At 34.0% G+C, this 72,089-nt stretch overlaps 4 protein-coding genes across 7 annotated transcripts; all 4 read right to left on the reverse strand.

Annotated features, from left to right (window-relative positions):
- Nucleotides 1-51: 51 nt before the first annotated feature.
- On the reverse strand, nucleotides 52-2,526 carry LOC131657770 (1-aminocyclopropane-1-carboxylate synthase 3-like). The gene is made up of 4 exons (XM_058927132.1): nucleotides 2,386-2,526; nucleotides 1,905-2,036; nucleotides 1,105-1,265; nucleotides 52-1,003 (listed from the first exon to the last, which is right to left on the reverse strand). Exons 1-4 carry the CDS (start codon nucleotides 2,524-2,526, stop codon nucleotides 52-54), a joined length of 1,386 nt encoding a protein of 461 aa, XP_058783115.1.
- A 1,212-nt stretch (nucleotides 2,527-3,738) lies between these two features.
- Nucleotides 3,739-4,857, reverse strand: LOC131657771 (uncharacterized). The gene has a single exon (XM_058927133.1). The coding sequence runs from the start codon at nucleotides 4,855-4,857 to the stop codon at nucleotides 3,739-3,741; it is 1,119 nt and encodes a 372-aa protein (XP_058783116.1).
- Nucleotides 4,858-25,594: 20,737 nt separating this feature from the next.
- Nucleotides 25,595-28,363, reverse strand: LOC131660798 (F-box/kelch-repeat protein At3g06240-like). Of its 2 annotated transcripts, XR_009301026.1 has the most exons (3): nucleotides 26,268-28,363; nucleotides 25,969-26,057; nucleotides 25,595-25,729 (listed from the first exon to the last, which is right to left on the reverse strand). XR_009301026.1 is itself a non-coding variant. In XM_058930127.1 (2 exons), the coding sequence occupies exons 1-2, from the start codon at nucleotides 28,225-28,227 to the stop codon at nucleotides 26,041-26,043; spliced, it is 1,977 nt and encodes a 658-aa protein (XP_058786110.1). In that variant the 5' UTR covers nucleotides 28,228-28,363; the 3' UTR covers nucleotides 25,943-26,040. The 2 variants fall into 2 exon arrangements, 1 of the variants encoding a protein (XP_058786110.1); XM_058930127.1 differs by lacking the exon at nucleotides 25,595-25,729 and having other exon boundaries at nucleotides 25,943-26,057.
- Nucleotides 28,364-34,124: 5,761 nt separating this feature from the next.
- On the reverse strand, nucleotides 34,125-38,313 carry LOC131660799 (F-box/kelch-repeat protein At3g06240-like). Of its 3 annotated transcripts, none has more exons than XR_009301027.1 (3): nucleotides 36,530-38,313; nucleotides 36,232-36,312; nucleotides 34,125-34,724 (listed from the first exon to the last, which is right to left on the reverse strand). XR_009301027.1 is itself a non-coding variant. In XM_058930128.1 (3 exons), the coding sequence occupies exons 1-2, from the start codon at nucleotides 38,202-38,204 to the stop codon at nucleotides 36,255-36,257; spliced, it is 1,743 nt and encodes a 580-aa protein (XP_058786111.1). In that variant the 5' UTR covers nucleotides 38,205-38,313; the 3' UTR covers nucleotides 34,125-34,724; nucleotides 36,232-36,254. The 3 variants fall into 3 exon arrangements, 2 of the variants coding, with proteins under 2 accessions (XP_058786111.1, XP_058786112.1); XM_058930128.1 differs by having other exon boundaries at nucleotides 36,232-36,322; XM_058930129.1 differs by lacking the exon at nucleotides 36,232-36,312 and having other exon boundaries at nucleotides 36,530-38,312.
- Between the last annotated feature and the right edge of the window lie 33,776 nt (nucleotides 38,314-72,089).

Below are 72,089 nucleotides of genomic sequence, written 5' to 3' on the forward strand. Positions count from 1 at the left end.
CTACAAATATACTATTTTTTTATTTTTATATGAAAACTATTTATCAGATTCTTACAGTGATAACTGAAAAATCCGATTAGTCATTCTTCTCTTAGTAGTGTAATAATTGACATTATTAACAAATGATTGTTTAATAGAATTCATTGTTGAAGTTGAATCTATAAAAACCTTAATCCTTCTCATAGCAACTTTTAAGGTTTCTTGAGACATATTCGCAAAACAAATCCTAAACCATCCCGGTTCAGAACAATGACAAGAGGATCCGGGAGATATATTCAAACCAACTCGATAAAGAATTATTTTCCAAAGCTCTTTCTCCGCTTCAAAAGTTGAAGAACTCAACAAATGTTTCATATCAACCCAACAAAACAATCCAGCATTGCTCTTTAAACATTGAATTCCTGCGTTTTTCAAACCACTAACAATTATTTCCTTTTGTTTCTTCAATCTTGTTTTGTTCACTTCCATATAATCAAAAGTAAATTTATTGTCACCCAGTAATTTTGCTAGCAAATATTGAGTTTGTGACGAAATAAGTCCAAAACTTGACATTTTGGTAGCCGTAGATACAACCTTTTCGTTACTTGAATATATCATTCCTACACGAAAACCAGGTACACCTAAATCTTTGGACAAACTATAAACAACATGAACACGCTTCGAAATTTCATCATTTTGTAAGCTTCTTTCATTTATAACTTCCATGATGCTTACGAATTTGGGTGAATCGAAGACAGTACCCGAGTAGATTTCGTCGCTTATTATGTGGATATTTTTGTCTATCGCAAAGTTAAGTAGAAGGTTAAGTTCATTTTTGGTCATGGTGGTGCCTAGTGGGTTTGAAGGGTTAGTTACTAGTACACCCTTGACCTTGAGGTTCAAGTTTTTCGCTTGTTGAAAGGCTTGTTCTAAAGTAGACGAAGTGATTCTGAAATCATTTGAACTCGAACAATTCATTGGAACAATTTCAACTTCAGTGCGCCATTTAAGATCTCTATCGAACCTGAAAAAAAATTGAAGTAAAAATTGTAAGGATTAGATAGTTATAATTAGTTAAATTATGTTAAAACATTATTAAGGATATATAATTAGTTAAATTAATACCCTGGATAATAAGGTGTTGGAAGAATGAAAGCTTCTCCCTTATTAGCAAGACAAAACATGAGAATCTCGTTTGCAGAAGTTGCTCCAGCTGTGAGGACAAGATTCTTGGAATCAAATTTAATTCCATTTCCTCTTATTTTCGCCATAAACTCCACCAATTCCTACAACATAAAAAGAAGGAACTACATTAATGTGTACTATAGTGTGTAACCTTTTCAGCCATATATACATTATCTTTTAATGGTGTGTTAAATAATTTTATTAATAATTGTACAAAAATATATAACTTTTTAAATATATTTTTTATATAATTATTAATAAAATTATTTAACAATAATACAAAATATACAAAAAAATATTTTTATATATTTTATTATATTAATTTTTATATATATTCTTACTAAAAATATATATAAAAATAAGTATAATAAAATATATACAATAACACAATAAAAAAGAACATAAAGGTCTTGGTAAGTCAGCTCTTTTAGTAACAATACAAATATTGAATTAACATTCCATTCATCTTTAAAAATGAAATTCTGATCATTAAACTATTAAACTAAAATATTAATTAAAAAAACACATTAACTAGTATTTCTGCAATATCAAATTAAATATTTAAACAATAAAGCTTAAGGATTTATATAAGAATTTGTTTTGCATGCATGCAACTCATGCCAAGTAACATAACTACATAATTTTTTTATTATTCATGTGTGTTCAAGTAAGTAAAATGACAACACATACATGCAACTAGAAAAATGTGTGTGTTATTGTTAAGTACATATATGTCTTACATTTTTGAAAGCAGGTAAGCCATGATAATCCTGAAATAGAGCAAGTTCTCTAAATATAGATGTTCCATCTTTTTTCATCTCCATTGAATCAGAATTTCTTTCAAGCCATGATTCAACTACGTCAAATGAAAGCTGCAAATTCAAAAAATAACTTATGCTTTTCAAAGAAATATATATAAAAAAACATGTTAATATATAAAAAATTCTTCTTCCTTTTTCACTCTCTTACGTATTTTAAATCTCTTTATTATAATAAATTCATGTCCCCTCCTCTTTTACAGTGAAGTATATATATATATATATATATATATATATATATATATATATATATATATATATATATATATATATATATATATATATATATATAATTTGCTTTAATAAAATATAGAATTTTATTTTTTTTTTTATTTTTTTAAAAAGGTAAATTAAAATATGTTTGATTTTTAATTTCTAAAAACCAAAAAAGAAAATAACAAACCTGATTTTCCGCAAGTCCCATCTGAATGATTCCACTAGGATTATGAATGGGATGATATGGATTCTTCTCATACTCTTGCCATCCTAAAAAGTAACTAGAGTCTTGCCCATGAGAATCCTCGCTAGCCTTCCTAGACAACATGTTTTCTTAACAAACACAACAATATATGCACAATTATTAAATCAATTTGTGTAATAAATAGAAATCAAAGAGTAAAACCAAAATACCAAGATAAATTAGAGCAATGGTTATTGAAGAAGTGGTGTGGTGAAAATAATAAACATTTGCATATTTATACACCACACAAGCCCGACAATGAGAATGACATGCCACACTTATCAAGACAGAAGAATGTCTGCACTCATGCCAAATTGCCAATATAGTCAATTAAGAATAATTGTAACTTTATAAATGTCTATCAATGTTTATTTTTATTTTTTATGTTAGTAACTTTTATTTAAACTTGAATAAATTGTTTACAATTTTTTTAAAGATTGCTTTATACACAAAAGAGCGGTTTTATTTTCTAACGTAGTAGTAATAAATGTAAAACCTCTATTAAAGGATTTTTTTAAAAATAATCATGTATTAAAAAAATTACACAAATAACTACATTTCGGAAAAAATTACGTAAATAATCATGTTTTTGAAATTTCTAACAAGGAGGTGTCATTTGAAATGGCTTATTCTAGGAATTTTTGCCTTAGGCGCCATCTGACATGATTCCTGCAATACAAATAAGTCATGTCAAATGGTGCCTCCACTACCTTTCTAGGATGAGGAGTCATCTCATATGGCCCCTTCTTGTATATGTGTTTTCTATAAATGATACTCGTTTCTCCACCATTCTTCACACTTTCTCACCATACCTTCACATTTTCTCCCAACTTTTTTCATAATGGGCTCTGAAATTTTCACAAGAGATGGCTATGTATTCTTGTCTCCTCTGAAATCGGCGATAAAAATGAAATTTTGACACATCCATTCCATGGAGCGTCTTAAGAGAGAGTTGAAACGCTGGTTAGACGAGGACATCCCAAAGGGTGGAGAAATTAGAAGAATCCATAGAAGAAGAACCGCCAGCTCACTTGGGATTGGAACGTCTCGCACTTTGTTGGAGGAAGTTGAAAGAAACAGAGACGTAATGATGATGATGCACGGTTCTAATGACATTATTTTGATGCTTGTAATTTCTTAGATATTTTGTCTTGTTGTTGACGTTTTTTTATCTGCTGTATGTGTTGTTTTTTTAGTCGTTATGTCATTTTATTTTTAGCAAGCGTATATGTTGTAACAAATGTTCTTAATGAAAAAATCCATATTTAGATCTTAAAGGAAGTGTGCATACAAATTTCAATTGGTTGAACCACTAGCACGTGTGGGACAATTTTTTTTATTGTGTCTGACTTGACGGCATAAACCATACTTTCTTTCTAGCTTGTCAAGCTCGTCCATTTCAGTTATGATACGCTTGCTTTGGAGACGACCCTTTTTATTTCTTTGCATTTGGTCGTAGTGCCAAACAATTTCCCCCTCATACACAGGCCAATCATCCTCTTTTGCTACCACTACAAAGTCAGTGTTGTATATATATAGCAAGGTCTCGGACATGTAAATGGGAGACAGAAGTGTTAATGCATCTATGTGAGAATGGGCACATGCTGCAATGACATGGGAGCAAGGCATACAAAATGCTTGAAACTTTCTACAATCGCACCAACGTTCTTCTAGTATAACCCAATACTCTTGTCTTGGTAGTCCCACATTATGGTCGATTATCTCTTTGACCATGAAATTCTGGTTATGTCGGTCAAACCTTGTAACCACATGTGTGTTGGCTTTGGCTCCTTCTGCCTTGATAAATCTTGTGCAACATTCACTCCATAATTGTTCAGATCGTAACATCGCGTCCCACCTTTCACCTCTTTGTGCAAACAACGAAGCCATCTTAAAATATGTTGATTTTACCAAAGCGGTTATAGGGAGGTTTTGTATGCCTTTGAAGACATCGTTCATTAATTCAAAAATATTTGTTGTCATGTGGCCCCATCGTTGTCCATTATCGTATGACCAAGTCCATTTCTCCACTAGAATATTATCAATCCAAGTACCTGCATCTGGATTTGACAATTTGATCTCTCTACGATAATGTTTGAACGATAGTTGAGCTAATGCATACCCTGCATTCATAACCAATTTGCGGAGAGCTCTGTCTTTAATCTCTCGCGTGAAATTTTGTACAATATGTCTAATGCAGAAGACATGTGTAGAAGGGGGGTCATGCCAACCATTAGTCGGGTATGCACTCACAATAGAAGCTTGTCTGTCAGAGATCAAATAAAGACCAAGTTGCGAAGCCACATGTGTTTTGAGGTTTTTGAGAAAGAAACTCCAACCAACACCGGTCTCTCCCTCGACTAGGGTGAAGGCAAATGGGAAGACGTTACTGTTTCCATCTTGTGCGACTGCCATCAGTAGGGTGCCTTTGTATTTCCCAAGGTGTTAGTCAAAGGTTTTAGATGAATGTAAATGAAGAACACACACACAAGTTTCTCTCAAGTTTCTAGATGAATGGGTCTTGGCTTTGATTGTTATCAAGATATGAACAACACATCAAGATTGATCAACTCCCCCTCTCTAATCCACTAAAACACAACAACAAATTTCACAAGAATAAGATGCAACAAAAAAAGAAGAAGATGAATTTGACATTAATTCATAATCAATATGTTGTTTTAGTGAAGAAGAAAAAAATCATGGTGATGAGTATATATATTAATGACATTTTTTAAAGATCATTAATTAAAACAAATCTATTAGATCTATTGACTATTTTTCTTAAAAGAAATATTTAAAAATATCTATGGATGTTAATAAGCCTAAGTAATAGAATAAAACATAAGCGATGGAGGAGAGAAAATAAAAAGAATGACACATAATTTCTACCATTTATTTTAAAATCTAGTTATTTAGATCCATTCTCACATGAAAATGTCATTCTCATATGATATATCATCTCTCTCTCTCTCTCTCTCTCTCTCTCTCTCTCTCTCTCTCTCTCTCTCTCTCTCTCTCTCTCTCTCTCTCTCTCTCTCTCTCTCTCTCTCTCTCTCTCTCTCTCTCTCTCTCTCTCTCTCTCTCTATATATATATATATATATATATATATATATATATATATATATATATATAATTGATTCAAATATTTTATACATTAAAAGAATTATAGTCATCGATTTATTATCTCTTTTAAAAAAAAATTATTTTATTTTAATTATATTTTGAAACAAATGCGCGTGTCAATCTTCCTTCATATCTTCATATTTATTTTTTCATATAATTTTTATTTAACTATCCTATTTTATTTTCTATACAAAATAAATCATTTTAAACAAATGAACGTACCACACCTCTATCCGTGCGAACGCACGGGTATCCCGCTAGTTGTTCTTAATTTTTACTTCCTCCGTTCCTTTTTAAGTGTCACTCTTCTGTAAAAAAAAATGTATCCTTTTTAAGGGTCATTCAAAATTCAAAGTAGTAATGATAGTAGTTTTGTCAAAATACTCCTAGTCATTTATTACTGAGAGAGAGAAAAATAAAATGAATTACTAAAAGTTAAGGATATTATCTGCAAAAAAAAAATCATTGTTTAAAAAGTAACAATAATTATTAGTTGTCTTGTTATGTGTAAAAAGTATAAAAAAAATGACATTTAAAAAGGAACAGAAGAGTAATATTGATGAATTCTTTGCTTATTTTGGATTAGCTACCTAAAATATGTTTTTATGATATGACTTGATATTCATAAGGTACTTGTCATTACTAGATCAAAGTCTTTAATATATTAGATGTTAAAGTCTAGACATAGATTTAACCTATGTATCCGTATTAACTTTTGAAACTTAATGCTGACGTATTGGTTAATAATTCGAAAGACGGTCTATTAAGTAATACGGCTGATCTCATGTCATGACTCAAACATGAGTTGCAATGAGAATTTCGAACTATATTATTAATAACTAATTAGAATTGTATATTACTAGTCAATGATACTACTTGAGAATAAGTGAATGAAATGTAACCCCCATCAAAAATTTCTTTGTTAAACCACCAAAAGTTTAATTTTATTTTCTATTACTTTACATTAATATTTACAAACAATCAATCATTTAATAAATTAAATTTAAAATCATATAAACTTGCACGATTATTGAAACACAATTAATCCTTATGAAAACGATGAAAATTAATATTTACACTTTTGTGCTTGAATAGGTTCCAAGGTCTTTTAACGATAAATTGTTACTATGAAATTTAAGAATACTTGAATGTTTAGTGATTGCAAATACACCCCTCCACAAGATTTCTTTGATAATGTCCATCATATAAGAATTCATCATCTTCATCACCATCGCAGCCACTTGAAGAAAAATGTTTCTAAAAAGAATAACAATAGTTAAGAGTCCGTTTGATTTAGTTTTTTAATGGTTTTGAAATTATTCTTAAAATATTATTTTTGATATATATTTTTTTATTATAAATGCTTTATTTTAGAATTTCAAAAAAACATTTAAATTTAAAATTATTTTACATAAATTTTTATAAAAACAATTTTTAAGATATTATTTTATAAAAAATCTGTGATTTCGCATATGTTTTAATTTTTAACAATATATAATTATATTTTAGGAGGTAAAAATTAGTTTTTTAATTTATAAAAACGAATATAATAATTTTCTTAATATTTAAAAAAAACCCAAAATTATTTTTATAAATATAAAAAAAATTATTTTTATAAATATAAAAAAAATTATTTTTTAAAGATAAACAAACATGCCATAAGTTCATAACAATACAAATTCATTGACAGAGACAAGTACTTTTTTAACAAAAAGAAATCAAGAGCGAAAGCACTTCAAGCTAACACCCCACACCACAATGTCAGATTTGTCCAAGATAAAGCTTGAGGCAGGGGAGGTGCCAAATGACCCATCCCACATGCAACTCCTAAAAGACCAAGCAAAGTTAGTGGAAAATTGCGAGAATAGAAAATACACATGCAACTTGTTGTTGAAAGTACCATTTTATTCAAAAGTGTCATTGCATTCTACTTGAATTTTTTCATACTGTTTATCCTTATCTATCCACAGTCTTTTCAACCAAAGCTAGCAGTACATAAATATTTATTTAAACCAACACCAAGATAGTCGTGTGTTTCATAACATTAATAAGTCAATAACAATGGTACATTTATGGTCGGTTATGCTTTCTTTTGGTCATTTTTTTTAGGTAAATTAATTCTTGAAGCAAATCATGAAGGCAAAGACTAATTTGACATTAACCCTTTCCAGGTTTCTAAGTTTGAGGACATCCACTTTATATCCAAAAGGTTTTTTCCATATAAATTTATCCCATTATTTGAAGACATTTTTTTGTGAAGATATTGTTGGAAAATTAAGGACAATTAATGGGGTTTCTTATTTGTGTTGGTTTCTTTATTGTAAAGAAATATCTGTGTTGGTTTCTTTGGGGAAGAAAAAAAGTTCCTACACATTGCACTGAAGTGTATTATAGTTTTCAAACAAAGTAAGGTATAAGTAAGCGAGACAGATGATAAGAGTGTGCAATTAGACTAGACATAGACATAAACCAAAATCTATATATGAGTACCCACATAATCTCACCTTAAACTTTAAAATGAAAAATTCGTTTTGATTGGATTTGAGTTTTGATTTGAGTTTTTCTGTTTTTTTGAATTTCAAAATATGAATATGAGACAGATAACAAGAATATTAATATCCATCATAAATCCGTCTAGTTGATAATATAAAATTTCAATTTTAATAATTTAAAATATTAGTTATTTAATTAATATATTGATATTTAGTTTATATTTAATTATTTGTAATATATTAAATATATAAAAAAAATTCAAAAATTATTTTAAACTATTATTTTAAATATTTGTTAGAATTCAGGATATATTATGATTTGAGAGAAATAAACTATTTTAATTTAAAAATATTGACTCTGATAACTCTAATAGGACATGAAGATAGGGTATGTTCAACAAATTTGAAAGCCTAAGATAAAATTTAAAATACATATTTTCAAAAGTAAAAATATATAAATTAATAAAATTTGTCTAAAATTTTAATTTTAAATAAAAGAAATCATCAATGAATTTCTTAAATTATTATTTTTTAATTAAGTCTCTAAATAATATAAAATTAATTAATAATTTTTAAAAAAATATTAATTTATTAATTTAATTTTTAATTAAAAATAAAAATTATCATGTCACTTTTTATCATCTTAATAGCATGGATTACATTTACTAATTTTATGTACTTCATGAGTTGTATGATAAAAATAATTAGTATTTATTATATTTATATAATTTAAGAAATATATTAAAAAACAAATATTAAAACAAATATTATTTTAAAAACTTAATTTGACATAATTCATTAAAAATATTTATTTTTATTCACGTTTAAACAATAGTAAAAAAAAATTATGATCAAATAAAAAAGAGATAAGATATTAAAATTAAAATTACACGTAATTTTTTCAAATAAAAACAAAAAAAATAGCTATATCAATTTATTATTATTATTTTTTATTAAAATATATATTTATCAAATTTGAAAACAAAATTATATAAGAAAACAAAAAATTGATAAAAGTAAGAATATAAAAGACACAATAGTGGGCATCAAATTAATGACTTCTAGAATATTAGAACATCACGCTGAACTAGACAATACACATCCAAACAATTATATTTCTCAAATAAATTTTTTGGAATTTCTTATCATACCCTATAAGATGGAAAAGAATTCTATGAAAATCTGAAAAATAATTCTTAATTTTCGAAGATATATTTTCAGACGCACCTTGCGTAACTCAATAACTCAAAAAGTCAATGTCACCTTATTGCATAACCAAATTTTGTTTCGAAAATGTATTTACGGATCAATCAATTCAATATATTATTGGTTGAGCATCTTATTGAAGATTCCAAAAATGTATATCTAGAGTTTTGAAACGGGAATTTGATAATCTGCCACATTTGCATGTCAGGCTTTTTTGAAGATGCATCTCTAGAAATATCAGACGTGAATTTTCTAAAAACAGTCATCTGCATGATCAGATCTCATACCGATTTTTTCTAAAAATCCTTTCCAAAAACCCTTCCATTCTTAATCAAGATTTTCACTCCAAAACATCATTCTTGTGTTTCATCACATAAAAAGGAACATAAGAAGTTGGAATTCAAGATAAACTTCATTTGGTTCAAGCCTCATTTCCAACATTAATCTTGTGTTGGAGGTGAAAATACTTACGTTTAATCCAGAATTGCAGTTTCGGATTTAGTATGAAATTCTCCAAAAATGTATTTCTATATCTTGTATGTCTTTATTATCCAGCTGTCTGTTTTCAATATTAGTTGTTTTTTAATATTTTATGTTATTGTTTTCATTAGATATGGTGCACCCCGATGTTTTCTAGAAATATGTTGCATTCTCGAATGCAAAATATCTTGTTTTGAAGGAGGTAGATGTTGGCAATCAATTTAAAAACGAGCAAGAGTTTGAATGTCGTGATCGCATGCTTTAATGAATTCATACCGAGTCATCCAAACCGGGGCTTGGTGTTGTAATCGGAAAGTTTGATAATGATTCGGATAAAAGGAATGCATTTGTGACATTGACATGCGAAAGAAGTGGAAAATATAACCCACTCTTTGAAATTTCAAACAAGATGACACTGGTTCAAGAAAATGTGTGCGTCCTTTTAAGTTGTGTGATTATCTGTTGGAAAACAAGAAGTAGAGATTAAATGATATATGTGGTCAACATAACCATGATTTGGGTGCCTTGAATTTGGTGCAACCGAAAAACATACTTGCAACTTTGAAACGTAAAAGACGCGGAAATATCGCAAATATCAAGCAAGTGTACAATGTTTGGTACCAAACTAACAAGACGCCGAGGGGGGAGAGAACTGAAATACAACACCTCTTGAAACTTTTAGATGATAACACTTATGTATCTAGGTACCGAACACACGGGGATTAAGTAACCATTAGAGATATATTTTGGACTCATCTTCATTCCATCAAGTTATTCAACACGTTTCCTAGTGTGCTAATTGTTGACTCAACGTATAAGACCAACAAGTGCATGCTTTCGCTATTGGAAATTGTTTGTGTTACCTCTACTAAAAAGATTTATTTCGTTGGGGTTTGCATTTCTAGAAAGAGAAAAAGAGGAGAATGTTACTTAGGCTTTAGGGGTGTGTCGGGCTATGCTGAAGGACCAATAAGACATGCCGAAAGTAATTGTTAGCGACTACGATACCACTTTGATGAATTCGATTGCAAAGGTATTTCCTACTTCTTATGCATTACTTTGTAGGTGTCATATAACAAAGAATGTGAGAAGCCGGGTAAAACCCGCAGTAGGGACGAAAAAATATAGGGCGAAGATGGAAAATGGTCAAAACGAGCGTCATAATGGAAAAAGTAATAGATGCAAGGAATGTTATAATAATTTTTTTTACAAAAGAGTTATATGTCGATGATGTTATACATTTCAGGAAGGTGTGTGAAAAATATTCGGATTTATTGAAACAAGTTGAAAGTACAAGTTTGGATCGAGTGAGGGAGAAAATTTTTTGTGCTTGGACGGTTCAAGTTAGACACCTTGGAAATACAACAACAAATCGAGTTGAGTCTGCCTATGCTACACAAAAGAATTGGTTGGAAAATAGTAAGGGTGATTTATGTAGAGATTGAGACTCTTTGAACCAAATGATCCAAAACTAGCATAGTGAAATATAAACATCATTTGGTCGTAGCATCACACTATTTGAACACAAATTCAAAGACAACAATATTTACTCTCAGTTGTTTGGCAACATATCTCGAGCAGATCTGAATTATATTTTTCACAAAACCAAATGAGTTGATAACATAGGTTTCAGTAGCTCAAAGTGTGGTTCCAAACTTGTAAAAATCCATGGGATCCCATGTGCTTGTCTTATATCTAAGAAGATGAAATTTGATAGCCTGATACAAATGGATGAAGTTTGCATTCACTAAAAAAGTCTTATGTTTGATGATGATGGTGTCATGAAAGATGGTAAATCAAATTAGGGGTGTGCATAGTTGGTTATTTTCAAAAACCAAACCATAACCATTTTAAAACCATTTAAATGGTTTGGATTTATAACCATAACCACATTTTAATCAAAACTGGTTATAAAACCGGTTATAAATTTGGTTATGATTATATAACCGGTTTTTAAAAAAAAATCCAGTTTTGAAAATTATTTTTTCCGAAAATATTTTTTTCAAATAAAATTTAATATTTTAAGAATTAAAATATTTGGATTTGGATAATAACCGGATTATAACCGAATCCAAAATGATTTAACCGGTTAATAACCATTTAATTATATCTGGATTATATGAATGGATAACCAAACCATTAATAGCTAAACCGGTTAATAACCATTCAATTATATCCGGATATTTAAAAGTGGTTTAGGTTTGGTTATGGATTTGGACATCAAAACCGGATATTTTGCACACCCCTAAATCAAATATCTCTATCTTGACCGAATGGGAAGTGATACAAAAGAGATTTTTGAAAGTCGGTGACAATATGAAACTCCACATCAAAGAGCAATTGAAGAATATTGCTTATCCGAAAATCGGAGACTTGAAACCACCCTCTCTACCGGTAAAAACAAAAGGTGCTCCTAAGAAGGTCAAACCTACACCGAGTGACAATTCACCGATATGTTCTCCTTCATATTTTGAACATGTTAACAAACTTTTCTGGATTCACCTACTCCAAAATCTCAAAAAAGTGTTTTCAAAAAAGCTCGCATTAGCAAACCACCTCCTTCACCGCCTCCACAAAAAATCCATATTTATCTATAACTACAATAAATATGGGGCACTTGTCTCATTGTTTCATACCAAAACACATTACACCAGAATAAATATGGTCTTGTTTACTTTATCTTTGGGTCGGGCTACGTGAAAGAAATATCTTAATCCGTTTGAAACGAATTTTAAATTCAATTATTCATTTCCATTTAGGTTTAGAGTTGGGATATCTTTGGGGGGCTACGTGAAAGAAATATTTTAATCCGTTTGAAACGAATTTTAAATTCAATTATTCATTTCGATTTAAGTTTAGAGTTGGGAACGAATAATTATCTAAAATTTAAGTTTGGATTCATGAAAACTAAAACTTGTCCTCATTATGCCCCATTGCCATGCTTAAATTAGACTATTATTATAAGACTAATTTTTGTTTTTTATAAAGATTTTTTCTTTACCCACCTTTCTATGGGGTCACCCCAACGAAAATCCCACTTTACCCCTGCTTCGGAAATGCATTTCCGAAATATTTTTTTTCTAATTTTTTTCCGGACTTCGGAAGTACATTTCCGAAAAAATCCCAAAAATTGAGATTTTGATTAATTCGGAGATGCATCTCCGAAAAAACAAAAAAAAATCTATAAATTTCAAAAATTAATTTTAGGATATTAATTAATTCATATATCATAAATTCGATATAATTTATGAGTAATGAATAATAAATAATTATATATTTTGATATAATTTATGAGTTATGAATAATAATTATTACATAATTCTATTCTGATTCATATTTTAAAATTTAAAATAATTTTAATTAAAAAAACTAAAATAATTTCACTTACAAAATGAGTTATAATTTTTATTTATATATTTATAATAATTATTATGTATTTACAAAAAAAAATTAAAAAAATGAGTATTTTAATTTATATATTTATATAATAATTATAATAATTATTATATATTTATAAAAATTATTATATATTTATATATTTATATAATAATTATTATATATTAATTATAAATATATTTATATATTTATATAATAATTATTATATATTAATTATAAATATATTTATATATTTATATAATAATTATAAAAATTATAAAAATGAGTGTTTTAATTTATAATAATTATTATATATTTATATATTTATATATTAATTATTATATATTTATATATTATATATTTATATATTTCACTTACAAAATTAATAATTATTATTATATATGTATATATTTCTATTCTGATTGATAATTAAAAATGAGTTATAATTTTTTATTTAGTTTTAAAAAATTAAAAAAAGATTTTGTCTTAATTTTATTTAATGAATAAATTTTATATTTAATTTTATATAATTCAAAATTTACTTATGGAATTAAAATGTTTTTGATTTATGTAAGTTAAAAATAATTTTGAACTTTAAAATTGTTTAGGAAATTTTGATTCACATTGATTTTATTGATTCACCTTCATTTTATTGATTCACCTTGATTTTATACCTATTAATTGTATTGATTCACCTTGATTTTAATTTTTTAATAATTATTGAATTCTTTCGTAAGTGTAAATCCGAAACATTCCAAGACCAATTTGGTCTTGGAATATTTCGGATATGCATCTCCGAAGACACCCCTCCAAAAAGTGTTTTCGGAGATGCATCTCCGAAAACCCAAAAAGGGGTGTTTTCGGAAATGCATCTCCGAAAACACCTTTTTTTCGTGTTTTCGGAAGTGCATTTCCGAAATAAGACAAATTTTGAAAAAAAAAAACGTTTCGGAAATCCATTTCCGAAGTGAGGGTATTTTGGGTTTTTCACCAGAGGTGGCCAAGAAAAGAGGGAGGTAGAGAAAGAAATTTCCTTTTATAAATTAGAGTATCATCTACATATACATATACGTGTAATTATAGAGATTATTCCTTCGAAAGGTGTAAAATGATATAGACGTTCACCTTCTCCCTCAAGAATAAGACTTCATTTTTTTTTTTATAGTAATAAAACTTCAAATTTTATCAAAAGTTAAAATGTGACTAAATTTACTCTCTTTATATATTTGTCATCATCAAATCACATATAGATAAAACTCATTTGAATCGTGGATAAATTAGATCTCTTATGCAGAGAGAGTCTCCATAAAATTAAGACCATCTTTAAGACAACAATCATGTTTTTTTTATAGAAGAAGGTATTGTCAACAATAATTTTTTCACAACATCAATAGATGTTTAAGTTAAGCCCTATTCCTATTAAAACTACGTTAATAACTCAAACTTGGTTTTACCCCTTTCTAAAACTATGTTAATAATTTTAAATGCCGTTTTTATCTTTTTAATGTAACATTGCAATTTGAGTTTTAATTAGTCCTTATTAAAAAAAAATCATGTTTTAGTCCTTACAAAATTAGTTTTGCACGTAGTTTTAGTTCCGGTAGAAGAACTAAAACTTAATGAAAAATCAATTTTATAAGAATTAAAACATAACTTTTTTTATAGAGACTAAAAGTCAAAACTTGAAATATTTATAAGAACCAAAAACATATTTAATTTAAAAAAAATAAAATAAAAATATAACTAGAGGAATTTAAACCTGACTCAAAATAAAATAAAAATGAAGAGTTTAATAAATTAAATAAGTGATCTACAACCGAAATTTCTTTAAACAAAATTTTCTCTTTTGTTATAGAGGCTACTTCTATAAAAAAGCTATTTGACTACGATGAATATATTACATAAATATTGAATCGGTGTCACATTTTCTTTCTCATCAATATAAGTTCTCATGATTAATTTATGTAATATTTTTACCTATCAGATTTATTAAAATCTTCAAATCTTGAATAATATCGAGGTGCATTTTAATACATTGTTGTTCTTCTATTTATTTTATTTTAAATGCATAACTCTTTCTTTAAAAAAAAATTAAACAAATATCCAATAAATTAAAACTAATCAATAGATTAATGTTGTCAGCATCATTTTAAAATTATTAAATTTTATTGGAGTTTGTCTAACATAAATTCTCTAGAATTTATTCAATCGTAAATACTTAGCATTTTCAGTAAAAAAAAAAAGAGATAAAAGCGTTGATAAAATAATTTATTTTTATTGTTACATTAATTAATTAATTTTAATATTTCAAAAGAATAACTAAATTGAAGAAAATATTTTTTCTTTATATTTAAGGTTTTCGTTATTATAATAAAGGGTTAATGAACTTTTTGGTCCCTCTAAATATTGCAGATTTCGTTTTTAGTCCCTCCAAAATTTTCCTTTAAAAAATCGTCCCTTCAAAATTTTTCGTCTAAACTATTGGTCCCTAACGTCAAATTTGCTAGAGATTAGCTACAACTTTAGCCACCGATTAGCTACGAAATTTGACGTTAGGGACCAATTGTTCGGTAGAAAAATTTTGAAGGGACGATTTCTTGAAGGAAAATTTTGAAGGGACTAAAAATAAAATTTGAAATATTTAAAGGGACGAAAAAGTTCATTAACCCTATAATAAATATCAAATAAAAATACTAATATATATTAAAAATTAAAAATTCATTTATTTTAAGATATACAATATTTTTAGAAATACATTATTTATCATAAAATGGAGGGAGCATATAACTAAAGTGAAATATAGTTTTTTTTTTTTTATGGAATTAAAGTTTGAACTTATACTAGTTTGCTATGTGCCAAATGTCCTCAATTTAACATAGGACCACCTAATTGAGCTGAATCTCTTAGAAGTTGCATCAAGTTGGTGGAATCCAGAGCTTATGTGCACATTAGACTTGACCTTACTCAACTCAAATCTATGTCTGCCATTCACTTTGTCTCTAAATTTTGCATCACAATTTCAACGACACTCTATGGGTAAGTGCAACAAACTTTCTTATTTGAATTTTACAATGTCTTCTTCTATCCCATCATGTTGGAAAAATGATGCAGTGTTCAATAATTCATTCATTTGTCTGAAAAGATAAACTGAAACACACGTTAACATAATGCTCAATATAATTTCATCCAATTCCTATTGCTAGACATCTCTAGAATTTTCGTACAAAAATGGAATACCTTGCGACATTTTTTTTATTGGTGTTACATTCTTTTCTGTCATGTATACTTGATTTGAAAGTTTAAAATGTGTTTAGATGGTGAATGTTTGAAATTTTACAATATTCAAAATATATAAATTGAACATTAACTTTAAAAAAAAAGTTGTAAATCGAAAAAAATTTATGCCATTTATTATGTTTTTTTTATACAATAAAATATAATAAATAATTGTTTTCATATTTTTCTAAATGGGCCAGTCTGATAGGTATAAAAGGTTTTTTATATGGTCTGTGGCATAGCCTTTTTAATTAAATAGACTTATAAAAAAGCTTATGTCTTTTATATTTAAAAAAATTAAAGTTTGGTTTGGCCTTAGCTTGTGTATGCTAGGCTGTAGACCCCTATTAGTCGGTCTGACCTATTCTCACCCCTAAAAGCAATAAACAACAATAACAACAAAATCGGTAAAAAAAACAACAACAAACAACAACAACAACAACAACAACAACAACAACAACAAAATCAATATAATCGTTAAACATTAAATCTCTACAACAATAACATTAAAATAAACAAAATCAATATAATCGTTAAACATTAAATTTCAACAACAACAACATTAAACATTTTATTTGATACCACAACAACAATTAAAACTAACATTACAAAGTTACATTTATGCTTTCCTAATATTAAATATTTTTAATAAAGAAATAATAAGAGAAGATATTATATTAAGGAACCAACCTTGAAATATTTTTCTGATCTTGCAATCCATCACAGAAAATGACGTTGTACTTCATGCAACTACTTTCATTATCATTATTTTTATTAAGTTTACATTTTAACAATTTACATTTAAGATGGATAGTTGTGACATTCACGTCCTGATTTCCTAGTAAGAATTTCACGCAAATCAGTAAATTTTCATGTAAATTGTGAAGAAGTAGTAATAACTTCATGTTATTAAAAAATATATATATAATGGCTTTATATAAGCCTTACCGTTTCAATACAAACCTCAAATAATAATATAGAATAAAACTATAATAACCAATGAAACTTATTCAACTTATCCTGTTATTAAACTTAGCTAATTTATCATTTCCATTTATAATAAAGAGTCATTAATTCTTAGTAAATTTGCCAACAAATTCCTCCCTTTAAACTGAAATGCTCATTGAGCATACAATTTAATTTTCAAGCGGTTGTACTCCAAGTAGCCTCCTAAGTTTCACAAACTGATCCAATTTCAATGGCTTTGTCATAATGTGTGCAATAATGTCTCCAATTTCAAATTCCTCTCCGTGTTTAATGAAGCCCTCATGTTGATTCACACATACCTCTTCCTTCAATTCTCCATATAAGAAGGCACTTTTCACATTCAGCTGGCACACATTCCATCCTTTTTATGCTGCCACAACTAATAAAATTCGAATTGAGTCCCATCGTGCAACAGGAGCATATACTTTATTGTAGTCCACCCTTTTTGTCTGTGTATACCCTTTTGCAACAAGTGTTGCTTTGTACTTATCCCTTGCCTTCTTCGTTCAATTTGGCTTTGTAAATCCATTTCACTCCAATTTTCTTAGCTTGTGTCGGGAGATTCACTAACTGTTCGGCCATAAATCAGACCCAAAGTTGGTTATGCCGCGATATTGGATCAAAAATGCTATCAGACTGGTGATGTCCTAAGCAAACCGGTTAAAACCTAGAAAATTCGCCTGAACTGCTTGACCATATTTAGGAAAGGTCGCCAATTTGCTGATATGATCGAAGTTCTTACAGAACAAATTTTGGAAGATGCTATTGAAAAATTGGAATTAGCATCCTATTTATAAGAAATTGCCATTTATAAATTATTCCCACAGTATCATGTTTTTGGTACAAGTGCATTAAAAGAGTATTTTAGAGTCCAGACTGAATTGACTAGTTCAACACAAACCGGCTAATTCACCGGTTGGTTCAGCCTCATCTGAATCGCAAACTAATCGAATCGTATTGAATCGAGTTGAGTTGTGTCTGGTTCAACTAGCTAGTGCTTCAAAATGGAAACTTTACCACTAAACAAAGCTATAATTTAACCATACATATGAGAAAAATAAATTATCTATTTCTGATATAAATGATTTAGATGTATATTTATATTTATATTAATTATACATTGAACATTAATCAGTTCATGCGGCTTAACTAGTGATTCATTGGTTCGGCCATTGACCCGCTGGTCTTAAATACAACAACCAAGTCAAGGATTAGTCTGAGTTTAACAACATTGCTAATTAGCAACAGTGAATGCTAAAAAACACACGCTTGGGTCTCAATGAGCCTGAAGCGTGGACGATGCGAGAAGCCCAACAACGGATCTAGGATAGGCTCTGATATCATCTCAGAATATGGGTTGGACCTATGAAGCGCCGACACACCATTCAGAAGGCGTGTCGCCGCGTCGGACACGTGTCGGACACAGATACTCGTTTGACACGCGTACGACACGTATCTAACACGTTTTTGTAGTGTCCAACGAAAAAAATAATTTAATTGCAGCGGACACGGATACGACACCTTGTTTCAAATAAAGGACACACCCAATTAAATAAAAATTATATATTTTTTTTATAAAAAAAAAACCAACTCAATACTTATCAAATTTTTATTTATAAAAATAATAGAGTTTTTTTACCTTTCATATTTCACTTCTCCACTATAAAAATAACACAATTAGAATTTCTTATTTTTTTTCGTATTCCACGATATAGAGGCTGATTTTATCAATATGGAGTGAATATGATGTGATTTTTATTATTTTGTTTTTGTAGATTTTTGTCTTTTTATTTATTGAAAATACTAAGTTTATATATATATATATATATATATATATATATATATATATATATATATGAAAATTCTTTACCCACCTCCTAACCTTCTAGATCAGCTCTGGTGAAAAACCACTTATACCCCTGACTTCGGAAATGCATTTCCGAAATGCAAGAAAAAAGTGTTTTCGGAGATGCATCTCCGAAAGCGCCTTTTTTTTAAAAAAAATTGACTTATTTCGGAAATGCATTTCCGAAAACAGCATTTCGGAAATGAACTTCCGAAATACTGCGCGTTTTGCAGATTAAGCAAAACAGCCTCCCTCCCCCATTCATTTACCCTAAATCATCTTCAAACACATACCCAGAGAAATTGTGTGCAAACACTTCCAAGGCTACATCAAAGGCTCCAATAAGCTTCCTATACTACATTCAAAAGCCCTCCAATCTCTTCAATCGGTAAGCATTTTGAGTTTTAGATCTATGATTAAAATTCATATTAGGGTGTTTACAAATAGCAAAAAATGTATTAGGTTAGGTTGGTACTGATATTTAGGTTGTTTAGATTGTGTAAACATAGTTTTGAAGTTTGTTTTTGGGGTCTGTCATGGAAGTTGCAGAAAACTTCCTCGCATGGGTGTTTCGGAAGTTCATTTCCGAAAACACCTTCATTCCCAATTTCGGAAATGAACTTCCGAATTGTATCAGAAGTGCAATTTTTTTTAGTTTTTTCTGTTGTCTCGTATATTAATCGATTTCAATTGTTTTCAGGAACATGTCAGGCAACCAAGCACGCATCAGACAGGGTAGAGAGACCCAGACTGCGTCGGCTAGACGCGAGCGGGCGGCGGCACAGCTGGCGTCGACACAGGGACGGGGGCAGGGCCGGGGACGACGTGTGCGAGTTCCCGTGGAGATGGACGAGGGTACCTCTACATCTGGACCGAGGAGTCGTCTGGCTCGGGTATCTTCTTCCCGCCAGCGAGAGGAGGAGGAGGAGGAGGAGGAGGCAGTGCCATACCACGAGGCGGAGGAGGTACCGGATGTTGACCCTCCACACGGAGAGGAGGATGAGCAGGAGGATGGCTACCCGGGAGGGCCCAGTGACACTTCCGTGCTGCTTACCTACAACGAGCACGTCGCTCGACGTATCTGGGAGGGAGAGGTATTTTTTATAATTTGCCCGACTATATTATTTAACCGTTTATATTTTAGCCGTTTATTCAATATTTTCTTAACGGTCTATTTAACATACTTTTTATTTGTTTTTTTTGTAACAGGAGAGAGAGCCTTTGAAAATGGTGAACCACTCCCGAAAGATTTTCAGTCTATTTAAACCGACTACTGAGTGGTTTAACGACGCGGTGCGAGGTTTAGGGCTTAGCGGGCTCTGCATGACGGGGTATACCACCATCAGCCACGGCATGCAGGGGGCCTTTGTGGAGCGATGGCACAAGGAGACGTCTTCTTTCCACTTGCCTGTTGGGGAGATGACGATCACCTTGCACGATGTGCAGTGTCTCCTACACTTGCCGATCAGGGGGATGCTGCTGGACCACTCCCGGATCCAGAGGAGCGAGGCCAGTGAGTGGATTGCGCTCTATTTGGGTATGGAGCCCGAAGTTGCTCACTATGAGTGCATCACGACATCTGGGCCTCATATCCGGTTCACCACACTGAGCGCTTATTTCGAGCACCATCTGGTGGCGGCGGCCGAATCTGAGGTGGCGGATAACGCCCTATTTGTGGAGTATCACCGTGTCTGCGCTCTTCGGTGCTGGTACTTGCATGTGGTAGGCGCTATAGTCTTTATGGACAAGAGTGCAAGGTACGTCGACGTGACCTACCTCCGCTACTTCATGGACCTGACTACTGTTCACCAGTGGAACTGGGGGGCAGCTACTCTGGCATACCTATACCAGAAGCTGAATGAGGCCTCCAACTGGAGGACGAGGCAGTTGACCGAATCCTGCACACTACTTACGGTACGTTTCATTTTAATTGTTTCGTATTTACTTATGTTTCGTATTTATTTATGTTTCATATTTACTTACGGTACGTTACATTATCGTGTTTGTGTTTCAGAGCTGGATCATCTCTTACTTTTCCCGCATCCACGGCTTTCACATCGATCCTGCGTACGTTGACGCCATGCCCAGGGCCACCAGATACGTTCTCCAGAGGGGGAACAATGCGGTGGGACCATACCGTGGGTACCTGGACCGCACGATGCACGACGACGTCACCTAGAGGCCATTCAGCGACTACACTCAGGTTGTCCCCTTTGACGGCATTGCTTTATATTCTGGCTGGTTGGCATGCGGGACCAGCACCATGGTCCGGTATCTCCCTGAGCGGTGCATGCGTTAGTTCGGATTTGTGCAGATGATACCCAGGTCACCTTTTGAGGCTGCTCCCGACACAGTGACCCGAGTGCAGCTCACTGCCATATTTGAGGATTGGGAGCATCATGTGGTACCGGAGGAGTATCGTCGCATTCGGGTCACCCAGGACTGGCACAGTGTGGAGCGATACGTCACATGGTTCTATCGGGTGTCACATCCTCTGCTGACACCCGACGCTCCCGGCGCTCCTAGGCCAACACACGAGGAGATCCTGGAGAACCAGCAGGCCGAGGATGACCACGCCATTGATCTCCTGCCGATCTGCCAGCGGATAGAGATGCTTGGGCGGGACGCGTTGGATCGAGGTGTCGTTCATCAGGGCGGTCCAGAGGCAGTCGCCGTGATGGAGATGATCGTCACTGATGCGGGCCGTGCGACGGCATACAAGCGGCAGAGGAGGTCCCAGGGAGAGAGGGTTAGGCATACCCAGTAGTGGTCGGGTTTTTTTTTGTTTTCGGATTGTATCTTTCGCAAACTATTATTATTTGGATTTGGATCGGCTTGTATATATTACTATTTTTATCATATTAGTATTTTCTGTTTATATGTCGCTTATTTTATTTGCCGTCTTCCTTTAATTAAAAATACGAGACTGTTTCCAAAAACATAAAAAAAAACACAGTTTCTGCATAATTCGGAAGTTCATTTCTGAAACCCCTCAAAATCTGAAAAAAGGTGTTTTCGGAGATGCATCTCCGAAAACACCCCCCATGAGGTGTTTTCGGAGATGCACTTCCGAAGTCTGAAAAATTTTAAAAAAAAAATACTTCGGAAATGCATTTCCGAAGCAGGGGTAAACTGGGGTTTTCGCTGGGTAAAGAAATTATATATATATATATATATATATATATATATATATATATATATATATATATATATATATATATATATATATATATATATATATATATATATATATATATATATATATATATATATATATATATATATATCCCTATCCGTGTCCTATATTTTTTATATTAGCGGAGTCCTCGTGTCCGTATCCGTGTCGTGTCCCGTGTCCGTATCCGAGTCCGGGTTTCGTAGGACCTAACTCATCCCTACAAAACCGACTTGTAGGGTGAGGATTGCCCTCCCCACTTATAAACTCAACACAAGCCATATCTCAAACCAATGTGGGACTAAATCCACCCCTTCGAACCCAACACAATGAATGTGTCGGGGATGCAATGAAGGCAAGCCAAATTTCGCAATTAAGGAGACTAGGGACGGACCGCAATTAAGGCGGAAATTCCAACACTAACAAATCACTTTTGTTCACTACCCTTCAATCTTGTTGCTACTACCATTTATGTTTTTACCTCCATTCATGCTGTCCATGTATCTCATTATCTCTTTACCGAAGCTGCTATCTTAGATCTGCCACCCCTATTTATAACACATCCTTCTTATTTATAAAACTCAGCTCTCCTTAATCGCAGCAATGCACCTAAACATCAATCTTAACAAAAAAGCATTTCTTACCCTATAATTGAACCATCATATAAAACCCTTGCTTTTACTTCTACTATCAAAACATTTAGGGCATGTGTTAGAAATTTAGATTTGAAAAGAGTGAACAATTTTATTGACAGATTAAGAAAGGATAATTAACTATCATTGCTGTCCTCTAATAATGTAAATACTTCTCCAAGTAAATAATTAACTATCTAATTAACTCCTTATGTTAAATCCTAATAAACTCCTTATCACAACAGTATGTTAATCTTTTTTTGTTGCACTGTTTACTGATGGGACGGTATCACTCGTCATACATGACTAATCTCACTAGTCCGAAAAGTTTAAGCAGTGTTCCCTTGAAGTATACAATACTAACTATACACACACACAAAATCCAGAGGTACAATTGCTTTTAAGACAATTAACATTTCTTCTGCCTTGTTTGAGAAAGAACTGTTACAATTATCATCCAAGTTGCATGCACAATGATCTAGAGCAAGGTAAACAAAATATTGATCGTATTCCACGCCGTACCATCGAACAATATTTGGATGAAAGTCAGACGCAATGAGATTTTGGATTTCTTTATGAGCTACGTCATGATGAGCCAGAACAAGACTTTTGATAGCAACTGATCGACTTTCATATATCCCCTCAAGAACAAGGGTACCATTACTTCCCTTTGCGATTTCTTTATTAGATACATTCAGTTTACCGATCCTGCGTCCGTTAGCTTTATTATACAGCAACCGTGCTTCATTTTCTGCTTCCTTGTATATTTGTATATTCTCCTCAACTGAATACAGATGATTACCCTGTTTTTCAATAATGACATTGTTTTTTCCTGACTTACGAGCTCTCTTTTTCTTAGAAGGTGGGCTTTTCAAATCTGAGCCACTGATTTGGATCTTTGCTTTATTTGTAGATCGATTTTGGTAAAATATCAGAAGAAAGACCACAGATAATACAACCAATAATGTCATTGACAATTCAATCACACTGTTCAGATCAATTTCCCTTGGTGCAGCAATCTTCATATGGGGCAGAGAGATCACAACTGCATTATTATCATTACTATCAGAGAAGCTGATTTTTGGCGGCAAAGAATTTGGCACAGGCCCGGGAAGCATCATATTACCATTGTGACCGGGGAGGAATTTTTCACTCTTAGGTTGTGATGGAAGTATCAGATGTGAAACTGGCATCGGGAGCATGTCATGTTCTTAATAAGAACTAACATCAGATAATCTGTCTAAGTTAGCAGGTTCAAACAGAAAATTCTTTCGCTGGCGATAGACTTCTCTGAGTTTACTGTCAGGACACGTATACGGCAATACGGCATAGCAAAATCCAAGCCACTCTCAACATCAGAAGCATACTCACCTTCTGCATCAAGTGATCCCTCAAAGGTAGGATTTACCGGCATAATCTTCAGATCATTTATATGCAGTTTCTTACATAATAACTCAAACTAGAGCAACAAGTTGTTGTTAAACATGTACATTATTCCATTCATTTAAGGTGGAAATCACAATCTAGTCAAAATTCATAATGTAGATAATTTTTCATAAAGTTTTGCATTTGCAAATCATGATTAGCGATTATGTCATTCCTTCAAAGTGAAGGTAGAAAATGGTTGTGATTGGTGACTAGGGTTTGTATCAATTGAGATTGAAAGATAATAGAGAATCACAAATCTCTGGTTGAAATACACCACAAACAGGTAGGTTTGGGTTGGTTGGGTCAGGATATTGGACTTAAACCCAAATTTTTTTTTTTGAAAGAAAAGAATATATATTATATCAAAAAATATGTGTACAATATCAAACTAGTCCCTCCATATAAGGACAATCACATCATAAGCAAAGCTATGTGCTTCCTATACTTGGTTTTAAGCCAAGTTCTAAACACTATTGTATCTATAATTCTACTCACAACTAAGCTAGTATCTTCTTGTGTTTCAGTTCCAAAAATCCTACCATTACGATATTGCCAAATACTGTAAATGGTCTCAGCTATAGCTATTTTCAGCACATGGGATCGGAAGCTTTTACCTCTAGAGTGCTTGCTAATCCAATCAATCTCATCCTGCCACTGAACAGGCAGGTGTTGCACCTCTAACCAGAGTAAGATATCCTGCCATATATGCTTGGTCACGCAACAATCAATCAGCAAATGATTGGTATCTTCCACTCCATTCTTACAAAGGCTGCAAATGTCATCTTGCAACATCCCAAGTCTCTTCAATCTACACTTGGTTGCAAGTCGATTATGGCAAACAATCCATAAGAAAATAACTGCCCTGGGTCTGGCAGCATTGTGCTGGATCATATGGCTCCAAGTCACCTCCACATCCTCCTTCAAGACTTTATCATATAGCTTCTTCATGGTAAATCTTCCCTGATTTTCCATCTCACTCCAATATTGCCTATGAGCCTGTACATCTTCTCTCCGGGCCATGATCTCTTTTAATATCCAGGATGCAGTGCTAGGTAGAGTAGCATTCCAGATATCAGCTTGCTTAATAAAATAGGAATGAACCCATTTCACCCAAAGACTGTCCCTCTTAGTACTCAGATTCCAAAGACATCTCAACATGGCAATATTACACCAAACCTCCATGTTTATCAGGTTCATGCCACCATATTTAATGGGACTGCACACACGAGACCAGGCTATGGGACTCTTTCGGCTTTTTTCAGTACCTGTCCAGACAAAAGCACGACATATAGCCTCTATTTTATGAATCACATGCTTTGGGATGGGGAAGCACATCATCCAGTACTGAGTTATAGCAAGGAAAATGCTTTTAACCAGTAAAATCCTGCCAGCAATGCTAAGTAATTTGGAAGACCAGTGATTAATTCTACTCAGTATTTTATCAATCAGAGGTAGATAGTGAATAGTGCTAAGCTTTTTGCTAGCAAGAGGAACTCCAAGATACCTGACAGGGAGTGAGCCTCTTCCAAAAGCCGTAATCTCTTGAATTCTGTTACACACCTCTTCCTCAATACCACTATAGAAGATCTTGCACTTTTGGGGATTCACACATAGGCCATCAAACCAGTTAAAATATCAAAAGAGCAATATTATACATAGTGGCATATATATTTCAAGCAGAATATAATGAAACTCAAAAAGGGATATATAATTGTAAAATTGGAGCACATTCATTAAAGAAAACACAATCAGTTTGCAAATCACAAAACTCTATCAAGAGAAGGAAAAAAAAAAACTATTTACTTGATCCTCCAATCGAGAGAAGGCTTTCCTTGTAAAGACCGACTTGAAAATAACTAGCCTCTGCACCAGTAATACCAACCTCTTCAATTTTTTGGGTGCTCAAATCAACATAGGCCAGTTCATAATCATTATTTGGAAAGAAAATATATCCCGACTTCCCAAATCCAACAGGGGGCCATGTAATGGAAGAAAAGGGACCATAAATATATAGTTTGATCCAGGATTCACCCACACCAAGTTCACCCAGAATATATATGTGAAAAATAATATCATCGTGATAATTTGATATTAAAGCAATTGATCCATTTAACACCGCCAAGCGTTCATCATAACTGTATGGCAAAGGAGGTTGAACCCCAATGGGTGTTGTAAGGAACACCTCATCACTGAGGTCAAATGACAAGAGAGATTTTTCAGCAAGGTCCTCTCCGTCGGAAATCACCCAATGACATGCTCCATCCAAATAAACTCCGCGAGTATCAAACAATCGACAACGAGACCAAATAGAAGACGACGGACCTTTGTTCATGTCGATGGTTCTCCATGAATTACTTTTTAAACTATATATCTCGAAATAACTTTCTATTATCGGAGGACGATAGCTCTCGCATTCACAATCAAATGTTATATACTGAATAACCTTAAAGTCATCTCTAAGTTGGTCATAACCAAACCCATTAAAAGCGTGGCTGAGATGGAGGTTGTTTTGAGAGTCTTGTAAAAGATCAGCGGGGCTACGAGGAATGACCAGGAATTCCTGGGTAGCAGGATTCCACAATACATATTGGAGATTAATGGGATATTCTTGGTGAAGACAAAAAATGCCTTTAACACTCGCGGAGTTGAGAATCCTCCTATGACAGCCAGACTGTTGAAATGGAGGCGGCAAATTGAATTTGACTGTGTTGTTGAGTAAATGGAATTCAGAGTTGTAAAGATAATCAGATGTGAGATGGTAAGCAGTGGCATGATGATTTGAGAGAATAAATGTATGATAATCGTCATCAGAAACGTGATGAGATATGAAACTATTGGTGTACATGGTCATGAAATCAGAGTTTTCAAATAAAATGGACCATGATTTGCGTATGCATCCAAAGCGCTTCAATGATTTTATGGGCAATTTTGAAAGAATAGATAAAGCAAGTTTGTCGGGAATAGAGTTTCTGATAAACTTTGATTGGGAGGACTCTCCCTGATCCATCGGATCAGAGTTGTTTCTGCTAACCTTTGATTGGGAGGACTTTCCTTTATCCATCAGACTCATCTTTGATTCGGACTTGTTTCCCTTCTCCATCGGACTCATCTTTGATTCGGACTTGTTACCCTTCTCCATCAGAAACATCTTTGATTGGGAGGACTTGTTTCCCTTTTCCATCGGACTCATCTTTGATTCGGACTTGTTTCCCTTCTCCATCGGACTCATCTTTGATTCGGACTTGTTACCCTTCTCCATCAGAAACATCTTTGATTGGGAGGACTTGTTTCCCTTCTCCATCGGACCCATCTTTGATTCGGACTTGTTTCCATTCTCCATCGGATCCATCTTTGATTCGGACTTGTTTCCATTCTCCGTCAGAAACATCTTTGATTCAGATTTGTTTCCCTTCTCCATCGGACCCATCTTTGATTCAGATACGGAGGACTTGCTTCCATCGGACATCAATGCTTCCTCGTAAGATCCGAACAATACTGGAGAATTATCCATATCCATGGGGACAATGGTGGTGAAGAAAGATAGTGGAAGATAATTTTTGCGAGATTTACCTTTGGTGTAGAAGAGCGATAGGGGAGTATAGCTCCTGCTCCCGTATTCTTCTTCTTCCTTTTCATCTGCCAACCTCATTGATTTCAAGAACGAACCGATCGATACCAGTTCTTCATATTCTATCTTTGATTCGGAGGTCTTGTTTCCCTTATGCATCGTAACGCCGTGGGGGACGGCGACGGAATACATCATCGTGTTGAATGATGGTGACCATTTCTGCTGATTGAGCTTGGTTTATCATCATAACGGCTTTTGCTTTATTTTCTCTCCAAAACCCCATTTAGTTCTTTTTCCTACCAGGCCCATTATCTATCAATTTGAATATCTTTTCATAATTTTTTTCATGTAAAGGATGCTATGTCCATATATTTAGAAAGATAATATGTCATCTCTGTATTTACGGAACCTTCTTATAACTTAATTATTATGAAATTTTTTTAATTTATTTTATAGGTGTATATACGAAACTTTTTTTTAACTGAATTATTATGAAAAAATTTCAACGTTTACCATTTTAAACTATTTACGTAGATGCACCTTCGAAAAAACCTAAAATTTGGCTAAAATGTGCTTCATGATGTATATCTCTGGAAATAAGGGGCATAAATGAAATTTTGCCAGATGGCTAAAAGTATTAAAGGGTGAATTGATATATTCTCTTTAGGAATAATCAATAAGAAGAATTTCTTACATCTGTGTCTACCTAAGAATTTTTTTATCTTTCCACCCCATCGGGTGTGTCTCCCACCATTAAATGGACAAAATTGTCCTTAGGTGCGTTCAGATATTAATTAAAACTAGTTATTAGCATCATAATCTGACTCAAACATTAACATACATACATTAGTTAATTAAGTTAAAAATAGTAACCATACATAAATTGTTCCTAAAGTACATGAAATAATACAAATACAAATAAATCACGTAAACTATTGTGTGTGTCTAACTCTAGTTTCTCCTTTGTCTCCTGTAATGCAAGGCATTCCATGCCTCGACAATAATGGCATGTGCGATGTTCACTGTACCACTGCCCCTTCTCTTAAAATAGCCAAACTCTATACCCGATGTCACAAGATCCACAATAGTCCAACAGACCGACAACACATCAATGGCGTGATCATCCCTAGCATACTCATTCTCAAGTATCTCATAATGAGATAACCAAGGTGGATCTCCAGAAGCGCTTGATGGACGTCACACCCTATAGAACCATGTGATGTACTCGTCTACATAAGAACACTAACGTGTAGCTAACACCATTTGATAGTCCTCTTGTACCAGACGACTCTCGAAATCTTGAAGGATGGCACCACGATCTCTACGTACCATTATGTCCAAAGCAGACATCGAGGGGTGTCTCTGAATAAGCTGCAAATACCTAAACTAGCGCATCACTCACTCGAGCATATACATATACACCAGACCCGTCACACAAGCTAGCCATCTAGAGTATAAGGTCGAACAGACGCGTCTCCTGGTGATCATCGTACGGGCATAAATCAATGTCATCTGCTCATGACGATCAGATACACTCGAAATAGCTCGATCTCGTTATTCCCTCTGAGAGGGTTATGTTGGCAAGCATGTGGTCAATCCTCATTTTAGTTCTCCACATGTTCAAAGTTGGTTATGCGAGGAAAGTGGGAGAGGATCCACCAAACGAGGTAGACTTGACCTATGATATCGTTTGTCTAGCCCTCTCTCGACTTACCAACGCGTGTTGGGACAGACAACCTGTAACGCTCATTTTTAGTTTAATTATTTATTTTATTGTGTGTCGTGTGATTTATATGTTAATTATGTGATTAATTGGTTTTATGTTATTTTAGTAGGAATTAGTAGTAATGATTTAGAGAGATTATTAGTAATTGGGCCTAACTTAGAATTAGAGTTAGTAAACGAGAGGTGTTAATTAGAGTCCATTAGTAATAATGAGAAAGTTGGTAAGTTTAACAAAACAGGGGAATTTGAGAAAAATAGAAAAACAGGGGAATTTCATGAATAATAAGCCCAATTAAATACACACTTTTACTTAATGCATACCCTCATTTAATCTAATAAATCTAATGACCTCACATCTTATGGATGCTAAACGTAAGCCTAAGAGATTGATTTGAAGTACACACCTATTTTATAATCTTGATCACACTTATATACATATATATTTTAATACATACGCATTTTAAATGATGTGCCAATAAAAATAAATAAGAAGGGACAATTCTTAGTGGGTCAAATTTAAGGTATGACACATGCATCGTGGAACATCTAAATTAAATCTAAAAACAAGTAATCAACAACAAATGTTTTGCGCTTTTTGCGTTACTTCCGGTTAAAACCAAGGTCATAAAGGTTATTCACGTGTATTCTTGAGATATGGATGGAATGCTTTGGTGAATGATATAAACGAGTAAATTAGGCATCCTAAGAATGGGGTGAGGTTTGTAAGAAATTTAAATGGATACATTTTGAATTTTCTTCACAAACACAAATGTTTGCTTTGGACTTGCAAGTGATAATTTTAATCATTTTGCTAACATGAGTACTTGATATATTATTTGGAAGAAAAAAATCTATAATTTTTTTTACATGTATTAATTTTCTCATAAAGTCAATACTCAACATTGTTGGAGAGGACATTAAGGTTTGTTTGATTCAAATGAAGGGAAGGGGAGGGATTTTAATGAAGGGGAGGGGAGGGGGGGAGAAGAGATGAGAGATTTTTTTAATTTTATATATATATATATATATATATATATATATATATATATATATATATATATATATATATATATATATATATATATATGTTCGGTTCAAAAGATGGGAGAGGAGGGGAAGAGTGAAATTTTAATGAAAAATATATCTGGTTCATAAGGAGAAAGGAGAGATTTTTAACAAATTACATCTCTATCCTTATGATCTTATATAAATTATATAATATTTAAAAATTAAAAAATTCACAAATATTTGTTTGTAATAACATATGCATAAATAATTAAATAAAAAATTTATAGTGTTGAGTGATTAAAAAAATTACAACTTATTATATAATGTTAAAAAATTGAATACGCTTCATTAAAAATATATTTCTCCGACACAAATTAAACTATGCGTTTATAACAATTTTTAAATTGTGATGAATAATAACATAAAATAACTTATTAAATAACATAAACATAATATATATATATATATATATATATATATATATATATATATATATATATATATATATATATATATATATATATATATATATAATTTATATAACTTATATTAAATAACAAAATATTTATATTATTAAATATTATATATAATTTATATTCAATAATAAAAAACATTAAATTAATTTAAAGGTGGTGAACAATTATAATAAATTGATGGAAGTAACGTAGAAAATTAAAAAAAAAAAAAAAGAATCAGTAGTACAAAAGAAAATAAATAATTTTAAAATATTAAAATATCAAAGTTCATATTCCCTCCCTTCCCTTTCAAATTCCCCCTATTTGGAGGACGCAAAAAGTGTATTTTGGAGGGGTTTTGTTCTCCTCCCTGCATAAAATTTGAATAAAAAACAATTAATTAAAATTATCTCTTCCCTTTATCTACCTCGAATAAAATACACCCTTAATATACGATGACATTAGTGGAAGAATTTTCAACAAAACATGGTTATGAATATGCATTTGGAAAACAAAGTAGAATCTTGTCCTTGATATGCATAGAGGTTGGCTCAACACTCTCCATTTATTCCACTAAAATTAGTTATAGAAATGCAATAGATTAAAGCCACAAACAATGTATCCAAACAAAACTTAAAGAACATTACATATAATATCATAAAATAACCTTCAAATATAATTATTGGTGACTTTAGTATAACCTGCAATAGTTTTTTTCTTAAATTAAAGAAAAAAGGGTCAATTTCTTTTTAGGAGACAACTTATAAACAATACAATGAAGTTTGATTAATTGATCACTTACATGTATTATAATATTTTCAGCTTCTTTTCTGTCAAACAAAAAATTAAGAATTCCTTGAGGATGTGCAATCTATTTTAGCAAAAGTAAAAAGTCTAGAACTTGTATGATTAATATGCTTAATAACTCGTAATAACTCAAATTTTTCACACAGATAATAGTTAAAAAAACCGCACACCGCTGTAAAAATCAGCAAATCAAAAACATATTATTCAAAAATACATAGTAACTCACTTTCCTTCTATCAAATCTTGTTAACACAAACACGAATCAGAATAAAAAAACATTAACACAGAGACTAACGATGATAAAAATGATAACTTTTTTCGAAACAATAACCATAAAAATTATATATGGTAATTGTTCTCTAAACAGAATAACAAAGTTACTATTCTCTAAGATAAAAAGAATGAGCCAAAAGAAAGCTATCTTGTATCTACTATAACTTCTAGAATAGATTGAAAACAACAACAATATTACAATTTCGTACTAACTTGATAACCTTCTTCCCAAGCCGAGTTTTCTGTACAAGCCGAGTTTTCTGTATTATCTGATCTTCTTGACCTTGACTATGAAGTTGTACCTTCCTTGAGATTTCAAAATCAATAGCTCTACTAATTGATGCAAATGAGTTCAATTTTTTTACTTCAACCTGCTTGAACAGCAATTAATTATATTAGCACTTAAATAGATAATATAGTATATGGGTAATGCTAACGTAAGAATTTAATATGGTATATTTTATTTATTAAATAGTTTTATTAAATGTAATGAAAATTAAAATTATTGACTATCGTAAAAAATAAAAGATATGTTTTACTTGAAAACACATGTATTCAATGTATTGCAAGTTTAAATAATTGATTTATTTAAAGAGTATTTTCTATATTTGAAATCATAAATCAGTATTTTTGGAGCACTCGTTAACATGACTCATATTATATTTATAATATTATATTACAACATAAAAGTCGATTAATATCATTTTGTAGTACTTTAAGGCTATAGACAACTCAACTTTATCACTCAAAAAATTAATTTGTAAGAAATACTCTTCATTTTATTCTTTAACATATTTTCTTGAAAACCAAAATCCAATTTAATCAGATTAGATTAAATTGGTCCTATTCCATCTTTGCTATTAATATTTTCCATATTAATAACAAGATAGATATGTGTCCAAATAAATGTATGTTGTGTTTTGTAGAAAATGAAAATAATTTACAAAAATGCATGCATTGTGGAACATCTAGATTGAGTTAAAAAAAAAAAAAACAACAACAAAGGTTTTGTGCTACTTTCTGTTAAAACCAAGGTGACTCTTGAGTTGAGATATGTGGTGGAATGATTTGGTGAATGATATAAACGAGTAAATAAGGCATCCTAACTTCCTAAGGATGGTGAGGTGTGTAAGAAATTTAAATGGATACATTTTGAATTTTCTTCAGAAACACAAATGTTTGCTTTGAACTTGCAATGCAAGTGATGATTTTAATCATTTTGTTAACATGAGTACTTGATATATTATTTGGAAAAAAATTTAATTCAACATAAAGGCAATAGTAAAAAAGTGTTTTTGTATGAGCCACCAATGTTTTTAAACTATGAATAATATGTTTAGAGGAAAGGAATCCACCATTAAATTTCTCGGGATCTGACATTTTAAAACAAGTGGAAAATATTAATAACAAATATGGAATAGGACCAATGTTTGATGGGGGAACTAGACAAGAAATTAAACATTGGGACAAAAGAAACGTATTATTTGAGCTTTCATATTGGGAGTCTAATATGTTGCATCATAATTTGGAATTTATGCATGTTGGAAAGAAAAAAAACATATATAAAAAATGTCTTATACTCTACTCGATGACAAGTTTAAATCAAATGGCCATCTCAATGCTCAGAAATATTTGACATTGCCTGCCTGCCTATGTTTGTTTGTAGGGTGGATGCTTTATAAACGCTAGTCCATTAGAAGCTACAATTTGTAACTTTTAAATTTCACCTTAAAATGCTATTGAAAGACACATTGAAGTGTGAGGTGGCAGTGGGTAGATTTATTTCCAAACATGCACAAAAATGGTTTAAGTTGTGATATATGGTTGGAAAATATAACACATACTAACTTTGCTTTCTTTTTCACTTACACATGACACAAACAGGTTATTTCTTAAAAGTTTGATGTGGTACAACATATCAGATAATCTTTCAAAGTTAGCAGGTTCAAACAGAAAATTCTTTCGCTGGCGATAGACTTCTCTGAGTTTACTGTCAGGACAAGTATACGGCATAAAAAAATCCAAGCCACTGTCAACAACAGAAGCATACTCACCTTCTGCATCAAGTGATCCCTCAAAGGTAGGATTTTCATTATATTTACAAAATAGCACGACCTCAAATTCAGCTACTGACATAGTCCACAACACTATTCCTGAACCAGGACCCACAGATTGTAAAAAAAAATCGGTCCTAACCATCTGAAGCAAGAACTCCGGTAAATTGAGCTTTGTTGGATCAGCAAGCTCATTATTGTTTGCACCGACAACAGTATGAAAATCAGCAGCACCATAACTTCTAAGCAGCTTTCCAGTTTTAGCATCGACTTCAAATACAGTGCTCCGTTTGGATCCAAGTATAACAGCTCCATCTTTAGACACAATAGGTGTAGCAGCAAAATAATCAACAAGAGATTCCTTGAGCCTCTACAGGTTTCAAGAATCCACAAAACTTAGTGATCATACTATTGAAGAAAAGTCAACATAACAGACGTCACAACAAGCATCTTTCATGACTCTCCACTCAAACTCAAACTCAGTAACAGCAAATGATGAGTTACAAACACACTATGAAGCACGGACACCCCGAACACGACCTCGACACTAATACTAATTTGAAAAAAAAATGAATAAATTAAATGTAATCACAAGTGTCGGTGCAGGTGTCCGACACTGACAGAGACACGCCTTGTTTCAGAGAGGTGACGGTGCTACATAGCAAACACAAAACAAGACCTTGTTTGGATATACAACTTAATTAAGCACTTATAGCATAAGACCTCATCATATTAGTACTTATCTATTATAAGTTATTAAAAATAGAATGAAATCAACCTAGTTTCATATAAGCTAATAAGTTGTTTTCAGAAGCTATCATGGAGAGCTTATAAAAATAATTGAAAACAGCTTATGTCATTCCCAAACAGCTTCACAAGTGTTTATACTAATAGATATAAGTCAACCTAAACAAGTCCTTAAGTCAAATAGCATACAGAACATAACTCCATGATTATGAATTTATTGTTTTATTTTTTTGAATGGTCAAATAATATATACAATTAAATAAGACGAAAGCTCACAAATACAAATACAATGAGTCAATGGCACAAGGAGTGCCAAGCCAGCAACAAAACAGGAAACAGACAAATAAACAGAACAAAACAGATCCGAAATAAAACCACAACAAACAAAAATGGGAGAAATATAGCAAGCTCCACACCAAGTCACGCCACTCAAACAGGACCAAACTAGAGCTCAGACATCAGAGCCACCAAAAGCAGACTAGAGTCTGAAGGAATGAGTATCAGAGGCCAGGCCAGGAATCTCAATCTACTATCGACTCAGACACATGATACGGTTCTCATGATAGGCTTCTGAAGCCAATCCGTGAAGGATAGAGAGTTCAAAAAGTCCAAAAAGATACTAACTCTTTCACATTTATCGACGATAGAATGAAAAGCTTATGATTACAAAGAGACCAAATAGTCCACTACGAGTTTGCATATAAATCCTATCATGTAGAATAAGATGATGGAACTCTTACTGAGGAAATTTACTGGCATAATCTTCAGTACATTTACATGCAGTTTCTTTCATAATAACTCAAACTATAGCAACAAGTTGTTGTTAAACATGTACATTATTCCATTCTCATTCCATTCATTTATGGTGGAAATCACAATCTAGTCAAAATTCATAATTTAGATAATTTTTCATAAAGCTTTGCATTTACAAATCATGATTAGCGATTATGTCATTCCTTCAAAGGGAAGGTAGAACATGGTTGTGAATCAACTGAGATTGAAAGATAATAGAAAATCACAAATCTCTGGTTGAAAATTGAAATACACCACAAACAGGTGGGTTTGGGTTTGGTTGGGTCAGAATTTTGGACTAATTGGATCAATCTTTAAAAACCCAAATTAAAACTCACCGGTTTTTCAATGCCAAATAAGGTTATGGGTAAACCATCAAACCAGCTAAAATCAGCATCCCAAGTACTAAGGCATGAAACCTATACATAACTGAGTTGGATCATGTGCACACAAAAAAAAAATCAAAAGAGCAGTATTATACATAGTGGCATATATATTTCAAGCAGAATATAATGAAACTCAAAAAGGGATATATATATATATATAATTGTAAAATTGGAGCACATTCATTAAAGAAAACACAATCAGTTTGCAAATCACAAAAGTCTATCAAGAGAAGAAAAAAAAACTATTTACTTGATCCTCCAATCGAGAGAAGGCTTTCCTTGTAAAGACCGACTTGAAAATAACTAGACTCTGCACCAGTAATACCAACCTCCTCAATTTTTTGGGTGCTCAAATCAACATAGGCCAGTTCATAATCATTTTTTGGAAAGAAAATATATCCCGACTTCCCAAATCCAACAGGGGGCCATGTAATGGAAGAAAAGGGACCATAAATATATAGTTTGATCCATGATTCACCCACACCAAGTTCACCCAGAATATATATGTGAAAAATAATATCATCGTGATAATTTGATATTAAAGCAATTGATCCATTTAACACCGCCAAGCGTTCATCATAACTGTATGGCAAAGGAGGTTGAACCCCAATGGGTGTTGTAAGGAACACCTCATCACTGAGGTCAAATGACAAGAGAGATTTTTCAGCAAGGTACGTTCCGTCGGAAATCACCCAATGACATGCTCCATCCAAATAAACTCCGCGAGTATCAAACAATCGACAACGAGACCAAATAGAAGACGGATCTTTGTTCATGTCGATGGTTCTCCATGAATTACTTTTTAAACTATATATCTCGAAATAACTTTCTATTATCGGAGGACGATAGCTCTCGCATTCACAATCAAATGTTATATACTGAATAACCTTAAAGTCATCTCTAAGTTGGTCATAACCAAACCCATTAAAAGCGTGGCTGAGATGGAGGTTGTTTTGAGAGTCTTGTAAAAGATCAGCGGGGCTACGAGGAATGACCAGGAATTCCTGGGTAGCAGGATTCCACAATACATATTGGAGATTAATGGGATATTCTTGGTGAAGACAAAAAATGCCTTTAACACTCGCGGAGTTGAGAATCCTCCTATGACAGCCAGACTGTTGAAATGGAGGCGGCAAATTGAATTTGACTGTGTTGTTGAGTAAATGGAATTCAGAGTTGTAAAGATAATCAGATGTGAGATGGTAAGCAGTGGCATGATGATTTGAGAGAATAAATGTATGATAATCGTCATCAGAAACGTGATGAGATATGAAACTATTGGTGTACATGGTCATGAAATCAGAGTTTTCAAATAAAATGGACCATGATTTGCGTATGCATCCAAAGCGCTTCAATGATTTTATGGGCAATTTTGAAAGAATAGATAAAGCAAGTTTGTCGGGAATAGAGTTTCTGATAAACTTTGATTGGGAGGACTCTCCCTGATCCATCGGATCAGAGTTGTTTCTGCTAACCTTTGATTGGGAGGACTTTCCTTTATCCATCAGACTCATCTTTGATTCGGACTTGTTTCCCTTCTCCATCGGACTCATCTTTGATTCGGACTTGTTACCCTTCTCCATCAGAAACATCTTTGATTCAGATACGGAGGACTTGCTTCCATCGGACATCAATGCTTCCTCGTAAGATCCGAACAATACTGGAGAATTATCCATATCCATGGGGACAATGGTGGTGAAAAAAGATAGTGGAAGATAATTTTTGCGAGATTTACCTTTGGTGTAGAAGAGCGATAGGGGAGTATAGCTCCTGCTCCCGTATTCTTCTTCTTCCTTTTCATCTGCCAACCTCATTGATTTCAAGAACGAACCGATCGATACCAGTTCTTCATATTCTATCTTTGATTCGGAGGTCTTGTTTCCCTTATGCACCGTAACACCGTGGGGGACGGCGACGGAATACATTATCGTGTTCAATGATGATGACCACTTCTGCTTATTGAGCTTGGTTTATCATCTCAACCGGCTTTATTTTCTCTAAGGTTTCAATTGGAGCTCCAAACCCCATTTATTTCTCTTTCCACTCCATCATGTGTGTCTCCCACCATTGAATGGACAAAATTGTCCTTGGGTGCGTTCGGATAATAATTTAAATTAATTATTAGTCTCATAAACTCAAACATTAATATTCATATATTAAAAAACTCATATATTTGAAGGATAGAAAAACACTTAGAAATGAGAAGTTTGAAATAAGTGTGACTTTAAAAACTCTTAAGATAAAAACAATTGTACAATGATTTTTATCCTGATTCGTTGTTAACGAAACTACTCCAGTCCACCCCTTAGAGTGATTTACATCAATTGAGGATTTAATCCACTAATCAATCTTGATTACAATGGTTTTCCACTTAGTCAACTTCTAAGTCTTCTAGAGTATACTGATCACAACTTGATCACTCTAGGAAATTAACACTTAGACAACTTCTAAGTCTTCTAGAGTATACTGGTCACAACTTGATCACTCTAGGAACCTTTTACAATCAAATGTAAAATGAATATTACAAGAGTACAATCTGCTTCTTATAAAGCTATAATCACAACTGTGATATTTCTCTTAAGATCTAAGCTTAACACTCACTAAATATTACACGATATGTGAGGTTGAAGATGAAGTTTGAGAGTATTTGATTCAGCAGCGTTGAAGATGAAATTTGTTATAGATTATGTTATATCTACTTTTGGTTTTGTCATTAAAAAAAGGGTTAATGAACTTTTTCGTCCCTTTAAATATTTCAAATTTCGTTTTTAGTCCCTCCAAAATTTTCCTTCAAGAAATCGTCCCTTCAAAATTTTTCTTCCGAACTATTGGTCCCTAACGTCAAATTTCGTAGCAAATCGGTGGCTAAAGTCGTAGCTAATCTTTAGCAAATTTGACGTTAGGGACCAATAGTTTAGACGAAAAATTTTGAAGGGACGATTTCTTAAAGGAAAATTTTGGAGGGACTAAAAACGAAATCTGCAATATTTAGAGGGACCAAAAAGTTCATTAACCCTTAAAAAAATTTAAAATCAATGACTAAGTCAAGTCTTAAATCGATGCGTGATCAAAATAAAGATCATTTTGTTGTTGAAGAAAATGTTAAAACAAATAACAACAGTGTTTGTTTAGTTTGTGGTCTTGAAGGTAACATAATTCTATGCGATCGATGTCCTTCTTCATTCCACCTTAGTTATTTAGGACCCGATCAAGTTCCCGCAGATGATTGGTATTGTCCAAGTTGTTGTTGCGAAGTATGTCAACTGGTTTTGTCCAAGTTGTTGTTGCAAAGTATGTCGACGACCCAAATGCAAACAAGAATGTAAGGATGGATAATAATGTTCTTGTTTATGCTCAATGTGAGCAAAATCACTTAGGATGTTTAAAGTTTATAAACTTTGGATTATGGTATATGGAGAGTAATAAGAAAAATAATGATTGGTTTTGCAGTTTATTTTGTGGAAACATATTCTTAGACTTAATGAAATTGTTAGGTGTCATACCCCAAAATTTGTCCTCTTATAATTGTCTATGTCCTGTTATTTCAAATAATTGACGTAGCGCAATCGGTAAGAATTTGAGGGCAAAAGATGTACGACCGAAAGGTCCCAGGTTCTTTTTTATCAGGAAGTTTAAAACATCTTTCTTCTTTAAATCTTAATTTTTATAGTCCTTTCAGTAAAATATATTCAAAAATTACAAAAAAATATATATAGTTTTTAGAAGTTATTTTTTTTATTTTAAACATTAGTTTTGTTATTAGTATTATATTAAAGATTTAGAAATATTATATCAGATATATGTTTTTATTATTATTATTATTATTATTATTATTATAATTTTAGTTCAGTTATTATTAGTTTTATATTTTTATTTCTAATTATATTATAGTTAGTTAGCTATTATTATTATTTAGTATTATAATTAATAGTTATTAAAATTTTATTTTTATTACTAATTAAATCCTTTTTAGAGTCCAAGCCCATTGTTTTTTAACCTAATATTTTCTTATAAATACTAATATTTTTTTGTACATTAGGGACTAACAATTCTAACCCTTATTCTCACTCTCTCTCTTCTCACAAACACAAAAAATATTTTCTCCTACTTCTCCTTCTTCAGGGTATCAATTCCGGTTGCAGCACAGTAATAAATTTTTTAGCCTATCAGTCGAATTCTGAAACTACTGTTTCGATTTGCTCCGAATTTTTTCCAAAAGTTCAGAAAAAAATCGTAGAACAATACTCCTTTAGAATAGAATTCTAAAGGATTTCGACCCTCAAAATCGCAAATTCATCTTTTTACTATTTTATTTGATTTAATTTCTATTTTCATATTTTCAAAAAAATCTAAAAAAATGTGTAGTTTCGTGTTCTTATTTTATTTGATTTATAATCAGGTTTTTATATTTTTTTATATTTTTTTAATCACTTTTCTATTTTTTCATTTGTTTTTTTAACTGTAACATTGCGTTGGTTTATGAACAGGTTTTCTATGGATTGACCAAGTGGATGGTACCCAATTGCTTTTTTGGCCAAAACTTTTTGGTATTTGACCAAATCAAGGGATAAGGGTTTTATTTTCGCGCCCAGTTCTTCCTCTATTTTGTATTTGCCCCAAGGTCATATCGGAAGGCATACCATACACCCTCAGGAGGCGTCCACACGGGATCAGAGCTAAGTTCCCTTAATTCTTTTTTATTTATTTTATTTATTACATAAATCTTTTTTTTCCTTTTACTTAATTATTTTTATATAAAATATTTTAACTATTTCTTTTGATTTTCAACCTCTTTTTTTTATATTTTATATATAAAAGTAATTTTAATTAATTAGGGTTAGGTTTATAATTAATTTTTTTATAAAGTAATTATTTTAATGTTCTAAATCCTTATTTTATTTTTGTCAACTATTTTTTTATCATGATCACTAATCACTGTTATTGGTAGGTGTTGTACATTAACCTTAGTCTAGGTTTTTATTTACATATTTTTTCTATTAAACCATAATGGACTTCTGTCCCCTTTCAGGGTTTGTTTTTGCCTTACCCTTTTGTGCCTCAATTATTACTGTTTTAATTTTTGATCTGCCACGTTATAATTGTTGAGAACTTTAATACACTAACGCTTTTTTTTTCTTTATGCCCAATTTTCAGGGTTGATCAAAGATATTTCAGTCACACGCTTCACCCGACCAAAAGCTAAGTCTTCTAACTTTTTTATATATTTATTTTTATTTTTAATTACATAATTCCTCTTTTATTTATTATCAATGCCTTGTATTTGCCACAAAAAGTTTTCTACCTTTCTCTTCTTCAATTTTTCAGGTTTAATCAAAATCCTCCGACAACGCGCCTTACCAACTAAAAAATGATCAGAGTCAATCGAAGGTTCGAGGAAGATCAAGGCGTTCAAGATAATAAATTAATTATTCATCTCTTTTATTTTTCTGCTTTAATTTCCCCCATCCCCGCAGGTGTTTATTGTAATAGCGTAGGAAATTTTATTTCTGCTTTTATTTTATTTTAACTGCGTGGTTAGTAATTTAGGGAGTGATAATCATGAATTGAACGTTGATCGTCTAATTACAAGATAAATGTCATCGAAGTTAACACATGATTGTTGCACCCACTCACCTTTAGGGTAATCCCTCTGGTTGCCTTGTTGCCTTATTATTGTTGCGTTATTGATAATGCCTTAAAATAGTCAAGTCCCTCGATTCCGAGGATACCTAAAGCAGTGTTGCCTGTTGCCTTCAAAGTTATTGAAACTCCTTCGAGGCTGCCTTATAAAGAATAATTGTCCCAATTGCTAAGGTATCCTCGCATGATACCTAAAATATTAAATGATTATTTTATCCTTCCCTTAGACTATATGCCCTCTTTATGGCATGGGATAGTCTTATGGCGAACGATTATTCTCGATGACCCTTAAACATCCAAATGAAAGACTTCCTGCCCTCTCATGGTATGGATAGACCCTTTCACCTGAAAAGCTAAAAGAACGTTTTTTAAAACTTAGGGTAGTTGCTATTAATTGCTTGCTCTTTTTCAAATTCAAATTCAAACTCTTTTCCCACTCTTTTTCAAATACTTTCAAAACAAGGCTACGCTTATTTACAAGCTAAAGTCCTTAACGAATCTTTTTTCTATTCACACCCCGCTTTTCAAACAATTCAAACATTTTGAAAACAAAGTGAGCTAAGCAATTAAGAGCCCATGGAAAACCATGGATGCAAAGGGTGCCTTACACCTTCCCTTTGTATAACTTACCCCCCGAACTCAAAATCTTTTAAAAGGTCTTTTCCTGTTCTTTTAGCCTTTCTTATTGGATAAAATAAAAGTCGGTGGCGACTCTTGCTTACCGCAACATTTTCGATATAAAAGTCAGTTCACCGTATTACATTAAGGAAACCAATTGAGGTTGTAGATAACATAACTTGAACATTAGTGAAAAATGTGACTAGTGCTATAGATGGTGATGATGAAGGAGATAATGGTGGAAATTTTTCCGCTAATAAGTTAAGTCAAAAGGAGAGCAATAGTAATAATATACATATAACATTACATAATTTGCATGCATACAACTGTTCTTTGCTACTATTTGATAAACTATCAAGCCATCTTATCTATCGGATAATAGTTAAAGCAATAATCAATATCTCTAAAATATCTTTGAAAACATTCGTCATCTTTGCAATAATTGCATATAAATTTGTACACTTCAATCATGAGCCTTGGAAGTCGACTAGCAAAGTACTCGTTGAATCCTTATCGAGTATGTCCTATCAGTTCCTGATAAGCCTGTAAAAAAGAAGAAACCTGAATTAGCAGCCTATTTATAGGAAATTTCCCTTTATAAATTATTCCCACAGTATCATGTTTTTGGTACAAGTACATTAAAAGAGTGTTTTAAAGTCCAAATTGAATTGACTGGTTCAACACAAATTAGCTCGTTCACCGGTTTGTTCAGCCTCATCTGAATCGCAAGTTAATCGAACAGGGTTAAATCGAATTGAGTTGTGTCATGTTCAACTAGTTAGGGCTTCAAAATGAAGAAAATAAAAACACAATAAGGGGGGTTAGATTGGGTTTTTAAACAAATTTAAAATAAAGGACACATTTGGTTCTCCTGGTTCGTTTGAACTCAAACAACTCCAGTCCACCCTGTTAAGGTGATTTCGCCTCTCTCTTACGAGGTCTTAATCCACTAATCAAAACTTTGATTACAAACATTTAAACAACCGTTTAAGCCTTCTCAAGAACAACCACAATCCGGTTTTTTCAAGGTAACTCTTACGCTATTACAGCTTTACTGTGTCTAGAAGTTTGCTTCTAATAAGCTATATCACAACCGTTATTTGTACACAACTTATAGCACAAAAATATTATATGAAATAAAAATATGATAGAAATAATAATCGAGAGCTATTTGAATTCGTGTGTGCGTAAGTTCCACTCTTTCTTGAGTGATGACTCCTTTATATATAACGAGCTTGGAGATCCGTTGAGAGACAAGAGTTCTTTATTTGGAAGTTGATAATTTTGATTTAAGTATATTTCTAAAGATAGAGATTTTGTCCATTGAGTTTAATTTCCAGCCGTTACGAAATCTTGCATTGAATATTATGCTATTTATTCTGATCTTCTGATCATCAGAGTATTGAGTGCAACTTTGGTGCTTGATGCGCTTTCTGTATTAGAGTTTGAGGACTTTCTTGTTTGTCTTCAGAACTTCTTGTTCTTATAATCTTCCTCCAGAATCTTCGGAACTTCTTGTTCTTATAAACTTCCTTCAAAATCTTCAGAACTTCTTGTTCTTGTAAACCTCTCTCAATACAACCTTCTGCTTCTGAGAAATCACTGTCTAGAACATATTCTTCTTATAAGCTTCTCTCAATGCAGTCTTCTACTTCTGAGAAATCACTTTTACATACTTCACAACTTCTGCAATTTAAAACGTAGGATTACAGTGCATATTTATTCTTATCTAAAATTATGTGTTTGTTATCATCATAACTATTTCAAAGATGTAGAACCAAACTATGTTATAACCATCTCTCCCTTTTTGATGATGACAAAAACTCATTAATTTTGAATAATTAAATAAGAATGTAAATAAATTAGAGTCTCCCTCTGAGTTAAGTACTCGGATAATTTAGAATACTTCCCTGAATAAGATATTATCTTCAACTGGAATTTCTGATATATTTTATGGAAGTTCTAATGAAGCCTTTTACTACGAATACCTTCATGTTCTTTTAAAGCAACTAAGAAACATTTGAAGTTAAAAAGTGTTTGAGGCTTCGTCCTGGTGAACTGTTATGATTCAAAATTATTTTATGTTTCTCCCCCTTTTTGTCAATAATAAAAAAGAACACGAAAGATCAAGAATTCATTGATGAAAAACGAGAGAATTGCAAGAGAACACAAAGTAACAAAAAAAATCATAAAGAAAGGCAAGAACAAACAGAAGACAAAGACGATAAGAGATGAAGAAATTACGCGCGTTTGAATGACGAGAAACGCCGATTCATCTGGCGCAATTGTGCAGAATTTTGTGCGTACCGATCAAAGAACTCGACAAAACTCCATCTTCGGCTCGAAATCTGAACAAGCATGTGTGTCGAAGAATCAAAGCAAACGAAATTTTCGAAAGAATACCATCGGAATGGACTTCGTACGATAAAAATCGAAGAAGTTATGAATTTTCAAACTTGGCGCGACATACCCGAAAACACACTTTTTACCGAAAGATTACGACATTCTTCAAAATGCTGGGAATTTTCAGTGCATAATTGGTAGACGGTCCGAACATATGAAATCTCGGTAATAATGGCATAGAGCTCCAGTTAAATTTTCGAGCAAATCCGACTAGCGGATTATGAGATATGAATTTTCTGAGATCCGAAACCCTACATTCAACACCTTTTTTCTCTATAAAAATCCAAGTAATTTGCCAATTCGACCACTTTCCTAAAAGAACTGGCTTCCGAGCCAAACACGAAAGTTGTAGATGTCGTCAAAAAAGTTGGGGCCACGCGAGAATTCAGCTCATATCACTTTCCAAATAGGACTTGTGAATTTTCTCGTATTTCCACTATTTAAACCATTCTTCACGTCGCACTTCCTTAAAACCACAAGAACCCTTCATTGTTCTTTTCAATTTTTTAATGACGAAATAAACGTCGTTAATAACTTATAGCTCAAATAAAGAGGACAAATTTTGGGGTGCAACGGACATTACTTCATTTTGATGAATCTCTCCTTCCAGATACAACTGAGGCGTATGATTCAGCATCTGCTTTAGACAACTCTTTGTCCACACCTGGATGGTATCTTTAAGACCACCTTAGACAACGTTCTCCCAAAATCCGGATGGCATATTTAAGCCCATCTCCTACAAAAGTCCCTATCTCAGCAAGGGTAAATTCCTGGGTATTCTAGTGTTCAATCATCTTCCACCTTCAGATTCCGATAGGCACACAGGCCAATCTACATCCTCAGGTTTAAGAAGATTGAACAGGGGCAGTTGTCATACCCTAAAATTTTCCCACCATTTTTTAAGGTATCTTGGCCTAAGTAATTTCCTCAGACATCTATGGTCATCAGATACTCAAGGCTACACAAGAATTGGGCATGCTCACCCTCCCCTAAACAATCAATATAAAAATTAGGGTTTTGCTTCTCTCAAGGTAAAATCAAGTTCTAATACTTCAAGTGGATTTCATAGCATCTCATATGTCTCAAGGATCCTCATACCATGTTTCAAACTCCGATTCACAAGTTTGCTCAGTCAGAAGCTCAAATGATCAATAGTCGACTAGTTTGACCTAAAAGTCAACTGTGGTCAATATACAGTCAAAAGTCTTGATTTATGGTCAACATCAATATTTTGAAGTCACATTCATCATTTGATCAATGTTTGATCATGATTCATTAAGGAAAGCTCAGAAATCAATAAAAGTACAAGTTGCTAAACTAGGGTTTTGGACTAGAAGTCAACCCAACTTTGACTGGCCATAAGTCTCTCATACTTTATCATAAATTCATCAACCAAAGCTCATTATCAAGGAAATTCAATTCTCTACAACTTTGATGTTGGGTCCAAAGTCAATAAATGAACCATTTGAGAGATATGAGCCAAAACATTACAGGTCCTTCTAGAAGCTCGCAAAAAGCTATTTTTTGTCATGAGTCATATCTTCAAGATAAAATCCTCAAATGCAAAAAGGGTTCCAAAGTGGCTTGTATAGGACATCCTGGGCTTTCCAAAAAGTCCTAGATCATCTCCATATGATAAATATTGAATGAGTTGTGGCTTGTACAAGTTGGTTGATTTTGAGAAAAAATGCAAAAGGGCAAAGTGAAGAATTTTAACTTTTTGAGTAATGGGCCTATTATTTCAAGTAACCCACGTGGATTTGAGCTCATCAAGGGCCCATGAACCATTTTATCCTTATTTTATGGTTTTTATTTATTTTTGTTTTGAATTTATTCATTAAAATCAAAATAAATCAAAATAAAATCATTATTTAATGATAAAGTATGATTTGATTCTTTATATAATCATACAATCATATGGAGATCATCCAATGGCTAAGAGTGAATCAGAAATGTGCACAAAATAGCTTGGTGACCAAATTTAGAAAGATTTTATGTAAAATCTTTTTTAATCTCCATGTCACCAAATAAGTCAATCTCAAACCAAGTCTCAACCCTAATTCATTCTCATATATATACCAAACACTTTCATAACACGGGGACACGAAGGAGGCAGCCTAAAAACCCTAACCAATGCTTCAAGAAGTTCACGCAAATTAGGGCATGAGCAAGACCGAATTTTAGCAAGACTCAAGGCCTTCCATACATCCAAACATACTTCTGGATCGATAAAGGGTAAGGTGGAATCATTGCATAGGCTGTGTAACGTGTGAAATACTCATAATAATCTCACCATGTTCATGCATACTTTGATTCTTGGATATCGCTTTTTATCATTTTTAAATCAGAACTAACCACATATTGGAGTTTATGATGATATTTGGTAGTGTTTGGAACGTCTGTTTTAGAGTTTTGACGCAGGAGGCTCAATCCACCATTGTTAGGGAACACACGAAGGTGTCCATTGTTTTCATATTTACATGGAGTTTCATACCAAACTAACATTACCAATCAACTCAGGGGATATTAATTAGTGGATCTGGGCTGATATCTTTTTTGTCTTCGTTTGATTTCGCAGGTTTCAAGTTGTTGTCATGGAGGAGGACGAACTCACAACAAAATCCGCAGGTATCTGCATAGCAAAATTCGCAGGTAGTTCCGCAGCTGTGAAGGAAAGGGATGATGAATAGTTGCATTGAAATTTTGACCGCAACGTGTGGCATCTACGCGTTGGACGATCAATGTTACCATGTTCTCTCTCCACTTCCAATTTGTTAGTCAGACGCACAGGGTCCCACATTTGACCAGCGCTGATAGTTAAAACCCATTAACCACTTTTGCTATTTTTTGTTTTCGTTTCCATTCGCTGATGACTAATGTTTCATGGATCGATTGGCAGTGCAGCGCGTTCAGGGGATTTAAGGCCAAGGGAGTGAGTTTGATTCATGCTTATTGCAGAATTTTTATTTCACTTTTATTTTCCTATGATCATGCAGATCCAATGCACCGGACGCACGCGTACATACCATGCGTCCTCAGACCCAGGCCTTTGGACGTTTACTCATTTAGATCTAAAGATGCAGATAGGTGATCCCTACGATACGCTCTCAGGACCTTGCCTCGCAAGATCTCGCGCTCATCTTGGCAGCCTGGACTTTCTCTTCGTGGGCCTAGTCACTGATATCCAAACGCCCCTATTATGGTTTACAACCCCAGGCCCAATTTTATTTTTCTCTTATTTATTTTTATTTGTTTTTTATTATTAATTAACTAACACCTAATTAACCTTTTAATTAACCCTAAAATTAATACTAACCATTAATTAACAAATAATCATTATAATTAGGTCTTGACTAATTTTGTATCATTTAGTTAATAATTAGAATTTAATTAAGTGTTAATTGGTTAATTACTTTTAATCATTAGTTCTTTAGGTTTTTACTTAATCAAGTCTTAACAAAAACTTTCAATTAAATTAATTAGAATTAGTTGTTGATTTTAGATTTACCATTAGTCATTAAGTTAATTTTAGAATTAGTTTAATAGTTAATTAATTTAGTTTTTTTACTTAATTCCCTTCAAGCCTGTTTAACTTTAATTTTCCTGTCTCGATTCTCTTCTCATCTCTAAATCCTATGAATGTCGCTGTAGCGGGGAAAATCTGAGATCAAAGCCATTATTTGGCTCGACTCAATATTTCAGTGAAAGTCGCCACCGCGCTTTATCATTTCCAAAGGAAAAGGGAAAAGAACGGAAAAAACCCAAAGTTTGTTTTTAAAACAAAAAGAAGAGATCTTAGGTATGAGTGTTGATTATATAAGGGGAAGGTTTTAAGCACCCCTCATATCTGTGGTACTCCACATGAACCTTTTTGAAAATCTGTGTCGTGGTGCTAAAAAACGATTTATTTTATTTTTAAAAATAAGCTTGGCAAGACATTAGGCCTTGTGCCTACATACCTCCTCGATGCAATGGAGAAGTCAGAGCTAATGTAGTTCCGCTTAAAGGGAAAACGTTTTAAAACGAATAAACATTTTATCGTCGTCGGAGAGAAATACTCAGCCATTGATCTTGAGCATGAGAACAAACGAGTTCTTTGCATCGCAAATGAAAGAAGGGCTCCAACTCGGATAAAATCAACGAGTATGCCACTAGCTCTCTCACGCGGAAAAGATCTCATTATATCGATCAATTTCAAAATCGTGGGGTATAACCACTCGTTTCGACAATTAGTCGTGTCTAAACTTTTTGGAGAAAAAGGCCACTAAGGGCAAAAGATATTTTTAAAGAAAGGTTTTGAAAAGGTTGCAAACATAAGAAGGTTTTGTAAAAAGAGAGAAGATTTTGAAAATTAAAGAAGGGGAGGAGATGAAGAGACTATCCTAATGCGTAAAATAAAAGCTAAGGAAAAGAACGGTCTAACCAAAGAAGAAGCCAACACTTGACATTATTAGTCAAGGTAGATTTCCCATTCTTTGGAATACTAACACTAAACCGGAGCATTACCACTTGGGGATCCAGATGAACTTATTATCTTTAGCACCACTTTGCATTAAGCACATTAAAGTTATGACGAAAATTGGGCAGAGTAACGGCTGTTTTCGAGTAAAATCCTTATATCAATGCCTTGGAATTAACCATCAAGGGCTTTTAAGGAAATACCTGCATATACAAACAGACAACAATCCAATGCCAGACAGACATAATAACGACATAGTAACAACAGGATAAGGGTCCAGAGGTACTAAATCTATAAGTCCAAGTCTCCATAATGCTCGGGATAGTAACCAATAGTCCAAAAGAGAGCCTTAAACGTTTTTTTAGATTTTTGTTGTTTATTAGTGTTTTAACATTAAAGTAAAGTATGGTCCAAGTGGACAAAAGAAAAATAGCAGAAGCATAAACATAATGTCCAAATGGACAAAGAGAAAATAGCGGAATGTAAATATGATGAAATGATAAAGCATAAAGCAAAATATAAAGATCAATATAATAAATTGCGGAAATTAAAGTCAATTGTTAGATGTTAAAGATAACCATCTTGAAACTTGTCAAGTATGTTATCAAAGTTATTAATTAAGATCGATGGTGAGTGAAGGATGTTCTCGGATTTAAATTCAATGGACATTTATCAGAAGCTTGATAAAATCATAGCGACTACACGATAAACTTCCATAAGTCATAAATCAACCGCATACAATTCTCTTCCATATTTGATCTTTTTTATTCGGGACACGAAATATTGTGCTATGTTAAGTAGATCGCCAAGTGATTTATATAGAAATCACCCTACAACGAGGCCGGTCAAAACTTTATATGCTAATGCATGCGAGAGGAACGATATATAGATCGTTCTCTGAAAGCAATACCGCACGAAAAGAAAATAAGGAGTGATCTAGTCTTTACCAAGAATCCATAAGAATTCTCAAGGTGTTAAAACTTTCATCGATCAAAAGAAAAAGAAATAAAAGATGGAACGACATTCAAAAGCTCCTTTCATCCATAATTTCAATCACTTAATATTGCGGATTTGGATTCACATCCTATCGACGCCCTAAGTCCATTGAAATTAGAGAGAAATTAGGCCTCATACTTTGTGATTCAAAGAAAAATCAAAAGAATGGAGTAGAAGATGAAAAAAGGCAAAAAACACATTCTGCTCAGATGTAAATCGATTTGCACAGCGTGTAAATCGATTTGCATAACTTTGTTTTCAAATCTGCGCAGTTTTTTCAGTTGTGTAAATCGATTTGCACCAGATGTAAATCGGTTTGCACAACACAGTTTTCAAAAAAAAAACAGCAAATCAAGAGAAGAAAACTTGTTTAAACATATAACCAAACACCTTGTGCTCTTGGATCAAATTGTGCACGAAAATGTATCAAGTAAGCAAGCAAAACTCATCAATGTAGCACCAAAGGTGCATCAAACATAAACAAAAATGGATCACATCTTGAATTATGGAAAGGATCTAGAATTTTACCAAATCTTTCTTGGCTATCAAAGCTTGAAAAATGATGAGGGGAATTCCTCAATTTATATCACTTAGGCTTGGGAAATTTTGTGGTTTGGAGTTAGGATTGGAAAATAGAATTAGGCTTGGGAAAAGGATTTTGAGCCAAAAATGAGATCCAATGGTCTTGATGCAATCTCATGAGGGTTTATGATTAAATGATGTAGGTAATCAAATACAAGAGCTAAGTCATGCTTCCCATGCTTGCAAATGATGTCAACACTTTCAAAATCTGAAATTTGCCTTCATTTTTCCAAATTCGCACTGGTGCAATCGATTTACACTTTATGCAAATCTATTTACATTGCTGAAAAAGGCAAAATCTGGGGCAAAAACAGTTATGTAAATCAATTTGCACATTATGCAAATCGATTTGCACTGATGGCAGAAGCAAAATCTGGTGCAGAATCAGTTGTGTAAATCGATTTACACCTTATGCAAATCGATTTCCACATCGAAAATGTTGAAAAATGCTCCTTTTGATGGATGTTTTGACTTGGTACCTGCAAAACACAAACATACAAAAGCACAAGGCAATATTTTTGGTATTTTGGTTAGTAGAACATATACAAGTAAAAAAAAATTGGTGTTTGATGATCCCTCTTACAGATGAAGTGAGCATAACACCGAGAGCAGAGCTTTAAGATGAAACTCTTGATTGATGATTGATATGCAAATGATGTATGATCTTAGGGTCAAAAATTGGGGTATGACAGTCGCGTGCTTGTTTTTTTCATAATTATTTAATTATTCATTTAAATTTTAGAAATCAATGTATAGGTTGCAAGGACGTTTTTGTAATAGCGTAGGTTTACGTTTCCGCATTTACTTTCCGCGCATTATAACTGCTATTATTATCTGTTTAGATGTATGGTTTAGGATTGTATGGTAAGATAAAAGTAACTGTTAGATCACTAACTCAAGATAATTAAACATCTAAATCTAACACACCCATTTTACTGTTCACACACACTCACCTCTAGGGTTTCCTCTCTTCATAATGGCCAAGTCCCTCGAACACAGGGATATCTTAGCAAAGTTGCCTTCGATTAATGTCATCACAGTCCCTTCGAGTTGCCTACGATAAAATGATGACCTTCCCTTCGAATGCTAAGGCGTCTTTACATGTTGCCTTCTATGACCATCCGATGACCCTTTGATTGTCCCGAACACATCCAATGTATAGGACTACCTACCCTCAAATGGTATGGATAGTACTATCGCACAAGGAAAGTATTAGAATAGGAAAGACCTTACAACTTAGGGTAGGTAACTCTTAAGTGCTTGCTCACAACAAATCAAAATACTTTTCACACCCTGTTTTTTAACATTGTCTTTTCAGACATTTCAAAAGTAAATTGTTTTTCTAAACACACACTACACAATCAAACATTTCAAAACAAATCAAAGTGAGCTAAGCAATTAAGAGCCCGTAGACAACTATAGATGAAAAGGATGCTAACACCTTCCCTTTTCATAACCTACCCCCCGAACTCTTTTTCTCAAAAGGTCTTTCCTGTTCTTTTATACCTTTCCTAATTGGATAAAATAAAAGTCGGTGGCGACTCTTGCTCACTACAACATTGTTTGCGAAATAAATATAAAAGTCAATTCTCTCACCGTATTACACCTTCCATTCAAGAGAGTTTCTTTGAAGTGAGCATGTGATCGAGGCAAAGCGCACAATAGTAACAGCGCTTGATCTTCATCATCGATCTTCACATCAATATTTTCAAGATCAAGAATCAACTTGTAGAACATATCCAACTTCTCAGCCAACACTTTATCTTCAATCATCTTGAGTGAATATAAAACTTGCTTCAGGTAGAGTCGATTTACCAGCGATTTGGTCATGTACAAACTTTTAAGTTTCAACCATAACCCTGATGCCATCGTTTCCTTTGATACCTGTCGGAGAACATTATCACCAAGGCTCAACAAAATTATGTTGTGTACTTTCTCGATCATAGTCGTCTTCTCCGCTGCCGTTAATTCAGCATTCATGATTGCCTCTCCCTTCAACGTTTCCAAGCAATCTTGCTGAACCAGTAGGGCTTTCATCTTCAAACGCCACAGACCGAAATCATTCTCGCCAGTGAACTTTTAAATCTCATACTTTGTTGAAGGCATCTTCTCCATGCTCACCTCACCAATTTGTTATGAATTCAATGCCAAAAACAAAGTATAAAACAAGGAAAGAATAAAGAGCAAGGAAGAAGAAGAACACAAGAATTGGTTATAACTGCTATTCTTTTACTTTCTCTTAGAAAACAAGATTACAAGTTTACAAGAATAACAAATAACTCTCTCACTCTAAATTAGGATTTGCAGTATGCAATGATGAGAGACTAATATGCTATTTATAATAAAACTTAACATACTAATTAATGGGATTTTTTCCACAAGGCCCATTACACAAGCTAACTTAATAAACAAGCTAACTTAACAAATTAGGATTTAAAAACTAAAACCTAATTTAACATGCTAACAACCCTAGCATCTTCGACACCAGCATGTGAACAACCTTCGACTTCATGCTTAATCATGTCGAACCAAGAAGCTTCCCTTCGACCATACTAGAGTTCGATCAAATATCTCACATAAAGGCATATGGAATTTTCAAAGGTATTGCAATGGACGAATTCTACCTGAGACCACGAATTAATTGAAGTAAGGGCCAGCCTTTCTTGGGATGAAAATGAAATAATTAGGTGTCCACGTGAAGGAATGTGTCTAAACAAGTTTTAGTTACTTTTCTTTTACTTATGATAAAGCATTTCTTTTTCTTGTGATAAGGCTTATGTGTTTTATATTTTAAAGTGGACTCAAATTTGTTATTAAGCAAAGAATTATATACATATTATTCTTTAGTGTTAGGTATTGGTGGTGAATTGATTAGGATAATTGAAACAATTATACAACTGATATTGCAAATGTTAGATTTCTGATACTTAGTGATTCTATAATTGCATATATTACACATAAATGAAAATGATTCTTAATTTGTTGATAGACACAATTGAGTTAGCCAAGTCAACACGTTTCTTTATATGATGCTAAAAAAATAATTAATAAACTTAACCTTAGTTATAAATGTGTGTCCAAATAAATGTATTTTGTAGACGATGAAAATAATTTTTTTAAATGCATGCTGTAGCAACCTGCCTAAAAACTAGAGCCGCCACCCACTTTATTTGGGCAAGTGAGAAACCCTTAAAAAAATGAGAGATTTGGGTAAGTAGGTAATTTAGACAAAGGGAAGGTGTTAGGCACAAACCCTAACACAAACCCTCGTAAAAAACATAGAAAAAAAAGTTGAAAAAAATGCTTTTTAGAAAAATGTACGTGTGAAAAAAGGTCCCTTTTAGGGTTGCTAAGACCCCTTTTTATAAAGTTAGAAATTAGGTTAAAATCCATAAAAGGAAATAACCCATATCCAAAAGTCCAACAACCCATTTTGAAAATTAATAAAAAAACATGAGAAAAAGTGTGAAAATGCCACTTGTGGGATTCGAACCCGTGACTTCTTACTTGTAAGTCTTATTCTCTACCAATTGTGCTATGTTATTTATTTGAAACAAAAACCCAATTGAAAGCATATGAAAAGCAAGCAAATATTTGTTATTTAAAAAGTATAAATAATTTACAAGTAAATTATTATATTTTTAAACAAATAATTACAAAAGTCCAAAATATTGCAAATAAACCAAGGAAGTTTATAAAACCCAAGTTTAAAAATAATTTTGAATTTTGAAATTGAGCCTCATATTTCATGAATAATAAGCCCAATTAAATACACATTTTTACTTAATACATACCCTCATTTAATCCATAAAATCTAATGACCTCACATCTTATGGATGCTAAGCCTAAGCCTAAGAGATTGATTTGAAGTACACACCTATTTTATAATCTTGATCACACTTATATACATATATATTTTAATACATACGCTTTTTAAATGATGTGCCAATAAAAATAAATAAGAAGGGACAATTCTTAGTGGGTCAAATTTGGGGTATGACAGCTGCCCCTATTTAATTACTCTTCGATTGAAGGGTGCGGGAGTGCGCAGTTCTCGTACGTTCAGATCGGAGGGTAATTAAATAATGGAAGACCCTAAAATTTGACCAGTAAATAGGCATAGATGATGCGGTTAACTTATCCATACCAAGGTTTGTGAATTCACATATATGTTTCGCTATAAGATTCACACTCATAACCACGAGATATGTTTGTCACATGTTTCGCTCCTTCATTCTGACTTATGAGGTAAGGAGTACGAATGTCAACTCTATATTTATAATAGAGCCGAGAATGTTCAATGATGATTATGCATTCTTACCGCGACCTAGGGGGTAAGTGATGTGGGTACAAACTCTAACTTAGGATTAATCCATTGGAGTTGGGGGAAACATGAAGAATTAACTTGATAAAGTCTAGGGACTAACGAAGCAAGCATTCACAGATTCTTATACCATGTTTTAAGGATTAATTTGCTAAAGCCTAGGAGTAGACATAGCAAACATTCGTAGATCCTTATATTCACTTTCTTATCCTAAGAAGTCTGGGTTCAAATTCTATCTGGGATCCGCCCAGTATAGTCGTAGATATATAAAGAATTAACTTGCTAAAGCCTAGCAAGTATTCACAGATTCTTATATATTAAGGATTAACTTGCTACAACGTAACAAGCATTCGTAGATCCTGTATTATGCATTCAGGATTAACTTGCTTAAAAGGTAGCAATCATTCTCATATCCTGATTTACACATGTACAATTAACTTGCTAAAAAGGTAGCAAGCATTCTCAGATCCTGATTTATGCGTTCAGGATTAACTTGCTAAAAAGGTAGCAAGCATTCTCAGACCCTGATTTATGCGTGCAGGATTAACTTGCTAAAAAGGTAGCAAGCATTCTCAGATCCAGATTTATGCGTTCAGGATTAACTTGCTATAACCTAGAGTTTTACATAGCAAGCATTCGTAGATCCTGAATTTATACTTTCTTAACGCAACCTTAAGGGTAAAAAGTATAGGTCCCACTTTATCTTTGGACTGATCCAAAAAGTAGGAAAGATATGAGGAATTAAACTGCTAAAGCCTAGCAAGTTCTCACAGATTCTCATATTAAGGATTAACTTGTTATAACCTAGGGTTTTACATAGCAAGCATTTGCAGATCCTGAATTTATACTTTCTTAACGCAACCTTAGGGGTAAGAAGTATAGGTCCTACTTTATCTTTGGACTGATCCAAAGGGTAGGAAAGATATGAAGAATTAACCTGCTAAAGCCTAGCAAGTATTCACAAATTCTCATATTAAGAATTAACTTGCTATAACCTAAAGTTTTACATAGCAAGCATTCGTAGATCTTGAATTTATACTTTCTTAACGCAACCTTAGGGGTAAGAAGTATAGGTCCTACTTTATCTTTGGACTGATCCAAATGGTAGGAAAGATATGAAGAATTAACCTGCTCAAGCGTAGCAAGTATTCACAGATTCTCATATTAAGGATTAACTTGCTATAACCTAAAGTTTTACATAGCAAGCATTCGCAGATCCTGAATTTATACTTTCTTAACGCAACCTTAGGGGTAAGAAGTATAGGTCCTACTTTATCTTTGGACTGATCCAAAGGGTAGGAAAGATATGAAGAATTAACCTGCTAAAGCCTAGCAAGTATTCACAAATTCTCATATTAAGGATTAACTTGCTATAACCTAGAGTTTTACATAGCAAGCATTCGCAGATCCTGAATTTATACTTTCTTAACGCAACCTTAGGGGTAAGAAGTATAGGTCCTACTTTATCCTTGGACTGATCCAAAGGGTAGGAAAGATATGAAGAATTAACCTGCTCAAGCGTAGCAAGTATTCACATATTCTCATATTAAGGATTAACTTGCTATAACCTAAAGTTTTACATAGCAAGCATTCGCAGATCCTGAATTTATACTTTCTTAACACAACCTTAGGGGTAAGAAGTATAGGTCCTACTTTATCTTTGGACTGGTCCAAAGGGTAGGAAAGATATGAAGAATTAACCTGCTAAAGCCTAGCAAGTATTCACAGATTCTCATATTAAGGATTAACTTGCTATAACCTAGAGTTTTACATAGCAAGCATTCGCATATCCTGAATTTATACTTTCTTAACGCAACCTTAGGGGTAAGAAGTATAGGTAAATAACTTGGTGATGCACATACCATATGTACAAAGTTATGCCGTAGGTTCGTGGGTGAATCATATTGTGCGTGTTTGCCTGAATATGTGTAATGCTTATGTATGTATGTTTGCGTGTATGAATAATGTTTATGCGTAGGATTTTTATGAGCAAAGTGTATGATGTTCGTGTGTAATGATTATGTTTATGCTATTTGCTAACGCTTATATGTGCTTATGTAAATTGATAAATGCTCGTGTATGTTGATAATGCTTATGTGCATACGCATAATGTTGATGAGCGAAATTTCAAATTTTGGTCTCTTTCTAGACCATTGGGTCCTTAACCAATCCTTTGATACCCTCTGTTTATTGATATCTAATTGTATTTATATTTTGACGTACATAATGTTTTAACCAATGTATGTAATGCATAACCTGGGCATGGGTATTGAAGTGCCGATGAAAATTTGGGCTCTACGAAGTTAGGTTTATGCAATATCGGATGAATGAAATGATATGTATGACTCAACGCAAGGGCGAAGTGCTTTGATGAATGCATGATTGAAGTATGTTTGAATTATGCCCCAATGATGGGTCATGGATAACGAAGGTGTAGAGAGATTGCTAATGTAACAAGGTTGTTTGTCACATGATGGTAGGGTGTTGTGCTAGCATGATTTCCTGATACTCGTTTTGGAATCGAAGATCGCAGGCGTAAGAGAGAGATTCATCGGGGATTGTGAAGATATGAGGATAATTTTCCCCTTTTGTGGCATGTCTTGCCCCAATTTATTGGGTATTTGTAGAGATTTGTTTTGATATGAGCTTGGACGTAGTTTTATTGTTGTATGCACTTGAGATGTCTAGCCCATTGTTTTGATTTTTGAGATACTCCACACGTGTGAGTTAAAATGACTTATCATATGAATTTGATATGCACTGCCCCAATATTTAATAGTTGAGAGGTCTGCCCTCGATCTCCAGGATATGGAGGGCTAACCATGGTGCGATATTAATTCGATATGGATTGCCCCAAGTTTTCGAGTCTTTGTACTTGAAGTCTCTTTAAAAAACGACTTGGATCCTACACGCCATAAGATGAAGTTGATCTGAAATGCCCTTGCTTACCGCAACATTTCATTTAAAAGTCAGTTCACCGTATTACAGAACTGGCGACTCTGCTGGGGACGCTTTCGAATAAAAGAGGGGTTACCTTAGAGCTAGGATCACTTTAAATTTGTTTGACTTGTTTGCTTTATCTTTAAAGGCCGTTTTGGGTATTCTGCTGTGTGAAAGACCCTACACCCGGATCTAGTGTACCTTAGGTATGTGGCAATAGACCAGGGAGGTTGTACGACATGTATCGTTATGGTTGAACTGGTGGCCACCATTAGTGCGATGCTTTGGTTTGTCCTGATGGCCCTTGAATCTGATCGAGGAGACGTTTGGCTACCACGTGGTGTCATAAGCACTAATTCGCCCTTAGAACCTTAGTTGAACTTGACTTTGGCCTATAAGAAATAGCGAGATGGCTGGCTTTGGATTCCTGACTGAAGCTGGTTGATACTCGATGCTACACTCATTGAGATTGGACTCAAGGGATGCTTTTGGCTGGCCGATTGTGCGTTATGTTGAGACAATGCCCACGAGAAAGATCAGGGATATGAGCACCATAGAACCCGGTTACTATTCTAGGACAGGTTGAACCAACTAAACTTCAGTGGGGAGGGTACTTACCTACAAACTTCAAGCAAGCTTCTAAACCTAAGGGCACTTGTGTGACTTGTTTGTGTGTGCTACTAACCCTTTGGTTTCCTTGCAGGTTTTGATTGTAGGACGTATTTGTCCTTATTACCTTATGCTTTATTTAATGCATTACATCCGCATGATATCATGACATCATAAGCATAACATGATTTAACTAACCCTTTCAAGGATCTTAGGAATTTAGGGCGCACAATTTCAGGTACTCCTATTAAGGACTAAATTCTTAATCAAGGGGCAAGAGGATTTATTTTCCTCTAGCCACATACCTTCCAATTCAAATGCTCAACACCTATCAAGGGGCAAGAGGATCTATTTTCCTCTAGCCATGTACCTTCAAATTCAGAAGTATCCTGAATCAGGGGCTATGACCCACTGGATATGGTGAGCTCGATTCCCAGAGAAGAACACCCAAGAATCAAAGTTCTTCAAACAAAGATGCGACCAAATCATTTTCTAAAAGTTGCTAACTAAATTTCTTAAAGATCCTTGAAAATATTGCATATGCATTCATAACATTGCATCACAGGTTTCCACCACAAATTTCTCACCTCCTTGCTGTTTATTTCAGCATCATGAATCTCGAGCAATCAGTCAAAGACCTTCAAGCTCAGAACGCCCAATTTCAATATTTGATCCTGAACTTGTCCAAGGGGCAAGATGAACTAAAAGCACTCCTTACCAAGAATAAGAAGAAGAAAGGCAAGAAGATTCTAAGAAAAAGGCTTAGATCGATCTTGCAACTTAGGGATGCCGAAGCCTCTGAAGACAGTGACGAAGATGAGCAAGATGATGATGCTAGTATCAAGATTGAGGCAAAAAGTAACCATGATACTGCCAAGCCCTCTGAATAAGAAGAAGACTATTACCATGAGGACAAACATCCAGACGACAAATACAAGCTGCTTGAAGAACGTATGAAAGCCATTGAGATCCAGAAGGTACTTGGGCTGGATTTTGAGGAACTAGGACTCATCTCTGGAGTTGTCATCCCTCTGAAGTTCAAGGTTCCGACCTTTGCTAAATATGACGGAGTCTCTTGTCCTAAGCTGCATTTAAGATCATATGTGAGGAAGATTCAACCTCATACTGCTGATAAAAAGCTCTGGATCCATTTCTTCCAAGAGAGTTTGTCTGGAACTCAACTCGAATGGTACTATCAACTGGAAGGTACCAATATCCGCACTTGGGAAGACTTGGTTGTTGCCTTCTATAAGCAATATCAATACAATTCTGATCTTGCACCAACCCGCATGCAACTACAAAGCATGTCTATGGGCCCTAATGAAAACTTCAAAGAATATGCTCAGAAATGGAGAGATTTGGCTGGTAGAGTTAAACCCTTGCTAACTGACCGAGAGTTGGTTGACATGTTCATGAATACACTGACTGGTCCCTTCTACAGCCATTTACTTGGAAGTTCCTCGTCTGGTTTCACTGACCTCATACTTACTGGAGAACGTGTTGAAAGTGGTATCCGAAGTGGAAAAATTCAGGTGGCTACTTCTTCTAGTACTGTAAAAAAGCCATACAATGGGAAGAATGAATCCAACACTATTGGGGCAGTCCTGGTCTCTAGTCAGGCCCCGACACAACAACAACAGAAGGATCAACGTAAGCAACAAGGTAGCCAACATACTTGGAAATCCAAACCCAAAAGATCATTTACCCCACTACACATGCCGTTGGCTCAAGCTTTGCAACACTTGCTCGATCGAAGTCTGATAACTCTACTGCCTCCGTACTCAGCTCCTGCTAATCCCGCCCTGGGTACAAGCATCAGGCAAGATTTGCTTACCATTCAAATAGTCCTGGTCATGATACAGAGGACTGTGGGCCATTGAAACATAAAATTCAAGACTTGGTCGAGGAAGGGATCGTTGAATTTGGCCAACCAGAGGAGCCACACAAAGTCTAAAGGATGGCTACATAGATCATTAATTTAATCGCATTCGCAATTTCTTTCCTGTTTGTTTAAACATTCGTCTTATGTCAGACTCTATTTATTTTATCATAATCATTAATGCATTGCATACGTTTGTCTTGACTTATTTCTCTTCCTATTGCTATATTAAAACTTTGATTTTACTTGGGTTTTTATGATACTTTACTTGGTTTTTACTTTGTTTTGCTATATTAAACTCTCGCTGAAGCTGTAAGCCTTTTGAGGGAGGATGACGAAAACGATACCGCAACCTCATACAGTATGCTTTTGAACGGACTATGTTGACGATGTACATGCATTGTTTCAATTCCTAAACAGTGGAGATATAAGGATGTTAATCCCTCTTCAACCCCTTTGAGCCTAAGGAGTTGAAGTTTCTTTCTTGTGCAATTTAAAACCCTTAATCATAACCTGGGGCAGGGTAGTTACTCAGTTAACTCGATTATGTCAGGTGCTTTACACAAGTGATGATGGATTACCATAATTCTCAAGTCAGGCAGTCAATATCCATAAAAGAAAAAAAAAGAGAAAAAAAGTTAAAGTCAAAACCTATGAAGGAGACTTATCAAGAACTAAAACATCCCGCTGACTGTAATCTCAAAATAAACAGTTCAGGCAAAAGTTAGGGATAACAAAATCAATGTCAAAAAAGAGGTCACTACAAATCCTCGAGAAAAAAAAGAGAATTACAAAGAAGGACGAATGACTGTCCAAATAAACTTCTGATGCTTCAACCATCATCAAATGTCAATGTTACGACTTCAAAGCTTTGCTAAGACGCAAACGCAAAGTTAACTGAGCATAAGATCGAAGAACGTCATGAAGATTGGGATGGGTACAAATAAACTTTGAGCCTTTATCCTTTGTTTCTTAAACCACGAACCAAGCCACGTTACAACACTTGAAAGTCCTAACTGAAGCATGGTTAGTTCGAAAGCATACTGCCACAAAAAGGGTATCCTGACTCCTTAAAGTTTACCAAAAATCCTGAGTTGATATCATGTTTTTCAAATATCACTTTCTTACATCTTTTGTTTTACTAAAAATGTTTTTAAACTCCAAGACAGACATATGCATTGCATTTTAATGAGTGTCATTATAAAACAATTTTGTCTACGTAATTTCAAATGTTTAACATCAGGAAGAATCTGCATGGGGCATAATTAATGACTAAAAGTCTTCCCGACAAATAAATTTGCAGAGACGTCTCGTATGCATGACTCGGTCAGCTAAAAGCTTGTTTACAAAAGGGGCATGACATATTATTATCTATCAGGAGAAACCTGGTCAAGATTCAGAGAATCTCACGAAGGCACTAAATAGTCAGAGAGGCAAGCTGATCCGCTGTCGCGCGCGGGTCAAAAACGAGTATTTTTCAAAACCGTAGTACAGCGACAGATTAACTCGAATATCGTCTCTCAAAAGGATTCTTGATTATTATTAACTAAAAGCTAAATCGATTTAAGGGGGGTTGGTTTGGTTCGATTTATAGAAAAAATGCTTAAAATAAGTGATTATAAAATAAGCTGTTTTGTAAATAAGTGATTCAAAGGCAAACGAATTCACTGCTTCGGGTTCTACTTATCATCGATTGACACAACTACGATCTCTATCCTATTTGAACACAATATCATTCAACAAGCGTGATCGACATCGTAAGATATATATTCCTATTGTCGGATTAAGCATACGGTTAAAGATATCGCAATTTAACGGTTAAGCAGAGTCGAATTGCGATCAAAAGTCAAGAACATGTATCAATTCAAATTTAATCAACAATATTATAAGGAAATCGAATTAAGCAAACAATGATCATATAATATTATTGAAAGGAATGGAATTCTATTTGTAGTTATAACAATCTCAAAGTATTGAACCTGAATACAGTAAATTCGTCCGGAAGGTTTAGTTCTCCATAGCAAATCGTGAAAGCTCTCAAAATTCGTGAATGGAAGATGATTCCTACAGTAATCGCGGCTGCCTAACCTAAGGGGAAAGAGAATGACCCGTTTTACAATCCAACTGGGTCAAACATACGACCCAGGCCCAAAACCAGTTGACCCGAAACTTAACTAAAACTAGTGTTGCAACTTCAACGAATATTCTGGCCCTTCTACATTCCAATTCTGACTTCGACTCCAACATACGAAATCGTAGCTCTTTCTCTTAGCTTTCCGGCGATTATTAGAATGCCTCAATCGGACTCCTGGAACTCCAGATATGATCGTTTCCGTGCAGACTGTTAATGCTGAAAACTTAATACGAAAAACAAATAAGTGCAAAAATAAAATAAAATATAAAAACATAATAAAATAGAGAAATAAACAAACCAAACCATGGAAATGTATAAGTACAAACGTAGAGGAATGTGCATCAAAATGCACTGATCACAAGCCCATCACTTGGGGCATGTTGCATTAGTCACAAATCTCAGCAAAAGCTATCTAGCTACTAGCATCAGGTGGTATCAGTATCTATCTCTCCTTTGAAGTTCTAATTCCAAACTCAAGTATCAAGCATACCAGGCTACTGATTCCAGGGGCATGTACATTCCCGCAAGCGAAAGACCATATGTGGTTAAAAGTGTTTTCCACCAGCAAGTTCTCAAGGACAAGGGGCAATGAAAAGTTGAAATCTCGGGGAATCTTCCCCACAGAACAGTTTTCATAATATATCCCCACATAGCAAACTTTAAGAAGTTATCTTCAAGCAATCTATTCCCAACAAAAACTTGGTTCCCCAACAGAGTTTATACCTCCGACATTGACAGGATACATCTGGATCAGATCACTCAAATTACTTTCATCCCCAAGCGAAGATAAAAAATCCCCAGCTGGATGTCATTAAACGAAAGACAGGAATTCTCCTGTCATTATCTCCAATGGCACACAGAGATTCACTTTTTCAACCAGCAATTGCTATACAAGGATTATCAATATGCTCCGACTATATAGTCCATCCCTGCATCGTTCATAAATACATGCACAACATACAGTACTCTCGTCTATTTCGAGAATCTCAATACATGCATCATGACATTGCATAAAACTACTCTTTCCTTTTCAGGTCATTTCATAATCAAAAGAATATTATCTTCCAGGTGCGGCGCAAATATAATCGTATCGACGATTCAATCTCAACAATCATTCAAGACAAATCCAATTCTGACACTTTATTCCTGGTCTTTCTTCAAAGATAATTCCAAATTCCTTTCTAGGAACCTTTCTAGGTAATCTTTTCTAAGATGTTTCATACCTTTTCTAGGAACCTTTTTAGGTAGTCTTCTCTAAGACATATATCACCCTTTCCAGGAACCTTTCTAGGTAATCTTTTCTAAGATGATTCATATCCTTTCTAGGAGCCTTTCTAGGTAGTCTTGTTTAAGACGTATCATATCCTTTCTAGGAGCCTGTCTAGGTAGTCTTGTTTAAGACGTATCATAGCCTTTCTAGGTAGTCTTGTTTAAGACGCATCATATCCTTTCTAGGAGCCTTTCTAGGTAAGTCTTGTTTAAGACGTTTTATAGCCCTTCTAGGTAGTCTTGTTTAAGACATATCTCAACCTCTTTAGGTAATCTCCCTTAAAACAGTTATCCAATATCTTCTAAGACATCTCGTGCCCTTTCATGGAGCATCTCAATTACTCTTCTACAAGATAATTCTTCCTGAGCTTTGGTTAAAGCCTAATCTCTTTTGCATCAGCCACGGATCTACCCCATTCAAGAACCTCTCCAGGTAGTCTTTTATAAGACATTACTTCATTTTGATGAATCTCTCCTTCAAATAAAATCAATGCATATGACTCAGTCTGAAAAGCGTCTGCTTTGGACTGACAACTTCTCAAACATCTGATCTCAACACTTCAAGCTCAGATATAGTCTAACGTACGACTTATTCTGACTTTCGTATTCATCCAGATCAGACGGCATCTTTAAAGCCCGTCTCATACATACTTTCCAACACTTGGATGGCATCTTTAAGCCCGTCTCCGATAAAAGTCCCTGCTTCAACTAGGGCAAATTCCTGGGTATTCTAGTGTTCAATTCTCTTCTACCCTAAGATTCCGACAGGCACGCATACCAGTCTACATCTTCAGATATAAGAAAATTGAACAGGGGCATCTGTCATACTCCAAAATTTGCCCACCACATTTTTATACTCAAGCTCATTTGAATATCAGAAGCTCAAGACTTGACTGACTTTACATTCTCCTAAGCAACAACCCTCAAATTAGGGTTTTGCTTCTTGTAATACGGTGAACTGACTTTTATATCGAAATGTCGCGGTAAGCAAGAGTCGCCACCGACTTTTATTTTATCCAATTGGAAAGGCTAAAAGAACAGGAAAGACCTTTTAAAGATTATGAGTTCGGGGGATAAGTTATACAAAGGGAATGTTAAGGCACCCTTTGCATCCATGGTTATCCATGGGCTCTTAATTGCTTAGCTCACTTTGTTTGTTTGAATTATTTGAAAAGTGTCGTGTGTGAATAGTAAAAAGATTTCGTTAAGGACTTTAGCTTGTAAATAAGCGTAGCCTTGTTTGAAAGTACTTGAAAAAGGAGGTGTGAAAAGCATTTGATTTTGAATGGAATGCGAGCAAGCATTTAAGAACTACCTACTCTAAGTTTGTCTTTCGTGTTCTTTAAGTCTTTCGTCTGAAAGGGTCTATCCATACCATGAGGAGGCAGGAAGTCTTTCAATTGGATGTGAAGGGTCATCGAGAAATTGTTCGCCATAAGACTGTCCCTTGCCATAAAGAGGGCAGGTAGTCTAGGGGAAGGATATAATAGTCATTAATCTTTTTAGGCATCATGCAAAGATACCTTAGCAGTAGGACAATCATCTTTATTTTTCCGAGGGGACATCGAGGGACTAGATGATTTTTACTCTTTAAGGCAACCTTGCTTTAGGTATCCTCAGAATCGAGGGACTTGACTATTTTTAAAGGCAGCAATATTAAGGCAACAAGGCAACCATATAAGGCAACAAGAGAGGTTACCCTAAAGGTGTGTGGGTGCAACAATCACGTAATTCAATTCGATTATATTTATCTTGTATTGTTAGTGATCTAATTAATTTAACAATGCTTGCACTCCCTAGGATTACTAACCACAGCAGAACAATAAAAGCAGAATTAAAATCCTACGCTATTACAATAAACACCTGCGGGGATAAGGGAAAAATAAAACATAAAATTAAATTGCACGTCTTCAGCCTTGATCTTCCTCGAACCTTCGATTGACCCTGATCACCTGAGAATTAAATGAAAAAGGACAGTGGTAAGTGTATGAGTAGTTCATTGACAGTTGAAAGTAATTTAAACCATAAGGCAAGAATTAAAATCAAAGATAAAAATAATTTTAAATAATAATAAAGAGGGATCAGAACTTAGCTTTTTGATTGGCGTGGCACGTAATCGGAGAATTCTGATGATAGCCCTGAAATTACATGAAGAAAAGAAGCGTTAGTGCATTAACTAATTCAAACCCTAATTGATAAAAACCCTAGAAAGTTTATAAACCCTAAAAGGTTATTCAAGAAAACTTATTGTGATCCACAAGGTTTGTAAGGCTTAGAGTTAGGGACAAAAGTCAAAGAAATCCCTAGGTTAAAACCTACAGAATAAGGTTTAAAATTATACCAAAAATTTATCAGTAAAAACCTAAACCCTAATTCGAAATAATTGAATAATTTTGATGTTTAAATAATAATTAAAAATTATTTTGTAACAAAAGTCGAACATTCGATTAACTATCATAATTATATGATTTTTATCTATTTATATGATTTTTAGAAAAAAAGAAATAAATAATAATGATTTATAATTAATGAAACAATTGATGTAAGAAAAAAATACAATTAATTATATATATAAAAAGGTTTAGAAATCTTAGCTCTGATCCAGTGTGATTGGCCTGAGGGTCCTTGAAATACACCTTCAATTCTGGGCGTTGGATCCCTCTTTGATGAGGATCTATCGGTGATGATTGGAGGGAATACAGTGGTCTGGTACTGGTCGTAAGCATTGGATTCGTGAGTTAAATCAAACATAAAATACTGTCTTCAACTGGGTTTGAACCCAGGACTTGGGGGGTTGTAACATGATCTTCGTCCACTCAGCTGCACTCCTTTAATTGTTAGTCAATCAGCGCAGCGCACTCGCGAAGAGAGAATAGATTGGTTGACCAGCGAGTGATTCTGCGCCACGCGTGCCCCACTACTGTTCACCATCTTCAACAAGTTCTGAACCCAGCTTTCCTGCGGATTTTCCCACAGTTTTTGCTGCGGTTTTTCTTGCGATTTTTCCTTTGAATGTGTTATCATCAATAGTGATCACCTGCAACCTGCAAAAACAACTTGAGCAATGCATACCAACGGCCCAGATCGTGTATTCAAAACACTACGAACCCCATGGTGTGATTTTCATGGTCTAAAAGTGCTTGTACATAGAAATCCGAAGAATATATGTTCAAAGCCCTAACAATGGTGAATTACTATCCCTGCGTTAAAACTCACGGTTAAAGGCTCAAAACAGATTCAAATAACATCATAAACACGAATATAATAGCTAGATTCATTCATAATGCGCGTATAGAAAGAATCGAAACTTGAAAGAATTTTATGTAACCATGTTCTCATGTGTCCTTCTTCTGCGTGATCTGAGCAATGAAGAAGATGGGAACGAAGACCTGGGATCTTTAGGAGTTGAATGGGACGGTCAACATGATTTGAGAATGGTCTCAACTCCAGAAATCGTATGCCCTAGGTGTGTGTTTTTTTTTTTGCTTGCACGTATCCTTGAGGCTCTCTTAGGTTAGGGTTTCGTGTCCCCCCTCCTCTGAATAGGTTTGTTAATATATATGGGAAGGAATTAGGTTAGAACATTGTTAAGTGCCAAATTGTAGTTATTTTGTGTATGTAAATAGTGGCACTTATCAATGCTTTTTGTTAATACCGTTTGAATAATTCCCCGTTTTTGTGTAAATACGTATACTTTGTGAATAGATGTATTTTCATATACTTTTATACTGTTTGATAGTTTTGTTGTACTTTTGTAGGTATTCTTGCGTTTTCGGAGCCTTGAGGAATAAAGTGTCGAAGACACGGCTGCGAGAGCAAAGAGGAAATAATTCTGCTGTTCTGGTGCAGGGCGCTTCGCGCGCTATAGGGCGTGTCGCGCCCTCTTTGAGTTTGAAGAACATAGTCTGGCAGAAGATTGGGCGCGTCGCGCGGGTTTTAGGGCGCTTCGCGCGTTAGGGCGGTTTGGTACATAAGTTAAATGGTGCGTCGCGGGCTGCATCCGGCGCGTCGCGCGCTGCATCCGGCGCGTCGCGCGCTGTGCGTATTTCAGTTTGTATAAATAGCTTAGAACAGATTTTTCTAGGTTTTTTATCACCTCTTCTTGACAAGTTGAGCTCTGATCCTTTTTTGGTAGTTTAGAGGCTTAGGAAACACCATTGGGTGCGACGTCAAGTGGATTGATCATGGATCTGACTCGATTTCATTGTACCGGTGAGATCTTTCCGGTTCATCTTCTCTCTTCCCTTTGTTTCATTCCAATGGTGGGTGTTGTATGTATGTTTCTACCCTTATTGTATGTATATTTGTGGATCTTGGGATCGTTTATATATTCTCTTTACAAATCATCATTATTGTTGTTCCTGATCTTTTTGCTTAAATGCTCTGGATTTGTGTTGTTGCAGACATGGACACCATAGATCTTGATTAGGAATGATAACTGTTAGTTTATGGGTTGCAGACATGGATTTAGGACTAACAATCGTAGTGGGTATCGAGTCTAATGCCTCAGTGTTGTTTGTGTCGGTGGAGAAATCGCTGATGTGAATAGTACGGTTGAGCTTCATCGGTGTTGCAGACATGGGCACCGATGTGGCATCTCGAGTGATGCCGGTGATGTTGATGCGTATTGTGAGTGTCGAGCGATAGATCTTCAGATTTAAGTATTCGACGGGTAGAACAAAATACAATTCCATAACTATTTCTCTTAGGCTATTGAGATTGTTTATCTGCTTTTATTTACTTTTCCCGCATTTACCTTTCCGCACCCAATTCATGAAACTTAGAACGCGAGATAGTCGAACGGCAGTTCTTCTCACCAATCTCTGTGGACACGATAATTCCCGGATGAATATTTCCAAATCTTTTGTTGCTTGCCGCTTTACCGCATCAACAAAATGGCGCCGTTGCCGGGGATTGGTTGAGATTAATCGCATTGCGATGGTTTTATGTTTTAAGTTTCGTATATATGTCCATAGCGTATATTTTGTGTATAGACTCATACTTGTATTTTCTTATATAATCATACTTGTTTCGTTTTGTTTGGTAAACTGACTAAACAAGTTGAACTCGGATTAGCTCTTAAATTACATATCTTCACTTTTCAACTTGTTTAGTCAATTTCACCATTCATTTGTAATTTGGTGTTTTTACACATACTTGTATATACTTTTGCTTTTAATTCGTTTGTTAAGTGTTTGGGCAGGACATTTTCTTTAGGTTGCGTTTGAGGCAAAAGCATTGGCGTACCGCGAGGAAGTTTCTTACCATTCGCGAAACAATAAAGGCGTCGAGCTAACGACGTTAAACGAGCGCTTATTGGGAGGCACCCCAACGGTTTTATTTTTCTGTTTTTCTGTAATTGAGTGTGTAGGTGTTAAGTGGTGGCTCACTGGAAAATCTGTCTTTTTAAACTGGTCTGGTTTTTCTGGTGTAGCGCGCGTCGCGCGCTCATGGGTGCGTCGCGCGCTGGGTTGCTTTTGGCCAGTGACCTCTTTTTAACGGGTCACTCGGCTCGCCTTTTTCCCACTTACACCAAGGCTTTATAGTATAGTATTTTATCGATTTATTTTTAATTCTCTTGTTTGTGTTTAGTTTCAAATTTTGGCCCGATTACTTGGAGTCGCATTCGGTAATTCTCCGATTTTGATTGATTCAACATGCCGGTTGTGCGGTAATGATTGTTCAAATTTGTACATAACAAGGTACTCATTTATCACTTTCTATAGCATAGCATGTTTAGGAGACTTTTCATTTGTACAATTTTCATACTATTCATTCTTTTTGCATAACTTGCTCATGACTTGAATCACAATTAGTTATCCTTTTTACCATAAATGTGAGGTGGCTTTCCATTGTATATATATGCGAGAGACCGACAATTCTTGTTTTAACTGGATATTGTTATGTTTAATCTTTCGTTTGTATTGTTTTTGTGAATGCACGAAAGTGATCAAGGCACTTGTTTGATTTTGAGCACAACTACCATAGCCAAATATTCAATTCACCTTGTGAGTGTGTGATCATTAGTAACCCCTTTTAGCCTTTTTGTCAATCTCCATACTATTTTTGCTTAGTGCTTGTCTATGAGCGTTTGGTTTTCATTTGTGTATGGATGTTTGATTCTTTGTTTTCTTGAACCCGCACCTATGATGTTTAGTTGGATTTTTACCTTGCCTTAGAAAGTAGGGAGTATTCGCTTTATGTTATGGTTGAATTCAAGTTGGGGAGAAGGTGTTTGCCTATTTATGTTGTGATTGATGTGAGGTTAAGAAAAGAAAAAGAAAAAGGAAACAAAAAAGAGAAAAAGTTTGAAAAAGAAAATAACAAAAAAGATTTGAATAAGATTTGTGCTAATAAGTTTTGTGTTTGGTGTGAAATTTGTGATGAAGAGAAAAGTTTGATTGAAATTCTTTTGTTTGAAACTTTGTGGAAGTAATTACTCCCTTAGGTTTAGGCAAGTTTTTGTTTCGATTAACTTTAGGACTTATCACTTGTTTGTTAATCGAGCCACATTACAACCTTGAAAGCTCTTGTGATTCGTGTCGTTGCATTTTCGATACTATTTTTGGATGAATGCCTAATTTTGTCTATTGTTTGCAAGATTGTTGGATGTGTGTTCAAAGTCCTCACCTTTCGGTGTTTTTCATCTACCGATGAGTTTTTGCTAGGCGTGATTCATTATTGACCTTGTTGTTGTTTAGAATGTTTTGTATGAATTTTTGTACTTAGGATTCGTTTCGTTTCATGTTGTCGTTGTAGGATAGTGGTAAGTATTTACTTTGTTCGTACGTTTTTGTTTGAACCGTACAATTGTTTCGTTTTTCCAAATCTTGTTGATTCTTGATTCTTTGGATTTTTACTTTTGCAATTTGAATGTTTGGCCCTGTTTGAGGACAAACAGATTCTAGTTGGGGAGAGTTGTTAAGTGCCAAATTGTAGTTATTTTGTGTATGTAAATAGTGGCACTTATCAATGCTTTTTGTTAATACCGTTTGAATAATTCCCCGTTTTTGTGTAAATACGTATACTTTGTGAATAGATGTATTTTCATATACTTTTATACTGTTTGATAGTTTTGTTGTACTTTTGTAGGTATTCTTGCGTTTTCGGAGCCTTGAGGAATAAAGTGTCGAAGACACGGCTGCGAGAGCAAAGAGGAAATAATTCTGCTGTTCTGGTGCAGGGCGCTTCGCGCGCTATAGGGCATGTCGCGCCCTCTTTGAGTTTGAAGAACATAGTCTGGCAGAAGATTGGGCGCGTCGCGCGGGTTTTAGGGCGCTTCGCGCGTTAGGGCGGTTTGGTACATAAGTGCGATGGCGCGTCGCGCGCTGCATCCGGCGCGTCGCGCGCTGTGCGTATTTCAGTTTGTATAAATAGCTTAGAACAGATTTTTCTAGGTTTTTTATCACCTCTTCTTGACAAGTTGAGCTCTGATCCTTTTTTGGTAGTTTAGAGGCTTAGGAAACACCATTGGGTGCGACGTCAAGTGGATTGATCATGGATCTGACTCGATTTCATTGTACCGGTGAGATCTTTCCGGTTCATCTTCTCTCTTCCCTTTGTTTCATTCCAATGGTGGGTGTTGTATGTGTGTTTCTACCCTTATTGTATGTATATTTGTGGATCTTGGGATCGTTTATATATTCTCTTTACAAATCATCATTGTTGTTGTTCTTGATCTTTTTGCTTAAATGCTCTGGATTTGTGTTGTTGCAGACATGGACACCATAGATCTTGATTAGGAATGATAACTGTTAGTTTATGGGTTGCAGACATGGATTTAGGACTAACAATCGTAGTGGGTATCGAGTCTAATGCCTCAGTGTTGTTTGTGTCGGTGGAGAAATCGCTGATGTGAATAGTACGGTTGAGCTTCATCGGTGTTGCAGACATGGGCACCGATGTGGCATCTCGAGTGATGCCCGGTGATGTTGATGCGTATTGTGAGTGTCGAGCG

This window comes from Vicia villosa, linkage group LG3, assembly GCF_029867415.1.
Source record: "Vicia villosa cultivar HV-30 ecotype Madison, WI linkage group LG3, Vvil1.0, whole genome shotgun sequence".
NCBI lineage: Eukaryota > Viridiplantae > Streptophyta > Magnoliopsida > Fabales > Fabaceae > Vicia > Vicia villosa.

What these genes read in the sequence shown, in the direction of transcription:
- LOC131657771 (XM_058927133.1), bottom strand. Translation starts at nt 4,857, where the DNA reads ATGGCAGTCGCACAAGATGGAAACAGTAACGTCTTCCCATTTGCCTTC.
- LOC131660798 (XM_058930127.1), bottom strand. Translation starts at nt 28,227, where the DNA reads ATGATGTATTCCGTCGCCGTCCCCCACGGCGTTACGATGCATAAGGGA.
- LOC131657770 (XM_058927132.1), bottom strand. Translation starts at nt 2,526, where the DNA reads ATGTTGTCTAGGAAGGCTAGCGAGGATTCTCATGGGCAAGACTCTAGT. An exon ending in TGGGACTTGCGGAAAATCAG is followed by an intron (nt 2,037 to 2,385) that starts GTTTGTTATTTT and finishes TTGAATTTGCAG; the next exon opens with CTTTCATTTGACGTAGTTGA. An exon ending in CCAACACCTTATTATCCAGG is followed by an intron (nt 1,004 to 1,104) that starts GTATTAATTTAA and finishes ATTTTTTTTCAG; the next exon opens with GTTCGATAGAGATCTTAAAT.
- LOC131660799 (XM_058930128.1), bottom strand. Translation starts at nt 38,204, where the DNA reads ATGTATTCCGTCGCCGTCCCCCACGGTGTTACGGTGCATAAGGGAAAC. An exon ending in TCTCTCGATTGGAGGATCAA is followed by an intron (nt 36,323 to 36,529) that starts GTAAATAGTTTT and finishes GATCCAACTCAG; the next exon opens with TTATGTATAGGTTTCATGCC.